Source organism: Lytechinus variegatus, chromosome 4 (genome assembly GCF_018143015.1).
Source record: "Lytechinus variegatus isolate NC3 chromosome 4, Lvar_3.0, whole genome shotgun sequence".
Classification (NCBI taxonomy): Eukaryota; Metazoa; Echinodermata; class Echinoidea; order Temnopleuroida; family Toxopneustidae; genus Lytechinus; species Lytechinus variegatus.
The window spans coordinates 52,696,786-52,768,874 of record NC_054743.1 but is presented as its reverse complement, the minus strand read 5'-3'; the positions used below and the strand labels follow the sequence as shown (position 1 = coordinate 52,768,874).

Sequence of the window (72,089 nt, the reverse complement as noted above, 5' to 3'; positions counted from 1 at the left end):
TTATTGAAAGGCATTGGCAAGCACTTATATACCACTGAACTTGACATAAAACTATTTAACATACACAATTATGTTATATTGAATTATAATTTGACGTCCAAAGCGCACCGAAATCTTTTGAAATTTAAAAGAAAAAAAACCTTTGCCCCTCCTCACCTCAAAAACATGGATCGACGCCCCTGTTGTTTTAGGTACATTACTTTCACTTCACAAGTAGGCCCTACATAAAAGTACAATTTCATAATCAGAGAAATATGTACAATGACATACCTTGAATGGTTAACAGGGAAGTTACTTCCTGAAATGATGCTTCTCACCAACTTCTCTCTGATTCAAATCAGATCGGTATAAGATTTCTTGACAGAAAATCACTCCTTTGTCAAATTAAAATGAGGCTATTTGCAGAGATAACTTTCAAAGCAGAAGTATGCCTAAAATCCATTCACGGTCGTATAGCAGGGATTTCAATGGTTCGAGTTGATGAGAAAACTCCTAAAATGCAGGTCGTCAATCACATCACATCGTTCATATACAGACGATCAGGGGCGGCACGGGGCGGCACAGTGGTATTTTGAGGGATGGGGGACCTGAAGATGACGTCACTGTTTTCTCAACTGAATAACAATAGCATTTGAGAAATGAGTACAGGGATAAACAACATATATCTGTCTCTTTTTTTTTCTTTCTTTTTGGTGGGGAGAGGGGGGTTCAGGTCCCTGTCCCCATGCCATTTGTTAGCGCTGCCCCTCAAAACACATACTAGTTTTAATATTCTTAAAGCTTACACGCCTCATTTATTTTAGGGGAATTCCATAATGTTTCTTTTTTTTCATTTTCGACGAACAATACCTACCGCATGAATAGGCGAGTTGTTTCGTGCACTGGTCTCACTTGGTTTAATGAGATTGATTGTATTTGACATCAATATGGGTTAATTTTGAAAATCTTTGCCAAATCATGGGTCAATCGTTGCGAAAATCAAATAACATAGCCAGTACTGATGGAAACTGATAAGCAAAGTGTTTATTGATAAGGACATTGAAGTCTTATATTCTCATTTTTGGATTGATGCAAATTCCTCTTTCAATTCTATTATCACAGCCATTACAAAAGAATAACCACCCGCTCCCCTTCAGATCAATAAAATATTGTAATGAAATTTGGCAACGGATTTTGTGAATACTACGTAAACATGAAGGAATTTCTTTTGAAATTAAATTCTATACGTTAAAAAGCGTAGATATCTTCTTCCTTTATTTTTCTTTCATGCGATGCTTCTTAATATAGGAATGATTATTAACGGTTTTCAATACACATTTTGATCTAAACATTGATGTTTCAATCACCTATTAAATAAACTTCGATTACAAATTTAAAAGAATGATGTCACAGAATGGTAAACAAAATATGAAGGTAAATCTATTCAGTAAGAAAGCAGAAAGTGCAATGCTCTTTCATAAAAATAAAATAGTTAACAAAATGTTACAACTGGGTCACCATTCGTTTATCATTACCAATAGCCATCATTGTCTTTCATGTTTCAGTAGTCGGAAAAGAAATGCACAATCTGATGCATTTTTATTATTAATGGGTGTTATCAATGAGGTCAATGAAGGGGGGATATAGACTTGGTATAAACATTTTGACGAAGCTCTTCAAAATAAAATGTAAAGTTTATCCATAATTATGTGGAGGAGATTGCTAATTCTATTTTCTTCATTAAAGGTCAAGTCCACCCCAGGAATTTTTCGATCTGAATAAATAGAGAAAAATCGAACTAGCATAACGCTGAAAAAATCATCAAAATCGGATGTAAAATAAGAAAGTTAGGAAATTTTAAAGTTTAGCTATTTTTCACAAAACAGTGAAATGCACAACTCAGTGACATGCAAATGAAACAGACGATGATGTCCCTAACTCACTATTTCTTTTGTTTTTATACAATATATCATTTTTTTTACAGATTTGACAATAAGGACCAACTTGACGAAACCAAACAATGCTAATTCCACATGTACAGGGAGGAATTAATCGTTGTTTCACTTGGCAATGTTTTGTGAAAAATAAGCGAAATTTTAAGATGTCATAACTTTCTTATTTTACATCCAATTTTGATGAAATTTTCAGCGTTATGCTAGTTTGATTTTTCTCTATTCAAATCAACATTTTTCTGGGGTGGACTTGACCTTTAAACAATGCTAATTCCACATGTTGAGGACGAATAAATCGTTGTTTCACTTGACAATGAGGAGAAAATTAGAACATTTCATATTTTTTAATAAAATACAAATAAAATAGTGAGTGGATGACATCATCAGTCTCATTTGCATACCGACCAGGATGTGCATATAACTGTTTTGTGAAAACTAAGCGACACTTTAAAATGTCATAACTTTCTTATTTTACATCCAATTTTGATGAAATTTTCAGTGTTATGCTTGTTTGATTTGTCTCTTTTTATTCAAATCAACTTTTTGTTGGGGTGGACTTGTCCTTTAAGAGCCCAATTATTTTGTTGTACTGCCCCCCCCCCCCCCTCTCTCTCTCTACCACATTTCGCTCACTTCATATATCCTATTATCCTTTATTCTGGTCTTGCTTATAATTAGAACAAGAGTTAATGACAGAAGGCAACTGATATGAGTTGCAAAGCCATAACCCATTTCAAAGGGACAGGGGGGCAGCACTTATGATGAAATGTTGTCAATAACCATGTGGATTTATTTATCATTCTACTTGGCAAGGGCGTAGGCTGGGGATGCACCCTCCCGCTGAGGCAGAGGAGTTCAGACACTGGCAAGCAAAACGAAATTTGTACCACTTCTACTTTCAACAGCTGATTTTCCAAACTTTATAGTTCCACCTCCCCAAAAGAAACAGTGAGTGATGGACATCATCGACTGACTCATTTGCATGTCACTGGGTTGTGCATATCACTGTTTTGTGAAAAATAAGCGAAACTTTAAAATGCCATAACTTTCTCATTTTACATCCGATTTTGATGAAATTTTCAGTGTTATGCTAGTTTTATTTTTCTCTATTTATTCAAATCAACATTTTGCTGGGGTGGACTTGACCTTTATAGGACACTAAAAGAGCTCTGAATACCTAATTGTCCATGTAAACTAAAACAATGTAGCATATTCAGGCTGTAATCCTAATGGGGCGTTGCAAGAAACTTGCGATCAATTGCAAGTCTATATTCGTTCCCGAAATCAAGCATATGCCGTGCAATTAATTGTAAATTTGCGGTTGATCGCTAATCTGCTCCATGAAACAAGGAGTGTAATCTGATTTGCTACAGTTAACGTTGATCTATGAATTGTAAAATTGCAACAGAATATTTGCGATTGATTGCAAATATTTTCTTGCAACACCCCCTTAGAGAAACTATTTTTTATCTGCAGGTGAAATATAGCAACCAATATTGATAATCTAAGCATCTACTGTTAAAATCTGCATCAAATGTTGCCACAGTTACATCACAACCATTGTTTAAATTGCACTACCACTGTGAATGCAGTCCATAAGTTTACACATCAATGGCGTATCCATAACTTTTTGCAGTGGGAAAAAGACTTGGCATAAGCGATGTTGTGTCTCGCCCACTTGTGAAAGTAACCAGAAATATCGTGATTTGCGAGGGCACGTAACAGGATTGTATCAAAAGTTCAATTTAAAATAACAGGGATAGAATAACATTTGTCGTACGAGTCTTGCACGTAAACTTTAATGTTGACCTCAAAATAATCTTTGACTTTACCATGTGACCTCTGAATACAATAACATGCAGGTCTCCTAAGTATATCTACAACCCTAGTTTGGGTGAAAAGTGACTTACGGTTGCGGAGTTGTGTGTCATAAGAGAGTCTTGCATGTAAACTTTAACGTTGAAATGAAAATGACCTTTGACCTTACCAAGTGACCTCAAACTGCAACATTACATGCAGGTCCCTTAAGTACATCTAACATTCAACTTTGGTTGAAAAGTGACTAACGGTTGCGGAGTTATGTGTCATAATGTTTGTGACGGACGGACGACATTTGGATCCCTTAGTCTCGCCTTCACCTCTAGTGGGCGAGACAAAACTAGCTGGCAGGGGGGGGGGGTGACCATGGAAAATCTTGCAATGGGCCCACAAGTCCCCTAGAACTGCAGTCCTTTTTCTTACTTGTCATGTTGACCAAATTTTTACAAGCCCCCTGTTGGACCCCATATTAATGAAATCCCTTGCACTGTTCTGCAAAACAATCTTACTCTTCTAAAACAAATATCAAATAATGAAATCATAAAATCTTCAAATTTCTGCACTTTGTTGTTACTGTTTTCTGATATAAAAAACAATATATCTTGCAGTTTTCACAATATAACATATAAATCAGAACAGTAATTGAACATCAAACAATTTGGCTTTAAATAAAAGCAATAAAAAATCTTTTCAAGGTGTAGGCAATGCAGATACACTGCATGAAAAAAAAAGTCTTAAAAATAATAACATATTAAAGTGAAAACCCCCATGTATTCTGCTACAGAAAACTGGAATCTTTCAATTAACATAGCAAATGTTTCCTCAATGCTTGACAATGAAAAACCACAGTAACAACAGTGTCACATTAAAAAGAGGGTATTGGAGTAACTACATGCAATAAAATAAGAAAACAAAGTTCTAAACAAAAAAATACATTGATACACAAAGTATGAGTGAATACATAACACCGGTGTGAAGAGTTTAGCTAATATTCAGATACAATGAACTAGCAGGAGAACCATTATGGGGAGGTTCATTATAAAAGCTGTTCATAAAATCAATGAAAGATAACAAACTATTAATGGCATCCCATTTTTCAGGTGTTAAATGTGAGCTTGAATTTCAACAAATAAAATCTCTCATTACTAACAAGAATAATATTATAAAACATTTATAAAGTACTTCATACAATGTTTCTAAGCGATACAAGAATGTTAAAGACCCACTCAGACCAGACCCAAAAGTGAAATTGACAAATCATATACCAATGGAAAGCTTATAAACTACTTAACACTAAAGCTTTATGCATTTTCAACGATTTCCAGCCGAGTATTTTGCTTAAGAATAACTTCAATTATCAAGCATAATAAATTGGGCTTTCTTTAATGTGCTTTCAACGGCCCTGACGTTTGTTTTTTTTACACAGAAAAAAATGTTAATTTTACTGCTTTTCAGATCCTGAATTCATTTTTTTTTCAATTTGCATAAAAATGGCATTGGAAATTATTCAGTGCTCAAATGGATGGAAACCTACAACTCGTAGATTTTTTGTGATATGTTTGGCTCTTAATGGGCCTAAATTGCTATGTCAGGAAAAGTTGTTACAGATGATTTGAATGCAGAAAAGCTGTGACAAATAAGCAGAAATAAAATATGGTAAAAAGTATTCAAAAGCTTTAAATTTCATCAATTCAAGCTTGCAGAAAATATAATTTTGATATCTCTTTGTGATAGAAGTGAAGAAATTAAAATGCCTAATCTGAATAGCGTAAAATCACCTTGTTATTTGTGTAAAAGCTATGAAATCACAACTCTTCTAACACAACATGACGTCATGGTCTCGAGGCCGGTGAAAGCACAAACAAGAAAGCCTATTTTCGAAGCCCAATAATTGGAGTTATTCTTAAGCAAAATACTCAGCTGGTAAGCGGTAAAAATGCATAAAGCTTGCATTTCTGTGTTTCAGTTTTGGGTCCAGTCTGGGTTTTTAATCTACAAAAGATTTTATATCTGAACTTTATTGGCAGTTTTATGAAACATGTTCCTATGGTTCAAATAAAGTTAAATACTAATCTCATGTGATTTTGGTAGATAACAATAATAATGTCAACCATAACACTGTAACTGTACAGAAATAAATTTGTACGGGCTGCTATTGCCATTTAATGTTACTAAGAAACCATGAATCCATAATCTAGAAGATCAATAATCATGTATAATTTTGTTCGGTGAATTTGATAGAGTTGTGCTGAATGGTGAAATAGGAATAAAATAAGCTCCAAGGGAATATTTTCATCAATCCATCAAACAAAACTGTAAAACAGAGTTGATTTCTTAAGAAAAAAAGGAAATTAACATAATAATAATAATAATCCGCTTTTATATAGCGCTTAATCCATCGGAACGACGTTTCTAAGCGCTTTACAGATATATTATTACCCCTGTCATCGGATTCAATCAGTCATTCCTGCACACAATGTGTGCACATCCTCCACTCCCTGGGGAGTATTCCAGTCAGTCGCCTGTGAGGCGCACACAATACTGGACAAGCTACAATGACTTTCACGTCCTACCGGGTACCCATTTAGCACCTGGGTCGAGAGTGGCAAAGTGTGGATTAACGCCTTGCCAAAGGACGCCAGACCGCGGTGGGATTCGAACACACGACCCTCTGTTTACAAGGCGAGAGTCAGAACCACTACACCACGGCTCCTCCACTAAAAAAGGAAATTAACATACATGTAGTTCAAGCTTTTTAAATAAATTGGGTCAGGATCTGGGGAGAGTTTTATCAATTTTGTCCAAGTTTTCAGGTCTGAAATCTTTCCTTGATTTTGATTGGCAGAGATGCACTGTTACCATAGTAACTGTCAGATAAAACGTCTGACTAGTCTTTTCATAAAACGCTCCCCAGGTTTTACTTTTATTTCTAACTGAGAGCTTTGACAATGCATTCATTACATAATAATGAATACAAAAACTGATAATGATAGCGCTTTCAAACAATGTTTCTAAGGGCTGAATATTTTTACTTTAATTTGAAAGCTTTTCAGCTGACATGAGCTGCAGTTTGTGAACAAAACTTTGATCGATATTTAAAAGAATCATTCAAATTCATAGTATTAAACATTAACAACATTGAAAATAATTTATCTGTAAAAATTTTGACAATTAAATGCTGGCAAGACCAGGCATAAATCACAATGCAATTTTCTGTATACACAACACAACACAATTGAAATGTGCAAAATATTCAATAAATTAATCCAATTTCATCAACATCACTCGGCTCTTTTTAGTAGTTTCTTAATCAAATATATACAGGTAATTAATAAATATGGCCATATAATACAGTACCTAACTATATACATGAGTATTATTTCTTAATATATACATTTTAAGCACTAAGGACGGAATTTAAATACATTGTAAGTCTATATCAACTGGTTATCATTACTTTATTCATTTTTATATAGTGTACTTGGTAGAATACAAAATTAATTCATTCCTCATTGTACAATGAGTAAATTTCTACAATATTTTGGTTTCATACTTTATTGAATGAAATAATGAAGTGACATCAACCAAATTTATATCAAATTCAAGACAAGTCAACAGCCTCTGATAGAATTTGTGTTCATTCATGCGTCCTAGAGTTTCAAATCTACATGTTTCATTCCTTAAAGAACCAAACCAAATGTTGTAAGTACTCACTTTGCAACAGGGTTTGCATGCAAATATGAATATAAAAGCAATTAAATGATTTTAATGCCCTTGTTAACAATTTTAGAATATTTTATGTAACTTTCAGTTATCCATGCTTTCATTGATAATGATCAGTAAATTGTATTCATTCTAACAAATATTTCAGTTTCCTTTACAAAATTTGACAACCACTGAAATTAATTGATTATTATGACGTCAAGGCAAAAGTCATTAGCTTAAGTCTATAGATGCATTCCTATATAAATTCTAAGATTAGGCAAAAGTCATTAGCTAAAGTCCATGCATTCCTGGATAATATAAAATCACGGCAAAGGTCACGAGCAAAAGTCCATGCATTCCTGGATATATTCTAAAAGGCTGTTTGTAAAGTTCACTTACAAATTCATAAACAAATGGTACTGAAATATCTAAAAAACAATGACTGTAGTCCAACTGTCTTCTTTTACACTAAGGAAAACAATGCATAATTTGCTCTGTCTGTTAACAGTAAAAACAGAAGGACTAAATATGTTGATCAACATTTGCATGAATGTCAACTTCAGCTGGTGTAATAGTAAAATGCTTGTACAGTTGTAGTGAAAAATAGTGAAATGATAACTAAGATACCATAATATAAATATCAAAGGACAAGTCTACCCCCAACAAAAAGTTGATTTGAATAAAAAGAGAAAAATCAAACAAGCATAACACTGAAAATTTCATCAAAATCGGATGTAAAATAAGAAAGTCATGGCATTTTAAAGTTTCGCTTCATTTCACAAAACAGTTAAATATGCACATCCTGGTCGGTATGCAAATGAGGGAACTGATGACATCACCCACTCACTACTTCTTTTGTACATCACTATATAAAAAAAATATGAAATATCTTTATTTTGTCCTCATTGTCATGTAAAATAAAGATTTATTCCTCCCTGAATTCATGGAATTACCTTTGCTTAAACATTTTGTGGTCTCGTCAAGTTGGACATTAATGTCAAATCTGTAAAAATTGTAATGTTGAATAATTCAAAAAATAAACAAAAGAAATAGTGAGTGATGGATATCATTGTCTCTCTCATTTGCACATCACTGAGTTGTGCATATAACTGTTTTGTGAAAAATAAGCGTAAATTCAAAATGGAATAACTTTCTTATTTTATAATCCGATTTTGATGAAATTTTCAGTGTTATGCTGGTTGGATTTTTCTCTATTGATTCAAGTAAACATTTTACTGGGGTGGACTTGACCTTTTATAAGGGAAAGGCACTGTTTCACAAAGAGCATATAAGATTATGATAACTTGGAAATTGATGGAAAATATAATTTTGATTGGCTACTGAGCCTGATTACTATGACAGGTGGGTGTTTCATAAAGCTACATCTATATGCATTCATAAGTTAAGAGCAACTGGTGATCCTTTCTTACGCGCTAAATCATCGCCTATGAACATTTTGGTGTATACCATTTACCACACGAAAGGATCACCAGTCATTCTTAAAGTTACCATAGTTATTACATTCTAAACTAGTTGCAAATACCTTAATAAATAGAGGCAAAGTCAATGACAAAATGCTAAAAATCTAATCAAAACCAGATGATAATATCAAAGTTATTGCATTTTAATGTCCAGCAATAATTTGTTAGAGTTTTAAAGAGCATGGAGTCATAAATATGCTATATGTGGGTCGATGATGTCACATCCTCACTTTCCTATTCATTATATCATTACTTGAAATATTTACATTATTTTTTCAGACATGTTGCAAAAACATGTCTCCTATGTAACAAAATATGTTTCAGCAATAATTTCCCTTACACATTAAGTCAGTAATCACTCCTGTTTTTATATTCTTGGAGGAGAAAAAATTACTAAATATGATTTTCATACAATAAAATAAAAAGAATGAGTGAGGAGAGGACATCAACAAGCATTTCATATTCATGAAGGTATGCATAGAATTGTTCCACTGAAAAAAAAAGGTTCTGATTTAATTTCTTTCTGTCAGAATTTTCTGTTCAAATCATTGTATTCAGCCTTTAACACGGTTCCAAAGGAAAATCTGCACATAAAGCCAAACCTAAAACCTAACCTCCAAAACTAAATAAACCTTAATCCTAATCTTTACATTATTCTGGACAAACACTATTGCAAACCTAACTCTAATCCTATGCCTTCTGAGATATTAAGACCGGAGCAATTGTCGTACGAGCAAATGTCACAATCATAAGTTCCTTGTTTTCTATTGATTTGAAACAGATCACAATTTCTGGATTGATAAATCATGGAACAGCTGCTTCAATAAAGGTTTTTCAAGATGCAATAGATTTAATCAATAGGCCCCCGAATGGCCTATTTCTTTTGTTCTTAACTGCTCAATATATTTGCTTCTAGTTTCTACATGATGTGCCCAATACCAAATATCTGTTTGAGCTGATTCTATGGTATTTGCACCCACACAAAATAAACTAGCACATGAATGATGTGGAGCTCATCCGGCATCTCGCAACACAATTTAACACAATTTTAATTTCAGCCCAGATGACACTGTAGTGAATTATATTGGTGACATGAATTGAGGATATAGAATTGAAATTGATGAAGAAATGACATAGAAGCATTTTTTTGTGAACTATGAATAAATTTCATATGAATTAAGTATTAATTATTATCTAGTCAAAGTTTCTTAACTTTGTGTAGAACCTTGGTGAACCTAATGTAGCTCTCAGATGGGACAAAAATAACCAAAATCAATCAACAAATAAGTAAGCAATTTTTGTGAGTTTTGAAAATATATGAATAAATAGCAGATTCAATGAGTTTCAAAATTCTATGTTTAAATTTTGTATCACCACCTCAAGCTATCATATAAAGCAAACAAAACTGATCAACAAATGAAAAAGAAAAAAATTTTTTGTGATTTATGAATAAATTTTTCATAAATTAGAATAAATAATTTTCCACACAAAATTTAAAAATTTTGTGTACAAGTTTGGTGAACCTCATGCAGCTCTACCAGATGGAAGAAAAAAATCAAAATCTGTCAACAAATAAAGAAGAGGAATTTTCTTTGATTTATGAATACATTTTGCATGAATTAGCATGAATAATTTTCAACTGAAATTTTCAAAGTTCTGTGTAGAAGTTTGGTATGGCCTCATAAAGTTCTACCGGATGGAAGAAAAAATATCAAAATCTGTCAACAAATAAAGAAGAGGCATTTTCTGTGATTTCTGAATAAATTTTGCATAAATTAGCATAAGAAATTTTCTACTGAAAATTTCAAAAATCTGTGTAGAAGTTTGGTAAAACCTCATAAAGTTCTACAAGATGGAAGAAGAAAAAAAGTAAAAATCGGTCAACAATTAAAGAAGAAAAAGCATTTTATGTGAAATTTAAAAAATATGAATAAATTGATTTCGAATAAATTAGCATAAATATTGTTCTAATCAAAATTTCGAAATTCTGTGTACAAGATTGGTGAACCTCATGAAGCTCTACCAGATGGAAGAAAAAAAAACAAAATCGGTCAACAAATAAAGAAGAAGTAGCATTTTTTGTGAATTTGGAAAAAAGGTGCATAAATTAGCATATTTAATGAATTTCAGAATTCTGTGTAGAAGTTTTGAATGCCCCACCTAATGCTATCATATAAAGCAAACAGAATTGAAATCAGACTTGAAATGGCGAAGTAGTAGCATTTTGAAATTGTGGACGGACGACGGACACCACGCCACGGCATAAGCTCATCTTGCCCTTCGGGCCGGATGAGCTAAAAAACAACTAACCCTTAATATATAACTCAAATCCCTATCATAACCAGTAACCTTGGACTCTTCAGATAAAGCTGCGACCAATCAACAAATGTCAGATCACCATTATTTCCAAAAGTTTCTTCTAGAAGGTGAGAAACCAACTTGTTTATAACTGTAGCACTAATAGAAGGATAAAAAGACCCTCATCAAATTCAAGGTAATTTCCCAGAAGGATGGGAGGGGGGTAGTCCAGTTTTGTATTTAGTTTAAATTGACCTACAGGTCTGGTAATAGAGGAATGACTGTCTATGAGTACTCAGTCACAAGAATAAATGCTTTGGGTTCTCTACAAGGCTGCCACTTTTCACCTGGGAAACAAAGATTAAATATGACTTAGATTTGCCCTTAAATGCCTAGTTGCCTGTGGTATAAAAGACATCACAGCATTAGTCAGATCATGACAAGACGGTGTGAATTACTGCGTAGATAAGATTGTGCATTGCATCGTCAGCATTTAGGCGCAACTCTCAAGTCATACTCAAATCTTTTTGGAACACCCCCCTGGATAGAGAATGATGCTGTGGCCATAGAGCAGCAAACTTTGCTCGATGCCCTGCCAGAAGACATTACTCACGTTATGTATGTGCCAGAGTTCATCGGTGCATAGAAAGGCACTATCCTGACATAACAATTCTTCTTCCTCCCACTCAAAAGGCCATTATATATACAAGACAATGATATAGTCTAGTAATCATGTCAATCAAATTGGTAGACATACATAAGTACTAATAAGTACAACATGGCAGCAATGATGTATAAGAAGAATATACTATTGGGTGAATTTAAGTATGGAGTTGAAATCTGGTGTTGGTTTTTCGACAACATATAAACACTAGCCTCAACACGATACTTCAAATGATTCTGGTGTTGGGATTGACCTCGATAAATATGACGTATGTCCATCAGTACGTGTTGAGTGCTGGTGTTGAATGTCGTCTGCTGAACCGAGCATTACAGCTGGTGTTGATGATCTAGGCGTAATTTCCCTATTCACCAACACCAACCCCCAGGGATTGGAAAAATCAGGATTTAAACTAAGTTTGGTGTTGATGTTGATGTTCTGAAGCTCATGAACAGGATGAAACAAAACCATAAAATTAGCTTTAACATTTGAGATGAATGCAAATCCTTAGAGCTTTACACATTTTAATGAAAGGTAATATTTTTCGTACTGATTCTTGCAGTGATTTTAATCTTTGCATTCTATACAATAAGATTTTGCTGCAATTTCTCCTTAATTTCACTTTCGTTGCTGAGACTTTCTCGCATAAAGTTGAGATGAAAGGCAAGGCAGCGCAGAGGCATGACATCATGAGCATTCAATAACATGATCGGGATCATTCCTCTGAAACCTGCTCGGTGTTGGAGCTCAGATCAGTAGCCTTTTCAAAATCTCAACACTAAACAATGTACTTGAAATCACTGCTTATCCAACTCTCAGAGACTTTGGCAAAAATTTAAAAACCTTTTCAAACAATGCAAACTACACATGTTGTATTAATTATTATTCGTATAGCGATTAAGTTCAAATATCATTATGTGGCCACATAATTATGACGTTGAAACATATTGCCAATAATAGTGCAGTATTTTATCATTGACATCACATATAATGCAATCTGTCAGACACACTGATCAGTGAGGCATCTCTTCTGAGCTAATCCTGTGATGTGACGGCACTCATCAGTGAGGCATCTCTTCTGAGCTAATCCTGTCATGTGACGGCACTGATCAGTGAGGCATCTCTTCTGAGCTAATCCTGTCATGTGACGGCACTAATCAGTGAGGCATCTCTTCTGAGCTAATCCTGTGATGTGACGGCACTGATCAGTGAGGCATCTCTTCTGAGCTAATCCTGTGATGTGATGGCACTGATCAGTGAGGCATCTCTTCTGAGCTAATCCTGTCATGTGACGGCACTGATCAGTGAGGCATCTCTTCTGAGCTAATCCTGTCATGTGACGGCACTGATCAGTGAGGCATCTCTTCTGAGCTAATCCTGTGATGTGACGGCACTGATCAGTGAGGCATCTCTTCTGAGCTAATCCTGTCATGTGACGGCACTGATCAGTGAGGCATCTCTTCTGAGCTAATCCTGTCATGTGACGGCACTGATCAGTGAGGCATCTCTTCTGAGCTAATCCTGTCATGTGACGGCACTGATCAGTGAGGCATCTCTTCTGAGCTAATCCTGTGATGTGACGGCACTGATCAGTGAGGCATCTCTTCTGAGCTAATCCTGTGATGTGACGGCACTGATCAGTGAGGCATCTCTTCTGAGCTAATCCTGTCATGTGACGGCACTGATCAGTGAGGCATCTCTTCTGAGCTAATCCTGTCATGTGACGGCACTGATCAGTGAGGCATCTCTTCTGAGCTAATCCTGTCATGTGACGGCACTGATCAGTGAGGCATCTCTTCTGAGCTAATCCTGTCATGTGACGGCACTGATCAGTGAGGCATCTCTTCTGAGCTAATCCTGTGATGTGACGGCACTGATCAGTGAGGCATCTCTTCTGAGCTAATCCTGTCATGTGACGGCACTGATCAGTGAGGCATCTCTTCTGAGCTAATCCTGTCATGTGACGGCACTGATCAGTGAGGCATCTCTTCTGAGCTAATCCTGTGATGTGACGGCACTAATCAGTGAGGCATCTCTTCTGAGCTAATCCTGTCATGTGACGGCACTGATCAGTGAGGCATCTCTTCTGAGCTAATCCTGTCATGTGACGGCACTGATCAGTGAGGCATCTCTTCTGAGCTAATCCTGTGATGTGACGGCACTAATCAGTGAGGCATCTCTTCTGAGCTAATCCTGTGATGTGATGGCACTGATCAGATTCCACAGTCGCTGACAAAAGTAGGTCACTCGGTGCAGCTTTTCACCCAAGAGCATAAATTTTGGTTCACATTCGGGATTACTCAACATGGACTAATATTAGTGATATATATGCACCATTCTACCTTATTAAAAGACAATTCCACCCCAACCAATAGTTGATTTGAATAAAAGGAGAAAAATCCAATTAGCATAACACTTTAAGTTTCATCAAACTTGCATGTAAAATAAGAAAGTTACGACATAGTACAGTTTCGCTTAATTTCACAAAACACATACACACCTTTGTCGGAATGCAAATGAGACTGATGACATCATCCACTCATTATTTCTTTTGTATTTTACTATATGAAATATTCTAATTTTCTCCTTGTTGTCCTGTGAAATAAAGATTTATTCCTCCTGAATTTGAGGAATTACCATTGTTTATACATGTTGCAGTTTAGTCCAGTTAGTCATTAATGTCAAATCTGTAACTATGAAATAATGTTTGTATAATAATTTAACCCCCCCCCCAAAAAAAAAAATATTGAGTGAGGGATATCATCAACTGTCTCATTTGCATGCCACTGAATTGTGCATATAACTGTTTTTTTTTTATAAGCGAAACTTTAAAATGTCATAATTTTGTATTCTACATGCGATTTTGATGAAATTTTCAGTGTTTTTTTATTGAGGAGCAGGGCAACAGTAAAGAATAATTGCCCTGCTCAAATCATGCCAATCAGTACATCCAAATGGTGTCCATCTATGAAGTCAGTATGACCATTATGATGTCCAAGGAAATCATCTAGATTTCAGTTGTGGATGGCTCCAAAGCTTTAATGATGTCCCAATATATCATCAGTGAGGTCAGTGGTTTACCTATTGATGCTGATCAAACCTCCATGTTTATTCTGACAGCCAGTGATGTTGTTGTTTTTATAAGATGATACAAGCCTTTGATCCACCCTGATCACCAGGTTTCTTGTTGGATGATGTTGATGTTGTTGATGCTGTTGGGGAAGCGGTTGATGTACTTGGTGACTCTGGTTTTTTCTTCTTCTTCCAGAACTGCCATGCCTGATGGAAATGATATAAGATCATATCATCATATGTTACTTACTTTGTAATATAAGATCACATCATCATATGTTACTGACTTTGTAATATAAGATCATATTATCATATGTTATTGACTTTGTAATATAAGATCATATCATCATATGTTACTGACTTTGTAATATGAGATCATATCATCATATGTTACTGACTTTGTAATATAAGATCATATCATCATATGTTACTGACTTTGTAATATAAGATCATGTTATCATATGTTACTGACTTTGTAATATAAGATCATATCATCATATGTTACTGACTTGGTAATATAAGATCACATCATCACATGTTACTGACTTTGTAATATAAGATCATGTTATCACATGTTACTGACTTTGTAATATAAGATCATATCATCATATGTTACTGACTTTGTAATATAAGATCATATCATCATATGTTACTGACTTTGTAATATGAGATCATATCATCATATGTTACTGACTTTGTAATATAAGATCATATCATCATATGTTACTGACTTTGTAATATAAGATCATATCATCATATGTTACTGACTTTGTAATATAAGATCATATCATCATATGTTACTGACTTTGTAATATGAGATCATATCATCATATGTTACTGACTTTGTAATATAAGATCATATCATCATATGTTACTGACTTTGTAATATAAGATCATATCATCATATGTTACTGACTTTGTAATATAAGATCATGTTATCATATGTTACTGACTTTGTAATATAAGATCATATTATCATATGTTATTGACTTTGTAATATAAGATCATATCATCATATGTTACTGGCTTTGCAATATAAGATCATATCATCATATGTTACTGACTTTGTAATATGAGAACATATTATCATATATTACTGACTTTGTAATGTAAGATCATATCATCATTTGTTACTGACCTTGTAATATGAGATCATATTATATATTACTGACTTTGTAATACGTCTAAACTTGAAAATACATGGTACTGTCCCTTCTTAACAACTGTCAACTATTTCTTCAAAAATTAATTAAAAAAAGAACTTTATTTTCTTTCTTGATCAGACAAATGATATTCTTTTTAAACAAGCACACTTTTTTTGAAGTCATCAAAATAGGATTAACCATCTTTTGCACAATTTGAAAGAAATACATAATCCTTAATATTCAATAGCATAAATAACACTTACAGATCAATGGTTTTTGTTATCACAATTTCAAAATGTGCATAAACAGTCAAAAGCAAAGAAGGGAAAGGGAGACAAATGCAGCAAATGAAGCAAAACAACAAATAAATCATTACAGAAGAACACTATGAGAGTTTAACAAAGATCTTATCACTCCGTATATCAAAATAAAATATAGAGCTATCAGTATTGAAAGAAAGAAAAACTACAATTACATTGTTAACTTTGGGAAGCTATGTTGGTAGTGGATTATAACATTGCAATGAATAAAAGAAAATAATGGAGAGGCTGTAAAATAAAAAGGAAAAAGCAATATAAGAATAATAACAAGAAGAGGAAAGACAGATAGAAAAGAAAAGAATAACAAGTGGAATGCCTCTGGCCGTCTCACCTGCATCACGTGGTTCAATATAGCAGCAGTGCTGACTTTGAATACTACTCTAACTCGCACAAGATGTTCAGTGATACATGGTTACTCATATGTCCACTTTTTATGAACGAGACCAATAAACTTACAGAGATATGATGGTTATTCAACAAAAAAACCCAACATGGCCAAAGTTCATTGACCACACATGACCTTTGACCTTGATCATGTGACCTGAAACTCGCACAGGATGTTCAGTGATACTTGATTACTCTTATGTACAAGTTTCATGAATCAAATCCATAAACTTTCAAAGTTTTGATGGTAATTCAACAGATAAACCCAATTCGGCCAAAGTTCATTGACCTTTGACCATGGTCATGTGACCTGAAACGCGCACAGGATGTTCAGTGATATTTGATTACTCATATGTCCAAGTTTAATGAACTAGACTAATAAATTTTCAAAGTTATGATGGTAATTCAACAGATACCCCCGATTCGGCCAAAGTTCATTGACCCTAAATGACCTTTGACCTTAATCATGAGACCTGAAACTTGCACAAAATATTCAGTGATGCTTGATTACTATTATGTCCAAGTTTCATGAATCATATCCATAAACTTTCAAAGTTATGATGGGAATTCAACAGATATCCCCAATTCGGCCAAAGTTCATTGACCCTAAATGACCTTTGACCTTGGTCATGTGACGTGAAACTCATGCAGGATATTCAGTGATACTTGATTAACCTTATGTCCAAGTTTCATGAACTAGGTCCATATATTTTCTAAGTTATGATGACATTTCAAAAACTTAACCTCAGGTTAAGATTTCGATGTTGATTCCTCCAACATGGTCTAAGTTCATTGACCCCAAATGACCTTTGACCTTGGTCATGTGACATGAAACTTTAATAGGATGTTCAGTAATACTTGATTAACCTTATGGCCAAGTTTCATGAACTAGGTCCATATACTTTCTAAGTTATGATGTCATTTCAAAAACTTAACCTCAGGTTAAGATTTGATGTTGACGCCGCCGCCGCCGTCGGAAAAGCGGCGCCTATAGTCTCACTCTGCTTCGCAGGTGAGACAAAAAGGGAAGAGAATAAGAGGAAGACTAACATGAAGGAGGAGGAGCAGAACACAACAATGGAGAAGAAGAATAAAAAAGAAAGAAGTATCAAAGAGAAAATACTGAATACAAGACAGATGTAAAGCAGGAAAGAATAATACATGGGAAGTTGAAAGGAAAGAAGAGATAATTTAATGAATGCAAAGCAGAAAGAGGGTGAAATAAGCTAAAGGAAGAAAATGAGAGTAAGGAGAGGAAGGAAAATGATAAATGATGACAAAAGAAAAAGAGAGAAATAGAGACAGACAAAAAGGAATATCAAAGGTGAAAGTATGGCACACCAAACATTTATGAGCATAAGATCAGTAAAAAAAAGACATCCCATTTTCAAGTGACATTGATTAAAAGAAAATAATGATGTACTAAAACAAATGTAGTGTGACAACCTAGTAGCCAAACTTCACAAAGCTCAAATCATAAGTTTAAACAATTTTTCTTCTAAATTGATTTAATACATTACACAAAGAGCAAGATACTGAATAGTGAATGCACACACAGGTGATGTTTTGGTTTGAGATAACATAAAAAAGGAATCTTAATTTAACTGTTAGCTCATTATGGTTCAAATCAAAAGCATGCATTTATTATAGGACACTTTATGAATACTAGTTCATTTACGCATGAAATTGACATATTCATGTATGTTTATTTTTACATACATGTAAATGCTTTTTTAAAGCAGGTGGCTACGGTTAACTGGAGGGGAAATATATCATCCCTTATAAAAATTGCAAGCTGAAATTTCAGATTTCATATCTTTACATCCAATACCCATCAATTGTCCATATTTTCTTGAAAGTAGTATGATTCTTTTTAATAGTTGGAAACTACATGTATCAAGAAAATTTTGAATTATGAATACATTTATGCCGATGGACAATCTAAGAATCCTTGATTTTTAACTAATTCATAGTCTATGGCTCCTTGTATCAGATTTGTAGGCAATTTTTACTTGCATAAGGTCTCCACACGTGATTTTTTTTTCAAGTGAAGAAAAGGAGCCCAAAAGCCAAAAAGTTCATAATCAATGTTTCTGTACTTTATTCTTAGATAATCTAAGTCTAGTATAATGACATATATCTGCTGGCTTCTTGTCAGAATATGGTATTCAAGTCCGGAGTGTAGACAATGGTCAACTGAAATCAATCTTTCAGAGTAAAGAATTTATTTTCCAACTAATCAAAAATACTTTCAAAGAAATATGGGCATTTAATGCATGTAAAGATGTGAAATAGAAATTTCTAGCAAGTTTGGGAGAGTAAGTCAAATGATCGATAAAAAGCAAAAACGGTTTATGCCTTTGGTGGCTATTGAAAGGCTGTAAAACGTTTGGATTCAGTGCCAAGGTTTAAATTAAAACTATGGATCTCAAACAACCTTTGTGAAATGAGGAATCTAGTCACACCCTTATAAATCACTCTCACAATCTTTTCACGCAAAAAAATATATACATTGTTCAGTTAAAAACAAGCTCTTAATACAATGCTATCCTACCAAAGCACCATTCACACTAGCAACACTTTTAAACTTACAAGATTTAAAGTGGTAATATGATTATCACAATTTTTTTCAGCAAAAGTGAGCATGACATCAGTGTGCATGTGGTCCAAGCATGTACATGTAGAAACATAAATATGGGGGTTTTCGTACAAAGTTTTTATAAAGGTGGCAAATTAAATCAAACAAAAAATGTAGTATGTTTGTCAGTCACATCAAGTGCAGGGTTCCCAAATTTTCAAGAAAACAAAATTCCCTGATAATTATTTGAACCCATTGCCAGTTTTGCATGTTTTCTAAATTGCTGCAGTGAATTACATGTATTTTCAGTGTAAAAACTGTACTGCAATAAAAGAGGCTACATTAAAAAACTGCCATAACCAGTCATTCAATGGATGTTGTTTTGATATGCAACAAAATATCAGAGTATGACTGACTACCATACTTTCGACATTTGGGCCGATCAAAATTCCCTGTTTTTTACCTCATTTGAGGCACTTTTCCCTGATTTGAGGTATTTTTAAAATCATATTCCCTGATTTTTCCCGGACTTCAAAAAGTAAAATAATTTTCCCTGATGGGCTGGGAACCCTGAAGAAGTAAAATGTTATAATCTTTCACAAGCAGACATCTTACTCAATATTAGTATAAGGGAGTGTTAGAATGAGTTGATTAGAATGGCTTCAATGCCCACTGATCAAACAAAATTTCCTATAAATTAATTGATTAGAATGGCATCAATTCAGACTGATCAAAATATCCCTAAATCAATGTTAATATCAATTGGCAACTTGGTAATGAACATGTTCTGTATTCAAGGGTGAGAAAATAGTTTACATATTTTTCTTCCTTAGGGCACTAATCACTACAATAAGACCTAAGATTCCATTTTTTTTTATCCCATCAAATTTCATTATACAGTCAAAGCTTGTGTTTTTTTAAACATTCAGAATTTTCAGCTCCTTTTCCGCTCTTTTTCCAATTCAAATAAATAAAGGATATCATTCGATAACTGATTAAATCCAGTTTAAATGCAATAACGATATTACAGTGAGTCTATCTGATAACAATTATATTTTTCTCATTCTTTTGGCTGGTTTTGTTCAAACTAATCAAACAACCAATTTTAACATGAAAAGCTAACCTTGGGTTCAGGCTCTTCTTCAGATTTATTTTCAGTTGTCTTTAATGGATCTGATTTCTTATCTTTGCTCTCATCATCGTCCTCATCGTCATCCTCATCATCATCTTCATCTTCCTTCTTCTTGCTCGTTCCTGGCTTGGCTTTGGTCTCTAAGTTCTTTGTCCCTGTGATTTAACAAATGGAACACATGCATAAATGATTCAGTGACATGCAAATGAGACAGTCAATGATGTCCTTCACTATTTCTTTTATTTCTTATTGTTTGAATTATGCAATATTTCATTTTTTTACATATTTGACAAGGACCAACTTGGCTGCACCATGTAGTATTAAACAATACTAATTCCACATATTGAGGAGGAATTAATTGTTGTTTCACTTGACAATGAGGAAATATTTCATATTTCGTATAATACAAAAAAAATAGTGAGTGGATGACATCATCAGTCTCCTCATTTGCATACCAACCAGGATGTGCATATATATTATACATGAATGAGAAATCTTCTATGTTGTACCAGATGAAAGAGGGGACTCAAAGCTTTACAATGACAGGTCATTTGTCTATTATGTTATGATAAGTCATTGCTAAATCTGTTTTGTTTCTTGTAGGATGCACTGGATAAAAACTATAATGAAAGAATTTACCCTTTACATGTGTTACTTTCTCTTCTTCTTCTGAATCCTCCTCTTCTGATGATTCATCTTTCTTCTTCATAACATCCCTTTTGACTGGAATTGATGGTTTCATCTGATTACTACTATCATCTTCTGAGTTGTCGTCTTCTTCCTCCTCATCATCATTCTCATCTTCTTCTACCGTTCTTCTTGGTTGTGTTTTACTTGAGTTTGATTTGGAAGATGCCATCATTGATAGTGTCATTTTACCTGCACAATGGTAGAAACCATACATGTGAGTGCTTTGTTACTTGGGCTTTCTTGAAGGGTTGCGTTAGCAGGCAGCACTGCAACACAAAACTTTGAGATAAGCCAGTATAATGTGATATTCATGAGATTTTTACCAGCCTTAGAAATTCACAGGCAAACTTTCTATAATCAATCTCTTCTATGCTAACCGATGTTAGATTGATTCGTATAACACATTGGTTTGGATTCTGAAGTCTTGTTTAATTTAAACCCTGGTCTTAAGTTGTGGTTTAACTATGGAAAGCCAAATGTAACACAAACATGTGTGAGTCAAGGTTAAAAATGGTCAGCATTTTTGACACCAAAATCATTTATATCTGTAACAGAAGCAGTTCTCTTCACTAGAAAAGCATAAGGATAGGACACATACTATATTCTAAAAAAAAATCAACATTTTTGGCAACCCATAAGTTTAGCACAGACTAAGACAAGGGCCTAAGTTAGCTTATACTTCAGAATAAACACCAATAAGTTATGTTTCACAGGCAAACTATGGGATATATTTACTGAAAATTCTATCTTGTTTGGTTATTTTGGGGGTTGTTTTTTATTCTACTACTGATAGGCCTGGAACCCTGTTTAAAGAATAGAAAATAAAATTAAGTAAATAAAAATAAAATCATTACCTTTTTGGGGTTTGCTTTCTTCTTCGCTCTCAGATTCTTCTTCCTCCTCTTCTTCATCTTCCTCCTCACTTTCTTCTTCCTTCTCAGGTTCTTTCCTTCTGTCAAGCGGAGTAACTTCTATTGCCTTTGGTTTATCTGCTGGCTGTAAACGAAAGTAAATGTAGCCAAGCTTCCTTTAGAATCTACCACATAGTATCTCCCTTGTCTAAATATATCAGATCTAGCACAGGAATTGAACAAATTGCTCCCAGAGTTGATGCTAAGTTTTAAGAGGATATCGCTCTTTTTTCTTCTCCACTTTTTAGACTTCAATTTATGGAGGAGACACAAAGGAGAATAAGTGCTAATAATTCACAGAGTTTTATGACATGGAAAATCACACAACCTATTCTCATTGAAGCCGTGCTTTATTACAATATGCTTCATTTGATTTTCTGGCAGATTGTAGATAAGGAATGATTTTTAAGCGAACAAAAATAAAACATGATAAAGAAAATTGATCAAAGACAGAGCAGAGTAAGCACTAAAATAGTTTGACAATAAAATCAGTTGTTGATATGAAATTTAAATTAGAAAATTAATAGTAGCATAAAGCATTTTGTAAAGCCAATTGGCCGACAGCAAGATTTTCACACAAGGTTGACATCTTTCAAAGAAATTGAGTAAACAAGCCAAGATCAAAATATTCCTTTTTATCTAAAAAGAACTTGAAAGGACTTTGACATTTGTTGGACACAATTCAACACATGGTGGAAGAATTTAAGTCAAACAAAGAGATAGATTTTGAAATATAGATTTCATGCATACTGAAGAGAATTATTTAAGGTACAATATATAACTCAATATGTTAATCTATGCATTAATGTCAGTATGATAGAAAATCTCACAAGCAAACTTGAAAATAACTTCATGCAGAGAATCCATGACTATGATTATCAAGCAAAAATGATATAAAATACAATTTCAATGATAGATGAAAGATGGACATTTCCCCTATTTTTTTAAAGACTCACATCTCTTTCGCTGACCCCTTGTCCCACCAGTCATCCCCCCCCCCCCCCGTCCTCCCTTTCACTCTCTTTCTCTCTCCATCTCTCTTCTTTATCTCCCTGCAAGACATTTTTCTCATTGACAATTAAATTATTATTTATTATTTTCTCAAATTGATTTTAGGTATCTAAATGTACTAGTATTCATTGAAATTAAATTCCCACAACAAATTTTCATGAGGTGATGGCAATACATTATGTATAAATGAAGCTTCAGTTGACAATACACACACACAGACACAAAATAAAAGATAAAAAAATAAATAAAATGTAGAGATTGCTAGCTTACTTCTTTTTGGGGCTGCTTCTTAGAGCGAGCCATGATTAAGGGTTTCATTCCCTCCTTGGTCCCACTCTTAGAAAAATGTGTCTGGAAAAGGGTAAAGTGTGGAAGCATATCATTAGGAATGCTATTACATAGTCTGTCACATTCAAACAGGGGTGTCACCACAGGAAGGTGTGGGCAATATTTCAATTTGTAAAAAAAAAATTAGAAGAGACAAGAAAAAAGAGAGAGAAAAGGGAAGGAAGAAGAGTATAAAACATATCGATTTGAGCCGTCAAACTCTACTCTACATGTGTAATGTCACTATAATTCATTGGAGAAAACATATTACTTTGCCTTTACGTTATCCCCCCCCACAAAAATATCTTGTTACCGCCACTGCATTAAAAGGAAGAGATAACACGGTCATGCACATGTGCAGTTTGGCTTGATCACAAATGATATGACACAACTTGGCACTAAAACTGAACAACACTTTGAGAACAAATATTAGGCATTATTGGTGAAATACATGTACAGAACATTAGAGAAATTCAAGCAATCCAAGTTCAATATTAACCTTGACTTCAAAGGGATGGTCTGGCTGGAAATATTCATCTAAATAAATGAAGTAAAATTCACAAAGCAAAATGCTGAAAATTTCATCAAAATCGGATAACAAATAACGAAGTTATTGAATTTTAAAATTAAGCAATATTTCTGAAAACAGTTATATGCGCATCGTCATGAATACTCATTAGGTGGGCTGATGATTTCACATCCAACTTTCCCTTTTCTTTATATGTTATTACATGAAATCATAAATGTTTCATTTTTTATACATGCGTAAATGATGTGTCTCCATTATGGTGAAATAAGTTGCGGCAATAAATTTCTTGGTAGAATTTTTTTTGTATAAACCTAATTTCATATCATGAAATACAGAAGAACAAGTGGGGATATGACATCATCAGCCCACCTAATGAATATTTATAAAGACATGCCTATAACTGTTTCACCGGTATAATGCAAATATTTAAAATTTAATAACTTCATTATTTGTTATCCAATTTTGATCAAATTTTCAGCATTTTGCTTTGTGAATTTTACTCTATTTATTGAGATATAAATATCTCCAGTCTGGACTAAAGAGAAGATGATCATGCAGGAACTCAGAGGTGGTTGTCAAATATAGAATATTAAATAAAACAAGTAAATCAATATTCAAAATAAAGAAAATTACAGCATGATTAGATTGAATGGAGAAAGATAAAAGGTTAGAAATGAATAAAATAGACAAGGCATTTTCAGCAATGTTGCATCTCGCCCACGTGTGAAAATAACTAGAAATATCTTTGATGGCACACAACAGAATTCTATCAAAAGCCCATTGAAAATGAAATAACTGGGAGGGAATAATATGAGAAGGGTTTTTCATGAAATGCTCCTGACCATTGATTGACCTTACCAAGAGACATCTGAAGGCACCGTAAACATGAATGTATCTGGAGTGCAGCAACATGTGGACATTTATGTGTCATAACAATCTTGCAAGTATAACAATTGACCTGAAATGACCATTGACTTTACCATGTGACCTCCGACTGCACCATAATATGCAGGTCCTCTACGTGCATCTACAACCCTAGTTTGGTTGAAAAATGAGACACAGTGGCAAGGTTTGTCACAACTTTTGAGATGGACGGACAACATTTTGATCCCTTAGCCTTCACCTCTGGTGAGTGAGACAATAAATTTGATTGTGTACATTCTGCAGATGGAAACCAGAATCTTTGAAATTGTTAAAAGAGACCAAAATTACTATATGACACAAAAGAAGCCATAGTTTACTTCAATTCCTGGATTTCAGTGAGAACAGTCAGCCAAACATATTCCAGTCATTTATAAAGTAAAGCCAATGATAAAATATAGTGCAAAAAAACTATGTGCAAATAATCTTCTACCCTGTAAGAGCTCCTGAAATGTTTGGAAAACAAAGTTTAAAAAGTAAAAATCTATAAAAGAAACAAGGACTTACAGTTGCAAATGGATCTTGATCCTTAGACATTTCCCTTTCTTCATTTTCACTTTGTTGATCATCTTCCATTGCACTGTCATCATCACTTTGTTTTATTGGCTTTGCTGAATCTGGTTCATCTCCTCCACCTCTTGGTCCATCAGTCTCATCATCTTATCAAAATAATACATAACTCATTGGTAATATTGCTGCCCTTTCACTCCTTTTAATTAGGATGGGCGATTGACCCAACCTCTTCTCAAAAACTAAACACTCACCAATTAAACAGCAAAAGCAATTTATATTTCAACCAAAATCATAATTTAAATACCAATCTCTGACTGTTAAAAATTATCGCGTTGCTTTGGAACAAATTCTCGCTATGCGCATGAAATTTGAGCTCAAGCTTGCTTGCGTAAATGCCGCCCTCTTTCGATCAAATTATGCAATCTTTTTGCCAAAACGATACATGCAATTGAACCGCGGTTCAAAACTTGCATTAAAATAGATGCTCATAAATTCGTGCTCGCCGATCTTGCCGCGAAATACGTGAAAATTTCCACACTGTGAAAATTTCCACTTTTACAGTATATTGTTTGTAGGCTTTACATTTGTATTAAGACCATACATTTTACTGAGACTTTGGGGTCATTAAGCTTAATTTTTTGTTAAGTTATTTAGCACATTGTTGCATGGATGCTGTATCCGTGTAGCATCGTATTATTCACATTTGGTCTGAAAAGTCAAATTATGGCAATTCGGTTGACCTATGCTTGATACATTTATGTACATTATAAGTCAAGTAGCTTATACCTAAGATTTCCTTTGCATAAAGATTTACTTTCAAAGGAAATTTTAAAAATTATCATTATACTACTCGGTGTCCAACTCGGTGCTAAATGAACACTGCGATGATTTTTTTTAATTCTCTTTTTCTTTTAAAACTATGCATAGCAAATCTGAGGAGTTTCCAGTCCATTCCATGCTTTGGAACATGTTTTCTCTCTCTCTCTCAAAAAAAAAAAAAAAACATGCAGATGTTTTTTTATGAAAAATTTACCCTGTAAAATATATCTTCATATCCTCCATATCATAACTTTTAACGGCAAACAAATTCATGATATCTAGTAATAAATCTCAATTGTGAGAAACTTCTCAGTTGCTCATTGTCATGAATGCAATTTGACAATATATTTTCTATGTTCTTGAAAGTGTTCTGTGATGTGGTGTGAAAACTTCCTAATGTTTGTGCAACAGAACCCTGAACAATCACAAACTAATTCTTGAACTCACCATCATCACGTAGTTTCATCTTTGGTATGGTGTGGTTGTTAAGGGGCTTGAGTGTGGTGGGAGGTAGAGTGCGTGAGTTCAGTCCTGAAGACTTGGGGGTTGATGATGCCAGAGGAGGTAGGGTTCTACTAAGCGGTGGAAGGGGAGATGGCTAACGGGAGAAAGAAAATCAATTCAACTTCATTACCATTCAATATCAATAAACAAATAATGTGAATTCCAAATAGCCAATACAATAATACATGTATGGGTACTCTGATACACTATATCTTTCCCATCAAACGGCTCAAGCCCATTTCAACCAACTACACCTTATGTGGGGCCTTATGACACAACTTTCTTCAGCAAGAAATTTATCCACAATTTGCTGCACTCAACCCAGGTAACCCTTCTTCAAATTCAAACAATTTTATACACAAGAGAAACAATATTCACAAGAACAAAATACTGGAATACTCTCCCAACACTTCCTTGTTTTCTTTAAAAAACACAACTCAAGGAACTGATTTTTTTCATTACTAGTATCAAGATCCCCCACGATTCACATTCTTATTTTCTCTAGTTTTAACCTTCTTTTCTGTTTAAGTAGCAGCTGAGCAACATCCCCATTATTTTACTTCTTTCGTCAAAATATGCATATTACAACATTTTTTGCTTGTATTTCACCAGGGTCTCCAATTCTACAAGCTTGCTTTTATGGAGATCCCATCATATTTCTTTAAATTATATGCTTAATCTTATTACTTGTACCATGTTACTTTTTTTTAATTTGTCTGATTTTTTTTAATGTCATGTACAATTTTGTTGCTTTCTTTTATGTGAAACAAATGTTACATGAAAATATGAAAATAAATTAAATGAGAGGAAACTTTATGGGGGCCTTTAAAAAAAAATCATCTCTTGAAATTTTGCTCTTGTAAATTTCAAATATTGAAGAACTGAAAATGTATGAACTTAAAAACAAATATGGAAATCAAACAAATTAAATCAACTTGTTTTATTTCTGATTTTTTTTGGTCTGATTACCTCTCTTTGTCTCCTTCGTATCCTAGCACTACCCCCTAGTGATCCATTTAGATCAATATTATTCGCCAGTTTCATGAGGTTAGCTCCCATCACTGGATCCTTGAACTTAGGCTCCGCCTCCTCTGGTTCTGAGTCCGAGGCTGGGTCATCGGGCGGAGCTCTTCTTCTTGCTCTGACTAATGTATGACAACCACCGCAGGATACCTTCAATCAAAGAAGAGAAAGGGTTTACATATACCAAGCACATGCTGTAATCATATACCATTCAACACAAATTATTTTCTTTGCAAATGTTGGTGAAAATGATATTGGTTTTCAATAAGTGCAGCATTCATTCTTCTCGAATTTGCTTAAGATTTTGTTTTAGATAAAAATTATGTTTTTGCCATCTTCCACACCATTTTTCAAAACTGAAGGTGCTGCTGGCCTGAAAAGAGGAAATGTAAAGCAATATGAATGGATTCCCGATCTTATGTATACAATTCTGAATTATACCATAAAATTTGACTGAGTAATAGATGAAAAATCTCAACGTAGTGATCCCGTAAGGTCTCAAAAATGCCCAATTCTTTTGAACTTAAATTCTTGAGAACTTCCAATAGGCTTAATTTCAAAGCTCCACAGCACAAGAACCCATGTTACTTTGTGCATGTTTGGAATATTTACATGTAGGTGCTAAAGTGAAGCAAAATTTTGTGAAAATGATATGGATTTCAATTTAACTGTGGACCATCCTTAAGCACCCTATAAATGCCTTGTATAATTTTTCTCAGGGATATTGCTTGTCAAAAGACATATTGTTACCCCCAGCGATGACTTGTCTTTTAAAACTTTCATTGCTTTTCATACAGAAACACCCTTCACTTTTAAACTATGATGACATTTCAATAAACTTACTTCTTGTACAAAGAATCCATTAAAGCGAAGGACCTTGGACGGGATGAAGATGTTAGAAAAACTCTCTTCTCCCTGAGCAAGTTTACCATGGCGACCGTCTCCAAATGTATAAAGACATCCTTTAGCTGGAACAGATCACAGGAAGCATAGGTTGGAAATTCATTTCAAGTATGGTCAACTACTAGAAAAACAACTTTTATGAAGTGTCAGCGTACCAAACATAAATGAGATATAGGTAGTGTACTGTATGTACATGCAAATAAAACAAAATATTGACACATATGTACATGTATAGTAAGATTAGTAAGGCAACATCTTAAGCCTGGCTCACACCTTTGCGTTTTGGGCTGTGTATCGCTGCGTTAGCCGAATGCAGTCTATCGCAGCAATAGGCAACACCATACACAGCTCAATGTTCTGTAGCAATCACACTTTAGCCTATTGAGCTCCTTGGAGCTTGGACATTGTTTATTTAAATGATGGCCTATGGTTGCTTACAGCTGCTTATGGTTGCCTTTTACCTCGCTCTAGCTTGCATTTGCTCGTTGCAGTACAATTCAATATGAAGTTAGCTAGACCTACTACATGCATACCTCGTTCGCCGCTTGTTCATTATTCGCTAGCCGCTTGCACTACCTCGTCTTACTTCCATTTCCTGCTCATTAACTCGCTTTATCTCGATTGCTGCTCATTCCATGGCGTACCAGTTTGGTCTAATGCCAATGAGCTTGTATTTGCATCCCATGTCATTTACTGACGACCCACCACGAAAATTAACGTTGAACCATGGCCCTGCAGAAGAGCTCTGCCATGCAGAAACTTTTGGTTCAACTGGAAGAGGAAGAGGCGAATGATCACTATGACCATGGGAAATTGCTGCTTGAGCTCAATCAACAAAGCCATATCTAGCCTCAAAGTCATTGGATTTGGTCTAGGATTTCCAGAAGGAGCGAGCAGGACATGGTGGCTCAGTGGTAGAGCGTCCGCCTCATGAACGGGAGGTCGTGGGTTCGATCCTCGGCCGAGTCATACCAAAGACTTATAAAAATGGGACCTTCTGCCTTCTTGCTATAGGCGCTCAGCATTTAGATTGGAGAAGGGTAATAATAACATATAATGTTATGCAGGGCCCGCTGGTAGAGCAGTTTCCTAACTGAAGTGGCTACCCTGGGTAAATAAAACGTTATTATTATTATTATTATTAGGGTGAGCTTAAATGAACAAGATCAAGTGGAAGCAAGTAAGATTGTGCAGAAGCGAGTTAACATGAGCGACGGAAGAGCTAGACTCAAAGTAATACCCCCATCTCACTATATGGAGATTCCGCTGCGATCGTCAAAAATCGACAAAGCGTGGTACATCGTAGCTTGAACGTGGCTAGATCTTTTCAATCTTCTCCATCGTACCTTGATCTTTTCAGAAGCGGCAAGGATCGCCACCATCTTCCTGGTCTCCACAAAATTTTGAACATGTTCAAAACTTACGTAGCGAGATCACTGAGGCGCTAAAGCGCATCATAATCGAGTCAAGAGCGTATTACAAACGACATATTCGTAGCTGTAACGGAACTCCAACGCATAAAGTGTAGTAGAAACGCATTAAAAGTGGCACCGATCGCCCGTGTTTTTCAGGCCCATTCCCAAGACGATTCTGCTACGCTGCTTCCGTTTACAAGGCAACTGCCTTGCGCTCGACACGCTTCACACCGTTTCCACAGTGATGCTTTTCCTGTGGGTGGCATGTGGCACACGTTCTCAGCCCGCTGCAGACATTTGCGTTGCGCTTTTGCTGCGCCGCTGATGACTGGGCAGCGATTGAGCAGCGACCGTCCGCGCTGCTATAAAACACCGTCCCGATGGTGGCGAATTATCACATTTTCAACAGATTACGAGGCGACACCACGACGTTTTCAAATATACCTCCCAGAAAAAGGACCAAAAAGGGCTGCCGGCGGTCCAAGAGGAAGAAGAGGTTATGGTGGTGGTAGAGGAGGAGGAAGAGGGGTACAGGAGGAGGATGAAAATCTAACTGCTGATTGAAAGAGAGAAAAAAAGACGCTCACATGTCTTGATGACGAAATGGGTTACCTCCGCAAAAATATATAAATTGACTATGTTTTAAAAATAGAATGAATTCTAACTACAGTGACAGTAGACAATATCAGAATTTTGTCACTGATGTATTGATTGAGAAAGCACACTTTATGGGGATTCTGGCATTGTGCCCCCCCCCCCTATGAGTGCTCTCACATTAGTAGACTACTTCTTGTAAGCAAATTTGAAAGGAATTTACCATACAATTTTGAGTGACAAACTTTTGTGGAAAAAATCAACAGAATATCAAAGATTTTTATGCTCTTTTATGAAATTCTGGATGCATCCGTCATGTTAACTATTAGGCTCATCGACATCTTTTGAATGAAAGATATTGTATATTATGACTTAAGTGACAGCCAGGATCGGAGCCAGTATCTTTTTGGCCTCCTCCTTCTCTTGTCCTCGTATTCAACTTCTAACTGATGTTGTTGTATAATGCTAAGATGTATAGGTCTAACCAAGTTCTAGACATCCATCTTGGTCGGAGGTTGGCAATCGACTGAAAAATGTCTCATGTGCCGCGATTAATATGCCGATTGCTTGAAATCGTTTCAAGAGCCCATCATGAACGTAACACAATCGCTCCATTCGTAGCACCACCATACCGAGGTCCTAATTAGCGTATGAGCCTCGTTGTACGGTCGCTTTGATCGCAGAAGCAGCGCATCATATCTGCCTCAAATCGTGGCAAGTGAGTGGCAGCGTCGTACTATCAGTGTATTACCATCGCCTTCAGCGCAGGTCCGTCGCAGTGAAGTTGCAGTGCAATCGCCTCTCAGGCTAAAAATAGAATTCGAGGAAGATTCTGCTACGATTTGCGGGATTTACACAGATCGCCATGGTCGCTATGATCGCCTTCCTAGTGAGATGGGGGTATAAAATAATAGACGAATGAAGTGTACCATAGGTACCATAGGTCCTTACTGGTACGAAGTAAAGCGCAGCAACACACGCTGTGATGCGAGCTATAGCGAGATTTATAGTTAATATAAAATGAGAAAGCAATGCAGCCATAGGCAATCAAACCCAGCTAAAAGTGACGATGTGTTGGCCTGCGGTAAGCAGCTCACATTAGCTCGCTCTTGCTTGTTTCAGCTGGTTGCCAACTTGTCTTTGCTTGTATGGATTTTGATCTTGCATTCAGTTGTGGATGTTTGAAAAAAATTCAAACTACTGAGCTAGAAGGCAAGGCAACTGCATTAGTCTGCATAATGACCTCATATTAGCTTGTTTCATTGTGTGGTGTTGCATTTGTCTTCGTTCAGACAATTCACAGCTGAACGCAAGTCCAAAATACAGAGGTGTGAGCCAGGCTGGAAAGCCGGAACATTGCAATACACAAAACAAAGAACTTCTGGATTTTGGCATGAAATGTGAACTTGTATAATTATAAGTACTAGAAATATTAAAATTACATTACATAGGTTATATAGATTTGAATCAGTGATTGGTCAAAACATGATCATAGCTGCGAGGATCGCATTTGTTATATCCTAGGTTTTGACGTCATCTCAGTGAATATATGATAACTGCATTCTTTTCTAAACTGTGGCGTTATATTCACTAAGATGACGTCACTCGCTGCTTGTAAGTTGTGTAATCAAGTAGTGATGTACGTGCTTGTGTTTACGCATCAATTGCATAAAAAACGCGCCTGCTGTATTTTTCCCAAAAAAAATCCATTATGACGTATATGGATCATTCCTAGGTGCAGCAAGCATTTTGAGTTAATCATAAATCAATATTAAAAAATGAATACTTTGATGGCGAATCTACATAGACTATACAATATAACAGATATTGGCTGGGCTATCTTTATAACATTTCAACTCCCATCCAATATTTCAAGGGGCTCTCAAGGACAACACCATAACATTCAATAGATGTTGTTTTGATATGCAACAAAATATAACAGAGTCTGACTGACTACCGTGCTTTCGACTTTTGGGCTGATCAAAATTCCCTTATTTTCCCAAATTTGAGGCATTTTGACAGATTTGAGGTATTTTTATCAAATTCCCTGATTTTTCCCCTGACTGGAAAAAAGTAAAATAATTTTCCCTGATGGGCTGGGAACCCTGAAAATAGCCCTAAGCTCCAGACAGAGCATGCCTCATCTTTTTTTTACATTTCAACTTCAATTTTTTGGCATTTATGAATGAGAAGAAGTATTCTTTCAGATAAGCTTATTTTCTACATTTTACTCTTCAAAGAACAATTACCATTTTGGCTATTTCATATAACGTTCCCTATCAATTCATTGTTGGTTTTAGAATGACAGGTCACCATTGGTTTATACTGTTATGCAATACCTGTGATTACAGCAGTATGGCTTTCACCACAGGAAACCCATTTACATCTTGTCCATTCTAGCCTTGCAATCCTCTTAGGAATATTAGTCTCAAGAAGGTCAGGTCCATGTCCAAGCTGACCACTAGCACCATTACCAAATGTGTAAACATGACCTTCATCTGAAAACACAACCAAAGAAAATAAGAAAATAAACTTCAATTTAAATTTATTTGCTCATAAAATCCATACTACATAACATACTGTATACAAAGAGTCAAATTCAAAATTTCAAAAAAAAAGTACATTGGATTGAATATGAGAGGGACAGCAAGAAATAAAGATGATAAAAGCAAAATCACTAAACTACAATGTAAAGGGTCGTGCCTTTAATGCTAAAATAAAATTTAAACAAACTTGATGAATAGCTGTTCAAAATAAATTGATCAATTAATATGATTTATGTAATCAGCTGTTGATCCCTTGATGATCTATTTGATAATCTCACCTGTAATTGCTGCAGTGTGCGCATTACCACATGATACACTCTCAACAGGATTAGTGAAGAAGGAAACATGCTGGGGTTCATTGACTCCATCTAAATGGGCTTCACCTAGCCCAAGCTTACCCCCTTCTCCTTCACCAAATGTGTAAAGCTTCTTATCCTCTGTAAAACAACAACAACAACCCAAAATAGTAAAGAAGTCTGTTGCAGGAACAGTCGCAATCAAATGCATTTCTAAAGATCAAATACAACTTGATTTCAACCAATCAAAAGTGCACATTCAGGATTTATGCTCGATTTATTTCAGTTGCAATTAAAAACAAGTCTCTCAAGCTCAGTCTTCTTCCAAGCCATTACAATGCTCCATGTCTAGTACAGTAACACAAAGATTGATCATAAGCTTTGATTTGGGTGCTTTATGATCAATGCAATCAAACATAAAAACAGTCACATTTTTTTAGTTGAGTGAAATGAGCTTTCAGTTGGGCATCAGAAAGGGGCAAGGAAGGGTAGGATTAAAGTAACAATTGGAGCGCCTCTGGCAGTCTCATTATTCATTATGCAATTCAATATAGCAGCAGTCCTGCCTTTGAAAACAGCTAATGAATAATTATTCACAGAAGAAAACACTAATATGAAAATAATGTATTATGTCCATTGACCCAAAATTACCTTTGACCATGATCATGTGACCTAAGACATGTGCAAAACAATCATTCAAACTTGATTACCCTTGTTTCTATGAGCTAGATCTATAAACTTTCTAAGTTATGATGCCAATTCAACACATACTCCCAACAAGGCCAGAGTTCATTGACCTTTAAATGATCTTTGATCTTGACCATGTTCCTGAAATGCGCACAGGGTATTCAGGGATACATTGCTGCTCTTATATCCAAGTTTCATGAACTAGATCCATAAAATTTTAAAATTACATGTATGATGACAATTCCACAAATACCCCCAACATTACCAAAGTTTGTTGACCCTGAATGACCTTTAAACTCAGTCATATTACCTGAAACTCACCAGGATGTTCAGTGATACTTGATTGCTCTTATGTCAAGTTTCATGAACTAGATCCATAAAATTTCTAAGTTATGATGACATTTCAAAAACTTAACCTTGTTTAAGATTTCGATATTGAGTCCCCCAATATGGTTTAACCCTATCTAGGAAGGGGGGGCCTCGGAGGCCCCCCCCACAACAAATCGTGCGATATTTTCGCCGTGCGAAATTTTTTGACCGCGTCGCTCACTGACTTTTTACTTTTTACTTTCAAGTCTTGCGCAACTTTTGAGACCAATTTTGCGTCACCCGGGTATGTGGTTCCGAAATTACGCAACATTATGTAAGTGCATGTCAGACCGAAAATTGCTCAAAAACGTGATTTCGTGTACAAAGTCAATGCAAATTGTGTTTTCAACCAAAATTCATAAATGTATGATTATATTTAGTTTTGCTTGTCTAAATGTATTCATTTTATGCTTTTTATGATCACAGAAGAGTCCCCAACAAATTTCATTGAAAAAAACAATGAAAAACAAAAGGTCAAAAAACAAAGAAATACATAAGAAATTGCAAAAAACAATATAATACATAAGAAAACGATTTGATATCACAATTTTTTTCATGTACACTTGCTAAAGACACCACAAAGAGTTTCTATACCAAAAATTAGTACATTTGGAGCTTTATTTTGGGAGTTAGAGGAAAAAGTATGATTTTGCATACTAATTACGCATAAATTAGCATAATCACTTAATAACAATTTGCATTAAATAAATTACTATACGATCTTGTAGATTATGTCCCAGGCGACCCGCGTGCCAGTTTTCGGCGCGATCGCGTGGTCGACGGCCGAGATCTTAGGGGGGGCCTGGGAGGCCCCCCCCGGCCATAGGAACTCCCAAAATACCCCGGCCTAGATAGGGTTAAGTTCATTGACCCTAAATGACATTTGACCTTGGTCATGTGACCTGAAACTCGGGCAGGATGTTTAGTAATACTTGATTACCCTTATGTCCAGGTTTCATGAACTAGGTCCATATGCTTTCTAAGTTATGATAATATTTCAAAAACTTAACCTTGGTTAAGATTTCAATGATGACAATGCCGCTATTACAGCTGTCAGAAAAGCGGCGCCTATAGTCTCGCTCTAATCTACAGGCCAGACAAAAATGATCTAATTAACTGATGTGAAAGCTCAGAAAACGCCAAGGTATCAGATAGGTTAGCGATTAATTGCTAAATGAATTGGCCTATCAAGATCATCGTTGCATTTGCATTTTGTTCAGTAGACTGACTAGGAACCAATCAGCGTTGTTCTTTCAAATTAGCGATTAATAGCTAACCTTTGTGTTATGGAGTCCTGGGCTTTTGAACAACTTCATGAAGTCGTCTCCCCTTCCCCTATGTACTGTAACCCTTACCTGTAAGAAGAGCAGTATGATAGTATCCACACGAGACCATTCTAATAGGTACACCCATAGATAACTGCCTTGGTATCTCTATCTCTGTATCATCACCATGACCTAGCTGACCTTCTGAGCCACCTCCCCAAGTGTACAGGGTACCATCAGCTGTGTGTCAAAGGTTATTTATCATCAATGTAATCTCATTTTGTCTAGTTCAACTTAGTCTAAACCTGTTTCAGCAGTGTTTAAAAAGACTATGATAACTTTGCAATTGTGGTTTGCAACTTTGTAAACTATCATAACTGGGTACAGGTTACCTTGTTTTTTATTGACCACCAGGAACTGAGCCCTGTTACTGTGGTAGTATTTAGCAAAGTTGTCATAATCATAAGTCCTCTTGTAATTGGTCTCTTGTATAGAAACCATTGGTTTATTACACACTTGGTCCATCACTACTTGGTCAAAGACCACAATTACATTCCATTCATGAATCTATTTAAACAAGTGCTAACGCAATTAATTGATAGAGATTTCAAATACACAAGTCTTTCATTTTTCACAAATCACGATTAGTCAGTATTCAACCACAATTTTTACAATATATTGGATAAAAACCATTGTAGATGTTGTTTCCATAGACATATACCTCATCTAAGATTCAAAGTCTAGCCCTGATGGTATCCTACTGGAAACAGATAGTCCATGCTATTAATAATCCATAGGATTTTAGTAGTCAACCATCATTCCCTAAATCTAGGGGGGTCCCTTTAACAAAGCCTACACAAAATACAAAATCAAGTTGACGATATGTTAAGGAAGTTGTCAATAACATACCAGTGAGGGCGGCAGAGTGATCAGTGCCACATGACAGCATGAGATATTCTTGTTGCTGTAAAGCTTCAATGGTCTTTGGTGTTTCATACTGCTTAGAATCCCCTAGCCCAAGTTGACCCTCTCCTCCTGCTCCAAATGAGTGTAGTTGATGATCTCTAGTAAGTGCTATAGTGTGTACCCTGCCACAGGAGATCTTTACCACACCTGCATGCTTAAGACCTGAGGAATATCAATATCACACATCAAAAGACACTTCCTATCAAATTTCAAACTTTTAAAGGTTGTTTATAGGTAATTTGTCTGAATTCAAAATAAAAGTCACTGATTCAGCTGGCAAGGTTATTCAAATATTATTTAAATTCTTTAGGTCAGGGATTGCTTGAGCTTTATAAGCAAAAGAAATCAGTTATTCATGATGACTTTGTGATACCACCATATCATGTAGAATGCTGCTACACAAGGTCACCTGTGAGGTCTACCTGTTACTATTTTTTTTATTTTATAACAAACATTTCTTGAGGGTGAACTTCCCTGTTAAAATAAGAACCTTCTTTACCATATTGTCAAACTCCCTGCTGTACACAGCCATTAAAAGATAGTTAATGACAACTAATTTTCATCAATCCTTCTAGCAATCCAATTACATGACAGGTACAAAGTATAAATGTCTAATCCCATATATGTGGGAAATGCCTGATATACAGTGTCTTTATTTTGTAGTTGATATATGCCGTATATGACATGAGCATTTCCTGAAGTAAAAATTTAGTTAAATGGGGGGGGGGGTGTACCTATGATGTACAGAAGAGCCCTGATAATAAATTGTAGATAATCTGATGCATTAATCTTTGTCGTTTATTAGCACTTTCGTCAGTTGGGCAATGAAGACCCATTGATTATTTTTTCATTTACCTGGGTTCACACAATATGATAAATCATAAAATATGTTTAAAATAAAAAATATTTTTCAATCTGATACTTTACAGCTTTCATCCAAAATTCTTTAGACCAATCTAACAGTCACACTCTATGATGGGCATTTCTATAAAGTATGTGTCTAAACCCTTTAGGTTGATTCTTCTTGATAAGATTTCTCCATTTTCTAGTTCACATGGAATGTTCTATGACATGACTAGTTCATTACAGGCCTAATTCATGAAGTGAAATATGTGAGTTGGATGTAATAAGGTTTCCCTAGTATACTTCTTATCTCTACCTTTGACACTGCTAGGTTTATTGACAGTCTTTGTGTGTCCTAATCCAAGCTGGCCCCAGTCATTTGCTCCAAATACATACAGGCGTCCATTTTCTGTAAATATGGAAAAACACAAGGGAAACGGTCAGCAGTTACCGTAATGACTTCTGGATAAAATTTCAAAGGTGACTTACTGAGAGTATTGCATCACAAAACTTTTTTTTTAATAATCTTTTCCTCCAATGATCAAGACTGTGAGGAACACTAAACTGAAATGGATAGAATGGATAGCATCAGAGGAATTCTGGTGTTCCATCATGACCAACTAAGGCCCATTTCAAACATTTTAATTCTCCTCAATACAAAATCTGTTTTTCATACAGGACTCAATAGTGTTGATTAAAGGAAATTGCCTTTTCCTTGTTAAAGAAAAAATACAAGAATATACAAGAATATCAATATTTGGCTATTTTTCTTTTGTATTTTTGGTGACCAGACCGATGGTTTAGAAAGTATCCAGTATAAGCTATACCTTAGTAGTTATTTATATATACTGTAATGTAAAGACATGTATTGCATTTTTAGAAATCTAAAGATGATTCATTGTCATAAGTCTGAATTGATTTACACAATGAACCAGTGAATAAAAGAGATAAAATGGTAATAATGCACTTATCTAAGGTTGGAAAAACCATCCACTAACGTTTTTACCCTACCAGAGACTATCCGACGTGATGAGGCCCGAGGGGCAAATAAGCTTCAAGCTTTATGTCTTTAAATCCAAGGAAATCCAAGTAAGTAAGTAAATATGTATAATGTTAAAGTTCATTTAATTCACAAATTCAACCTTCAGTTTACCAATTTCCCCCCCCCAAAAAAAAAAAAAAAATAGGGTTTAAAATAACATGAATTCAAAGTTTTAGAGGATACTGTCAACATCAAGAGTTCTTACCCGTTACTAAAGCAGAATGGTCATCTCCACACCTAACTTGAACCACCTTGTCATTGCGGATCCAGAATTTATTGGCTGTATTGTCTGCAAACCTACTCTTGCCAAATGTGAACACAGCACCACTATCTGTACAAAGAATAATAAATGTTTGGGGTTAGATAGCTATTTCAAAATCAATCACGGCACAGAGCTTGATGCTCTTGATATTTGGGAACAAACAAGATTCCGGTAGGAATAAAATAATTCCCTTTTACCATATCTTTTATCATTTTCTTTATGACATTACTATTCAACATTTGCTCCAGTTTGATTTCTATATGATTCAAGGTAGATGAATCGTGATGAAAATGCAATGTAAAAATTATTAAACTATCATCACAGAGTCCTTAGTCTATGGCAAGGTCTTTTGCCTTATGCTGTGAAAGTGCCCCTTTTCAAACTGGCCTTGCCCCTTTGAATTCTTAGTTTGAGCCAGTGTTGAAATTACTTTTTATTTTTAGGGAGCCATTTTTCATTTTACCAGAGCCATTTTCAGTTTTCAAGAGCCATACAAGTATACACTCGGGCACTGAATGTTACAAAAAAAAAAAAAAATGGCCAAAGTTCAATTACCTTAAATGACCTTTGACCTTGGTCATGTGACCTGGAACTCGCAGAGGATGTTCAGTGATTCTTGATTACTTTTATGTCCAAGTTTTATGAATAATGAGTAAATAAAGTCAACAAACTTTAAAGTTTAGGGATTGCGTTCACCCAATCTCAGAAATAATGGGCTTACTTCGAACCATCGGGCCTTCGCGTCGGGCCGCGTTATCGCGTAACCCGACCTTTCGTGAAAACAGCCCCTTTATCTACGAAAGGTCGGGTAAATCAGGTGGAAAAAGTGTTATTTTTTGTAATGGTGGTCATTGACATAAGACTAATTCTTTACGTGAACATTTATGAAAAAAGGTAAACTGTACTCACCTCTAAACTTCTCAAGGCAAAGGCTGACTTTGTGCGGATTGAATGCTAGTTTTTATTCAAGCCGTTTTTCATCATATTTATTTGTTGTAGAAATGTGCGTGAAGGACGCGACCCTTCGTATATTTGCTGGCTAAATTTTACGAAGAGTCGGGTTAATGCACCCAACTATTCGTAGATTTAACGGGTATATTTCACAAATGGTAAACCCGACCTTTCGTAAATAATGTGGCTGTTTTCACGAAAGGTCGGGTTACGCGATAACGCGGCCCGACGCGAAGGCCCGATGGTTCGAAGTAAGCCGAAATAATGGCGGATAAGGAATGTAGTCTTCGTGGGAAGGCTTTCGAAAATACAAAAGGTCGAAAGTTTCGTCATTTGCATATTCATTTATGAGATCTTGATCTTTTGGAATACTCGTGAATATTCATGCACCTGACCCCCGACCGCAACGCATGCGCAATTTGTTATTTTCGATTCGGCAGAGAATTTACCTGGTAATACATGTGATGAACTGAGAACCGGCTTCAAATCACTGATTTTGAGATGTTTACAAGAAAGAACAAGGAGCGAGTCTGTGTCTGATAGAAAGTTTAGTCACTGAAGCTTGATGTATTTTTTGTCATGATATGTTGCCTTTTTTTACCATTAAGTGACACAGTTTGTCACAGAATTTTGAGAGATAATTTTTTGTTCTCCTTGATGGTTTGGATAAGTGGAGCAGAGGGTAGTGGTAGTGAAGTGTAGGGGAGCCTATATGAACAATCGCCCAAGGTGAGACCTGGTGCCGGTGCCATGCAGCATTTTGAATAATAGTACCCAGGATATCAAGAGTTTGAAACTCTAGTTCTAGACCTGTATGCATTTTTCTGAAACCTGGTGCCTGTGATTCTAAAAAATCCATTCAGGTTACACGTCAGAACGTGACCATGCACGAAAGTAATACATGCAGCTGCGCTGGCCTGGCTGTCTGACTACTATGCAGTTGTAAATGGGAGACGAGACGGATGCGGACAGGAACAATTTTCATGTTGGGAGTCGCTCGGTACTTGGCAGATTTACTTTTACATGTAGGTAGCCAGGAGGCTTTTAGAGAGTAAAAATCATTTACTAACGTATGCTTACTCTCAACGAAACCAGGGATTTGAATGCATTCATCTACACGCACCGCTAAAGAACCTCAAACTTTCGCCCCCAAGATTTCTATGGTACTTTCCTTCTAACTGATCTAGCTCTATGATGTAGGCCTAGGTCTACACTACATGGGATATAAGCTTTTTCGATATACCGGTATTAGTAATACCGTTCGGTATGAACGTCATACCGGTATGGATACCGCCGTTGAAATTTCAATACCGAAATACCGTCATACCAAAAGTTGAAAATATCATACCGGTATTTTCTTCTGTATTGTCGTTTATGGGTATTTTTAGAGTAAAACTTAGCCAAAACAATAAGTTCTTTGGCTCTCTCAACGTATTTAATGAAATCAGAATCCAATAATCTAACCTCAAAATGAATACATCGCCCCTTAACTACTGTCTGAGCTCCGTTTATCCGCTGCATAAGGCCTCGGCCCCACCGCTACTGATACTGGGGTGCATGTGGGCTCAGCTCCATGCACTCGTGTACACAGCTACAGTAAACAACGAAGTCGACCGAGACGGAGAGCATTTCATGAAGAGTTTTTTTTTCAGTGGTTTCAACAACAGATTTGCTTTCCGCCAATCACATGCGAGGGTTTGCTAGCTTGTAACATCCCTCTACACAAACAAAATCACTGACAAAACTCTTTTTGAAACACTCCCTAGCCTGCCTTTTGACCACGTGGTGTATTGCGGGGCTTCAACAAAGTATCAACCTTGGCTTGGGGCGTTGACAGACAAACCACAGGGATTAACACTTGTTTTTTCTTTTTGCAATTTTTTTTTCTCGGACTGCTCTTAACTTGTATCGATGGGAATGTCCACTGAGTTTTTTTTTTTTTTTTGGGGGGGGGGTGCTGTGCATTGACAGACAAACCACAGGGATTAACACTTTTTTTTCTTTATGCAATGTTTTTTTCTGGACTGCTCTTGACTTGTTTCAATTATGACAAGTTTACTTTTATACTATATTATAAGCCTGCTACAAAAATCGTCTGACCCCCAAAAAAAAAAATAATAATGAATAAATAAATATATAAAGAAAAAATAATACATTAATAAATAAATTAAATATGAAAATAAAAAAAAGACAAAAAATGTTGATAACATAAACAGGAAAAAAATTTTACGCCATCCCTCTTTATTTTGATCTGTGAAGTGATCATAAATGGAAGAAAGTGGCTGAGAATATTTGTGTGATTTGTGATGGGTGTTGTATCCATTTTGTGCATGTGCTGTCATGAATAAAATAAACTATTGGATTGATTGTAATTTAAATTTATGATGGTCTCGTGGCGTGATAAGATGTTGATGAACTAAAATTTGGCATGTGTGAAAGATGAAATTGACAAAAAAGAGGGGAAGATCGAGATTCGGAGAAGAGGAGGATGTTGATTGTTCGTGGTAAGAGAGGGGTGGTGACGGGGAGAGAATGGACCAATGGGAAAGAGAGAGTGAAGAACCGGGGTGAAGAATTAAGGGGCTGGGGAGATAGAGAAAAACAAAAGCAAGAAAAAATAAGTGAGAAAGAGGCAGCCGGGGGATAAGAAGTTTAGGGGAGGGTTTTACTTTTAGACAACATGGAGATTCACAAGAGGGGGTGGGGGTTCAACACAATGGACATTCATAAGAAAAGTTATTTACGAGACGTCAAAATTTGAGGTCAACAAACTTTGAACCTTCGACGAACACGTGTTGATGTGAGTGGTAAACAAAAGGGGCAAATCTGAATGTGAATGAGTGGGGCCAGATCGGTGAAGGGAAAATCACGCAAATATCCTTGACAGTTTTAGCAGGGAATTTTGGTGCTTGGAAGTTAGGACATGTACACACGTTTAGCAAAGTAAGTAGCCGCGGTGTAGCATTTGGCAACTTGACTTACTGATTTCGTACCATGTGCTTGCTGAGATTATTTTTCACACATGCACAGGTAATTCATTTCACAGCTCTCGTTGGGGAGAGAGCATGATCGTATAACTTTTGGTAAAGAAAGAGAAAGTTTTTGTCAATGAGAATGACCATGCTGAGCATTCCTCAGCTGACCACAAGCATCCACTCTTTATCCTAGGCCATATCAGGGCTAAACAAACATTGTACACTGTTTGCACAATGAATTGGGAATTTACTCGGTATTAGTCGGTATACCGGTATTGAAGCTATTAGTAATACCGGTATTGAAAATATCAATACCGAAAAAGCTTAATGGGATACAACTTCATTTCCAACATTTCTACGAAGTACGATATTGATTTCATTTTTAAACAAGAATTCATTCAAAAAATGAGAAAAATGTTATGAACAGACGAGGAAAATTGGCAGGGTGTTTACATCGCCATCTTGATTTCATTGTCTTTCGCTTGGCGACAGCACGCAAAGCGCAATTTGCATAACAATTTCATAACTACATAAGTTAACGTCTTTTGACTAGGCCTAGATCTAAATTAGGCCTATAAATAATTCACTTGGCCTGGTCTACATACATGAGCTGATTTAGAGTCTACATGGACTAGGGCTAAGCAAAACAACCTTGTCCAGTGTCGGTAAGAAAATAAACTAACGTTATTACTTGTCATGGCATGAACTCAAAACCGACCTTCAATTCTATTTTCACGTAGACAGGAATAACCGTCGTTTCTGGGGATTTATTCAACAATTTCTGACATTTTACTACAATCCCCATTTACCGACGGCAATGTGTCAGTACGAGCCTTCATGTGTAATCTGGTCCGACAATTCGGCGGACGGGTTTTGTCCAGATTTGTTACTTCTTTTAGATTCTAAATAACATTATATTATCTTGGACGAAGGTCCACTATTTACGTTAGACTCTAATCTTTCTATTGATATCATATACATTTTATAATATTTTGAAAATATACGTTACCGATGAGTTATTCCCCGGGTTATTCCTTATTTTTTGACTTTCTGCCGGAGAGGAAAATATGGCAGCCGTCAACGAGTTGTGCTTTTATCAAGGCTTTCCGATTAAATTTTCAATATCTTGGCCAATCAATGCGAGCGACAAGTTCCGAACGCACGCACATCAATATGTCCAAGCGCAGCGCAAAGCAGCGGCACAAATCGCGATAGGTAGCGACTGGTAAATACGTCTGTAATGATGATGACGTCATCCAAGATGGCAACTTACCTTGACCAACGAAAGGATCGAAGATGACGATGTTTCGATCATCATTTCAAAATTAGCGGTAACTGAGGTCTAAGGCACTCATTCAATGAACAAGGTTATGATATAACCTTGTTCTCAGTTATATCTCCATGTGTGGCAAAATAAGGGTGGCAATGTTTGGCTTATTTTCTCTTTTTCTTTGGGGCAAATGCTTGATTTTTTTACACTGATAGTTTCCATTACATCTATTATTCATACAACTTGGCTCTTATTTAAATTTGATTCTTTAAATCATTTTTTTCTTAATTAAAAATAGAGATCAAAAAATGAAAATTTTCTTGCCATATTACTTTCCACCAATAGAGGGCGTACACAAATATATGCCCAAAATTCAAGTTTTTGAGCGCTCTGGTGAATGAAAAAATTATTCCCAAGTTACTAATGAAAAATAAATTGCAACTGTATGGAAATTAGTAATTTTGGTCACAAAAGTGATATTTTAATGATTTTTTAAAGTGTGTGCTCTGTACAACATTGGCATACCATAGTCCAACCTCTAGATTCCCCACAGGCAGGGTGGTAGCAGTGAACAAGTGGTCTAAGGTACGATATTTCTGAATTTTAAACATTTTTTCGTAAATATGGATGTGATTTCTTTTTCATAATATGACATTTTATGTACAAAAAAACGATCGGAAAATCGGGTTCCCGCTGTTCGATCTAACGTTACTGCTAAAATACGTTGTCTGTACGTACGGGCCTCCAAGCTTTTCAGTCTATGTATTGGTGAGTGAGCCAACGCAGTTCAGCGGAACAACCAAAATACAGAGACTGAAGCTTTTGGTCTAATTTTCACGCAGCGAAGAAAACGAGGCGAGGACCGATCCCATGCCATGGCGGCCGCGCCCCCGGTCGCGCCCCCCGGTCTGCAGGGGCAGCACCATATATCACAACACCGCATATTTCAATCGCGATACGGCTACCGAGCTCGAAAATAGATGGGATTTTAAAACAAAACTAGCCCTAGATTTGACAATTAACAATCTAAATCTGAACATAAAACACGCAATAGCAATGTATGGCTTTGCACGATAAGGGTCAGACAAACATACACTAAAAACGACAGCTTTAAATATCCGTTACTAGGCAATTTTAAAACTGTTTACACGACAAACTCACCGGGGATGTCATCGTCTTCACTCGCCATTTCGATTTTTCCAAATTGAAATTCTTTGCCGCAAGAGGGCGGCAGATAAATAGAAACAAATGCACAATTAGGTGCCGTGGCCGAGTGGTCTAAGGCGCCTGACTATACATGGAAAGTCCGGGGTTCGATCCCCGGCCGCGGCACCTATGCCCGTGAGCAAGGCATTTAATCTACAATGCTCTTTTATCCTGCTTTCAAATAAATGGAAATGCTATATGCATTGTTGGCAACTAGGTGTGCACTTGTTTAAAAAAAAAAAACAGTAAAAAAATGGTTACATAATCTGAGTGGGATCATGGACCTATATGGACATTCATCTGTTAGATGATAAATTCACTATCAGGTCATCTGCATAAAAACATTCTATTCATAATAGTATTACAATCATCAGCATGATAATGCCCAAAGCAGTTAGTGATATTATTAATAGCCACTCACCACATGGTCTAATTTCATTTAGTCTAATGCCATTCCGTCCATCAACATTTCGTCTAACAACCATTTGGTCCATTAACCATGTATATGACCATTTCGTCACACAACCAGTTGGTCTATAATATCCATTTCATTTTCATTCATTTTGCACAATTTAACAGTTAGTCCAATTAGACCAAATTGACTAAATTGGACCAACTGGTTATTAGACGGGATGGCATTAGACTAAATGAAAGTAGACCATGTGGTGAGTGGACAAACTGATGGTAGACCAAATGATAGTAGATGAATTGGCATAACACCAATTTGGAAATAAACGATATAGACCCCCTCCCCACTACTAAGTAATTTTGATATCATTGGTAAATCAGTGCTGCCATCAGGAAAAATGAAAAGAGAGGGGGAAAAGATGGGAGAAAAGGGAAAGAAAGGGGGAAAGAAGGGAAAGGGGGAGAGACGAAGGAAGAAAGGAAGGAAGGAGGGAGAGAGAGAGAGAGAGAGAAAGAAAGAAAGACCCCTCCCCCTCTCCCTCTCCTTCCCCTTACTCAGCTCTCTCTCACTCTCTCTCTTTATAGTATGTGAAACTTTAACCTGTTTGCTGAGCATCCCACCACTCGACACCAGTCAAAATTAATTTCAAGTTTAGGACAGTGTAGGTCACACTTTGACATCATAAAATATCTCTAAAATTTATTACAGACCCACATGGCCAATGTATTTGTATGACAGTTCCTTATTATCAATATCACACCATAGAGTTATCAACTCCTGAATCTAACTCTAAACAAGCAATAATTCTTTTTCTTTGTTGATGTTGAAAGAACCACCGCCAATACGATTATAAATTCTTTATAAAGTAAACATGGCATTACTCTGTGAACAAAACAAATTGCCTCCAAAATAAGAATCTTGAAAGAAGCATAATTATGTGAAGATGTATAACCATTATCCAGATTAATTACCCTAAACACAATTATAAAATAACGATTGCAAAGCCAACACCCCTTCCTCTTTGCAAATGATATGATATCAAAGTAAATGCTATATTTTGCCAAGGTGCTGGCTTAGAAGTGCGTAGCAAAAATTGCTTAAATTTATTGTGCAGACAAAATTTGTATTTCCATACTTGCTTTTCTGTGAACACTAGAGGCAACTTTGAGCAGGTTTGGTTCGGGTCAAATGACTGATTTTCATTTTAACACAGGTTCATAGGTAAACAATCATTCAAAAGCCACTTTGATGAGTTTTATCAAATCAAAACTGGAACTACAAGTACAATTATTTTTTCTAAAGTGCGGATTACACTTGATCAAATGGCTTAAGGCAAATCAAAATATCAAGTAATGATTAGTAAATAATTATTTATTGCTCAACTGTATTCACAAAATTATTTAATATATACTTGATTATTCATCATGAAATGAAATATCCAATATTTTAGTTAAGTTTTTATCCTTTGTGCATAGATCTAAGATAAAAATAAATAATATATTTTACTGCAACATGCATTTCATAATAAACTTTCAGATTGGATACAAGTGTATTTCACTTACTCTTCAGTAATTTTTTAACAGTTAAAATAACCATTAGTTTACTGACGATTAAATACTACAAATTTATCTGTCTTGTTTAAGAGTTTAAACTGCTAAACACTACTGTAAAGTTCATAAAATAAACAGTGTTGTGTTATTATTTTACAGCTTAACTTTGTTGTTTAAAATTTGAACACAAACTGTTAAACAACTACTGTAAAATTCCTATAATTTGATTGATTACAGGAAACCAATAGTTACTGTGATTCAAAGCAAATCAAGTAAAATTGTCAAATGTGATCACTTGTCAGACAACAACTATTGATAAAATGCTCTCCTGGAGTCCGTAACACAAAACTTAGCAATGATCTTAGAACATTTTTCTACAATTGATTCCATTGACTACAATGTACGATCAGTCGTGAAAATCAAGCGTGAGATTAATCGCTAACCTTTGTGTTGCGGGACCCAGAAGTGCATATCAGTGCATCATTTTACTATTACTTGCTTTGAAATGCATCTCTTTCTGAAAATGGTCCTATAACCTGCATAAAAGAAATTGTTTAATTTGATATACATGTAGGTATTTTAACACGTTGTTTTTTTAAAGCTTATATGTTCGAAAGTTAACCAAGCACCTCTGTTATCCAACATACATTTTCATGGAGTACATTCACACAGTAAAACATATTATCAACTCTGTTACATACAATAATGATGAAAGCGATGAAAAGTATGAAAACCACAAATATAATTGAGATGAAGCAGCAACGTTCTTATAACCCGATGTGAGGGACTACAATTCACTAGTTCAGATATCTATAACATAAAGAATTACTTTTAAATACAACTCCATGAATCAAACGCAAGTCCCCTTATCACACGACTTTGCATTACACTGCAACTTTGTTGCAGAAATTAGATACTTTAATTTTTTTAATGCAACTTTCATTGATCACACTCCATTTCTGTTGTATCAGTGATCAATCATACACAATGTTGCAATGAATTGATTGCAGCTATTCTATCTATAATGAAGCAACTCCCCAGTACAAGGAAGGTAACTTGGAATTCATTGCTGTTTAGTAGATTCAATCATCGCAAATTGAGTATCCATTTAATGCAGATATCTTGAGGTTTGTTTCACAAGCTTTTTATCTAACTTGACCAATAAAACATTATGAAAATGAAATGAATATCCAAATTTCATTAATGAAATACTCCAAAAATTTGTTTTGCCCAATTGATCGCTGTTCAACGCAAGATCGATGAGACTCTATCCCTTTAAATGTTGAACATCAAACAGCGCAGCAGTAAATACAGTAGCTTACAGCAGTATCTTGTCACTTGATGAAACAGGACAGATGTACAATACAAATTTGGGGTTGCTTTCATTGCTCACAATAAAGGCATTAAACATTTACATAGGGAAGATAGTAAAATAATGTTATACTACAGGAATTCTTTTCAGGATTTACAATGATAAAATACAATATCTAGAATAGAGAGAATATAAAAAATTTCGTAATGACCAACTCTCAGTCAAATTTAAATTCAATCTCAATTTTACATTAATTCTATTTTTAGTTTACTTAAATCTCCCTAGATATTCCCATAGATGCATGCTTTTTTCATCACTTATATCTATTTGTGGGGAAGTTATTTAGGTGTGCAATGTACAATACCGGTATTAAACTCAAATTAATCCATATACCATAATACATAAGAGCCAAGGACAAGATGACTAATTTATAAGACAAATAAAGATTCACAAAAGCAATAATTTTCATGAAATTAGAAAGTCATATTCACTTAAAAAATATTGGGTAAAATTTCATCCAGCGCAAGGGCAATGTTGTGTCCAACCAATTTGTGGTAGTTTTTTACCCAATGTGTGAAGCATATTGTCCAGTAATGTTAAAAAAATAAGCAGCAATTACTTTAGAATGGGCAAATTTTCATCACACTGGATAAATAAAAATGCCCAATTTTGGTTGAACCATTTAGGGTCCATGGTTGAACACATAATTACCCTCATAGAGCATTTTTATTCAATATTTTTTAGAGTGATATTGGTACTTCAAACTTCAAAGTAATATTTCAAAAATAGCAAATATCCATTTAACATGATGTTCCTATACCACAACAAATACACACACCACAAACATAAATGATGTTTTAATAAGAATCCCAATACAATAAATGGTTGGATTCATTTTTCATATGAATACAGTTTCTTGTTGGATAGTGAATAGTAAGATTGCTCTCTGTATAATACCTGTTTAAAATATCACCATATACCACATATATGCTCAAGTCTAGTTTAACTTAAATTATGGCATAAACCTCCAGTATCATGTATGGAAAGTCAAATGCAGATTGTTGATTTGCAGCATGTTTAGCAATCAACCTCTTCAAAACTATTCAAATAAAAACAACTGTTTTCTCCACAATCCTAGCATACAAAAGCCCAGTAAACTTTCTGTAAGAACAAAATCAATGTAAACAAATTGAATTTTGGAGCTTCCAATAATTGTATCTTTGGTAACAATGCAAGAAACTTACGCTTATTTCCAAATCAAGCGTAATTAAGCATTGGTCCATGGATCAAATTTGTTGAATTTTGATTTGTGTTCATCTGCAACTCAAATTTCTTGGACACCCGTTTTGTGGACTTACATGTATGCCTAATTTGAAACTGAAGTTTCTTACGACAATTAGACCAGGACAGAAGTAAATCCAGATAATACAGGCGCTTTTCTTTATATCAAGTAGTCACACACTTGTACACCACATAAAACAGATCAAGTAAAATATCATGTATTTGGAATAAATGAAGAAGTCACTAATCTAACAAACAAATCCATGACAAAAGACAAAATTCTGCCCTTCAATATCTATCATCAAACCAATGCTGAATCAGGTACAGACCCTGATTGAAAATTCAATCAATAAGTGGGTGTTGATATAAGACTAGCACACTGCTGTTTCATTTGAACTGAGAGGAACAGCACAAGTCCTAGTCTGTCACCTACATTAAGTCCGCATATTCATACCACTTTTCTCATGCTTAGAGGGGTCTTTTTTCACAGTAAAGTAGCTGAAGATATTGTAGCTATGCTTTAAGTCGAGGAAAGACCGTCTTCCTTTTTTTTCTTCTAATTTTGCATCATGCATATTTTCTATTTCAAATCTAAAATAAGTTATAACTACTGCTCATTTTACATTTAAGCTTGTACCGAGGTATTAAAATACTGAACACTTTTTGAATACTTCTCGAGACAAATTTTACTGCACAGAGCAAATTTGATTACCAAACAAATTAAACATCTTCAATGATCCAACATGATAAGATCTACAAAGGAGTAAGTACTTGACACTAAAATGTATATCTGCATATTGCTTGCTACTAAATACATGATCAAAGGCCAGTAGCAGTCTATAGTGTTGTATATCAAGCTCATATATATGTTTGCTACTACATGATCTACGGCCAGTAGCACTGTAGCAGTCTATTGTTCTGTATATCAAGCTCATATTTTGATTTGTTGAAAGTCAGGATTTGTTTGTTTTTTAGAATTACTTTTGATTGGAACTCTTTCTGCCATGGGCTCAGATTATAATCTGTCATTTTTGGTTAAAGTTTAAATATTTAAAATAACCATATGTTTAAGGAACTTAATGTCAATGAATAACATGCATGGCCCCATCTTACAGAGTTACGATTGATTGGATCAATCGTAACTCTTTGTAAGATGGGGCCATGATCTGAACGTTACCACATATTTCATTCTTTTTGAAGAAATGTTAATTCAGCTCATAGTCCTGTTTCTAAACAAATAAAATATAACACATAAAGTGTTATAAATGAATATGAAAAAGATATCATTTACAACATGGACATATGATCCAGTGTTACAAAACAATGTACCCTATGCACATGCACTCCTAAAGCTGCACAGGAAAATAAGGTTACACAAAGTCTATTGATATTGCTCAATGATAAGGAATTGTGCAGTTTTAAGCAATACGCATATCATTTTAACTTCCTATATATACCTACACTGTATAATATAAGTTTAAATAATAACATTGTTTTTATCTATTTTTTGCAGATGATAATTACCAACAGTACTAGCATGTAGACAGGATGAAAAGTACCAACTTCATAAATGCACTCAGTGATAAACACCATCCTTTCATGATAGGACCATTTCTCAATACATGTGCTGAATCGATGGTAACAACAAATAAAATCTGCATATGCAGGTTACAAACCAATGTTTCATAATCATATTGTTCATTTGGGCTATCAATGAAATAAATAAGCCCTGGACTGCAAAACTTTTATAGGATGTGTTTCAACCATATTTATTACATGTACATGTATTTCAGAAGTCAAAAACTCTGTACAATGTCAGCCTAGTGTTCACATATTTGTCACTACGTCATCTGCCAAAAATGAGCAACATATACATGCATGTATTATTTTGAAGAGCAAGACAATTTTTATTTTCTTTCTTGCATAATTAGCTGGATTGGTTTAAACTTGCCTTCTTTTGTGCAACTAACAATTTTAGTTTTCAAACTCACACCAAAATTTGCACAAAAGATTACTTGTGGAAAACTAAGAATTATTTGAGTAAATCATGAAAGTTCTTTCAAAATGTAGACTCATGTAAACAACAATCCATCTTTAATGGAGAGAGGGAAATACCGTTTTTCCGACTAGCACAGACAAAATTATTAAGAATTTTAATACAGTTATTGAAAAATGAAAATAAAGGCAGTAAAATTAATAAACAGTGAGCATACACATCAATGTTTGTTTTAGATGAAGCAATGAGCCTTTCCTTTATAGAGATATGTGTGACAACATAGAAAAGCTGGTAGAATTATGCTGAAGAAAAAAAAAAGGATTTGATTTATTCAGGGGCATCAAGCATTCTGTGCTTTCATAGTAGCAACAAGTTAGGCATTGATTTATCTTGATTAGAAAGCTAGGAGTAAAGCACCTACCCTTCTTTCACTTCTTATTTCAATGCACATTATAAACAGACCATCATTCAAATCATGCTTATTTCCTTGTGTATGTGCAATGCTAAATCTAACTATATTCTAGTTCATCAAAACCTACATCAGCATAATAGTACAATGTTTACCCTGCTTTCCAATTAATAATCATACGTACAAACAAACATAGAAATTGCAACAATTCAAAGAAATTTATGTGTAGTCCCTTCTCATATATTCCCTTTGTGTAAACATAATACCGGTATTTGTACATTACATTCTGAGGTGTATAAATATATTGAAACAATAAATTGACATCTCATGAACATTCTTCTATATGAAAACAGGCTTTGAAATATTCAGAAACGCCTCAATACTTTTAAACGTTTTATTCCTTGCATGGATGGGATATGTAGCTGTATGAGATAAGAGCGAGGAAGATGCTCTCTACCTACATCAGTGAGAACAAAATTGGTCCTTATTGTGTGATTTTCGTTTATTTTATCTAAATATCTTGTATCATATTAAAAATATAGCAATTGTTTCCTGAAACAAGACCTTGGTATACCAGACTTCCAATGATAATACAAACAAGTGAATTCAGGAGGAGGAGGAGGATACATTCAGTAGGATCGTTTTATAAATCTCACTATATTATCTTTAATTCGTAGAAAAAAAAAATTGTTGCTCTTTTAAATGGCATAATGCAGACAAACAGGTGGAAAAACACAATATACTATGAAAACTTGACTCTCAGAACTATTCATGTAATGTTCAATGAGTGACAAGGATACTGTATTAAATATGCTAGTGTAATTGAATTTCTTCTATCAGAATTCAATCATCATCAAACCTTCAGCAGGGTGACAATCATAGTCACATCATCAAGGCCATGTGATCTCGTGTTGAAGGTCATGGTGTGATAGTGTCTGGAAGATCAAATGATTTGGATGGACTTGTCATCAGGCTTGAGTGACAGTTGTGGTTGTAGACTCTGAAACTAATTCTGAAGCCTTCTCTGCAGCCAGTTTCTCCTGCTCCTTTGTATATCTAAGATAAAAGGAAAAGAACAAACATTATTGACCAATTGTTTAAAAGGAAAACAACGGATGCCACTTTAAAGCGCGGAAACCAACTCGCATATTTAAAGAGCTGTGACCTTAGACTTGTGGACTCTGAATTCGAACTTAGCCTGTATTTTGGTGTCATCTACCTACACACCAAAAATTTTAAAATCCATTAAATATTTTCGAGTTATTGTGCGGAAACCAAGTGGGCAGACAGACAGAAAGACGGAAGGACAGGGGCAATGTTTAACGCCCCCTCCGGACTTCGTCTGCGGGGGCATAAAAACCAAAGAAATACATAAGAAATTTAAAATAAACAATAAAATACATGAGGAATTGATTTTGGTACCAGAATTATTTTCCTTCACTGTTAGGAATCCCATAAACAATAGGAGTTTTATTTAGTGAATTGCAGCAAAAAGTGATTTTCATGTATAAATTATAATTTATATGTTACATAATTAATTGTAAATGTAAAAAATATCTATGAACTTTGTGCAATGTACCTGTGCAATGGCATAGATAATGTCATTCTCTACTTTTGTGCAAATTTGTTTCACAATCACATGATCTGTGGCTGAGATCTTGGGGGAGGGGCTAACCCCCCCCCCCCCCATAACCTTAAGTTTGCAAAATAACCCAGTTATCACGAACCATAATAAGGAGAAATTTATTAAATTTCAATTATAGGATGCATAGGGTGGCTGCCTGCATAGAATGAAGGGAAACTGTGATAGTATCTCCAAAAAAGACACTTTTTCTATACATGTTGGGCAAGTTCCACCCCAAAAAAATTATTTGAATGAATAAAGAAAAATTTAACCCCTGTATTGTTAAAAAATAAGCAAACTCTAATATTTAATTGCTTTTTTTTCATCCACATCAAATTTGGATAGAATTTCTGACATATTTGAAAGATTTCATGTCTTTATTGTAATCAGTTTTGTTGGGGCGGGCCTACCCATTAAACATTACCATTCAAAACAAACAACTTGGTTTCACATTTTGTCTAGCGAATAACTTTGTAACTTAAGTGTTGCTTACTGGGCACCACATCCAAAGGACATGAAAATACTTGTGAATTACTTACAAATAAATCCTAAGAAGTTGCATGAGCCCAGTCAGACCAAGAAAGAAGTTAACACTGAACAGGTTCCAGTTTTTAGGGATGATCACTATGGAGTATCTAGCCCAAATTACACCTGTGTGGAGAACAAGCAATATCAAATCAATCCATTAAATAAAAACAACAGTTTAACAATCATATTATGAAATTTTGTCATAAATTGGAAAAGAAATTAAGGTTTTCTGAACTAGAAAACTGAATGAGATTTGGATTATTTCACAAGGATGAATAAGAAATACTACAGTTGGCTATGAAATCTCTTGGAGAGGATTTCATAAAAAGTCTTGCACTCAGCCAATCAGATAAGAGTATTTTCAATGGCTTATAATAGTCAATTGAAATTATTGATATGCACGGCACTTCACAAACTGCTCTCCAAATAGCTAGAGAGACCAAGTTTGGATTGGGTTCTACAGTGCGTATCAAAAAAAAGTTTACACTTTGAAAAAGCCCTGGGAATTTAAAAATATACAACATGTGAGTAATTTTTTCACATACAATCCTGCGTTTGGGTCTCATCTATCCAATGAAAGTAAAAGTTTTGTCAGAATGTTACACTTGAGTGAGCACTGTCCATTTTTGTAAAGCTCGCAGAAATCTGTTTGCGCAGAAATGCCCGTTTGTACGCTGTGTCAAGGGGAAAGGTGAAATCAAACTCATCCTGCGAAGCATTTCTCATACATTTCCCTTGCACTTTTAGTCAATTGAAATAAAACGGATACATTCAAGCATTTTCTAACAATTTTGCCACCCAAATTGAAATTTTAACACTTAGTATACACAACTTTTACCCTTTTGTGCCTGCTGCTGGATCTGAGGACATAACTGAATCTGAACTAAAGTTTAGATCGGACATCTCTAGCATTTTTCACTAAGTTTTTATCATTCAAAGTGGGTTTACATTTCATTTTTTATTTAATACTTGTTTCTCCACACTTTCCCCAAGCTTGACAATGATTAACAAAATGAAAATCAAGCCTAAGCCATTTCATGTAAATCACAGCTCAGTGTAAAGCAAATATCGTCCCGATGGCCTCGGTGTGTGGGGGAGAGGGGTAGGGCGAAATACACTCCTCGTAGTGGTTTTTGGTAAAGAAACAAGTTAAATAGGTAAAAGATATCTTCAAATCAATTTCATTAGCTACATTCCACGTGTTATTCATTATTAAGGTCTACTTTTATTCGCATAACTATTTCAAAGTTCTGCGCAAATCATTTTTCACTAACTTTTCTAAAGGAAGTGGTGCTCAGTCAAGCGGAAATATTTTTCGACAGTTTTATCGTCATTTGCTTAAATGGACCTGTACCAATGTTAGAATGTGGAAAAGTCTTCAGGATATTACAAATATATATTTTTCCAGGATTTTTTCTAAGTGTAAACTTTTTTTTGATACGCACTGTATAATAATACTGCTCTATAGCTTAGCACCTCTTGGATTTACTCATCATTATTAAAAGATTGTTCCACTTCATTCCAACATCTATACCAAAATAGCATTCAGTCATTGTATATTGCATATTATGTACTATCTAATATTTCCAGGTGCTTCCAAAGGGACTTGCATATCATTATAGTGGCGTAAGCCTAGCAAGCTTTTTACAAGCTCATACATTCATGTCAAGGAATTAATTCCTTCTGGGTACCCATTTACCTCACCTGGGTTGAGTGAAGCACAGTGTGGATAAACTTCCTGCTGAAGGAAAAATATGCCATGCTCTGTTTCAAAGCCCAGATACTGATCCACTTGGCCACAATGCTCAATTTATGAGACATATTTGGGCATGGTATTCCCACGGTAGAATATCCAGCCTAATCCTAATAGACCAGTGATACAGGAACATCAATCAGACAAAGCTAAGTGGTAATGAACCATCGAAAGTAAAGAATTACTCTATCACAAACTCTATGTCAGATCACAACGTTCACATACCACTTTAGGCAACATAACTCAAACAATTACCTCACCAGGGTTGAGTGCGGTGCATTATGGATAAATTTCATGCTGAAGGAAAATATGCCATGGCTGGGATTTGAACCTAAGACTCTCTGTTTCAAAGTCTAGAGACTCATCCACTAAGCCACAGTGGATTAATAGCATTCCCACATTGTTAGACACCCCCCCCCCCTTGCTGAGAAACATGCCCTACAAAAGCCACCAGTTTGCCTGCAATATAAAAAAGCTTTTTGGACAAAGTTTTTTTTTGTGATGTCTCATATTTGCTAAGAATAAAGATTAGACTGTGAAACATGTCTTCAACGCTTCACAGCGAGAGCACCAGACTGTCTAACACTTAATTGATAAATAGTGTAGAATATCCTGAACATTCCATACCTATAGCAGCTAGAGCACCAGACTGTCTAACACTTGATTAATAGTGTAGAATAACCTGAACATTCCCTACCTGTAGTAGCTAGAGCACCAGACTGTCTAACACTTAATTGATTACTAGTGTAGAGTAATCTGAACATTCCCTACCTGTAGCAGCTAGAGCACCAGACTGTCTAACACTTAATTGATTAATAGTGTAGAATAACCTGAACATTCCCTACCTGTAGCAGCTAGAGCACCAGACTGTCTAACACTTAATTTATTAATAGTGTAGAGTAACCTGAACATTCTCTACCTGTAGCAGCTAGCGCACCAGACTGTCTAACACTTGATTAATAGTGTAGAATAACCTGAACATTCCCTACCTGTAGCAGCTAAAGCACCAGACTGTCTAAAACTTACTTAATAGTGCAGAATAACCTGAATAGTCCCTACCTGTAGCAGCTAGAGCACCAGACTGTCTAACACTTAATTTCTCTGCAGGACGAGTGTAATCAGCGATTCCAGCAAATACAAGGCACTAAGTATGAAATGAGAGTATCAAAAATTTTGTTCACTTATCCAAGCATTTAAAGAAAGAAATATTGCAGACTTCGAGATCTGTAACAGTACACCTACAGTACAAGAAAAAAGATCCAAGAACAAAAAAAACAGAAAGGCACAGCATATATAAACCGAGTTCCAAAAGAAACTGATCAAACTTTACAAGGGCACTGCACAAATTCCACACAGTCAAAATGAACAATATTTTTAAACAGGCTAGCTTCAATAATCTTTGAAATAAAATGACTGGACCAATCACACAGCCACACACAAAACCCCCTGGGGATGTCCAGGCAAGCAGGAGATAATCTGAACAAGGTATAAATGTTTGTGTGTATCTCACCCAGCCACACACAGGTAACAGCATGTTTAGATCACCCCCCGCTTACCGGGTTATCGCCCAGGAATCTGTGTGTCACTGTGTGATTGCTCCAGTCATTCAAAACTTTTGATTTTAATTTCCTGTGATTTAACCAATTTCTTAATTATTGATGTGTGCTCTGTAAACATTATTGAAGCTAGTCTGTATAAAAAATATTGTTCATTTTGACTGAGTGGAATTTGTGCAGTGCCTTTGTATAGTTTGATCAATTTCTTTTGGAACCCAGTTTATATGACGAGCAAGTGGCAATGTACACAATTTTTATTAATAGTATAAATTTACTCAAAAGGTAAATACACCTATAAAATGAAGTTAATATGAGGCATTTAAAAAAACGTATTTACTACTGTACAGTTGACACATTAGACCCTGATATTGATATTCTACAGATACAAACTGCATAACAAAAAATTCAGAAAAGTTTGTAAATTGTTCTTGCATGAAATGAAAATCACTTACCCATTTAAAACAAGGAGCCCAGAAGTGAATAGTTTTCATTCCTGCAGAGAAAACAAAAAGTAGAATCAAACTGGTATAAATTATTAATTTAAAAAAAAAATTCACCTTGCATAGTACTATTCATATCGACAAAAAAAAATGTGTTACAAGTACACTTGAAATATTTATTGATTATTGTTTGAATGTTCAACAACTTTTAAGGCATTACAACACAAATAGAGAATATTCTCATGCATGCGATGGTAAAACATTTTGCATTTGGTGGGAGGAAGAGACTCACTATTCAACAAGGCAAATTTTTCTTTCACCTCATGTGAAATCTTGTACCATCACAGTTATGCCTATAAACTTTGCTATTATAGCAACTACCACTACACCAGGGCTAAGCAACCGGGGATCGGCAGCCGATCATAAAGTCTGCATCATACAAACCTCCCGTGTTTGTTGCCATCATTTGATTTTTTGTGGTTTTAGATCAAGAAAGCAATGTTGTATACATGTACCTGCCGGGTGGTTCCACAATGGTTTGAGTTTTTCTGGGAGTGCAAGCTCTATCTTAGCATCTACATTAGCCCAGAGAGATTGTTGCTTGGGGGCAGCATCTGCAAGACCTCGATGCTGCTGCTGCCGAGAGAAGAATCTAATACATGTCAGGACAGCATGTCTACGGCTTGCCATATCACTAGAACAATACTGGATGGATAAATAAAAGAGCAAAGAAAATAGATGTTAGAAGGAAAAATTACAAGATTTAGTTTTCTAGATCAACTTGTCTGTATTAAAGCAGAACAACTGGCCCCTGAATAGTTAGGGAATCTTGGTAGGGTCAAGGCACTGGAAAGTACGTCTGATGCTGATCAGTACCCTGGTTGCCTTATTGACAGCATTTGACACTTGCTTGTGGAATTTTAGATCGTCGTCAATGATGATCCCTAAATCTCTTTCTTCTCTAAGTGCATTTAGTACTGTACTCCCAGTGTTGTAATTCTCTCTTTGGTCACCTGGTCCAAGATGCAAATATGTACATGTACTTGCTAAATGTCACATTTTTAATTTGATAATTTATTCATCATTACTGTGAAATGGTATTTTGAAATCCAGTAACTCTTGCTAAAAAAGCCGTCCCATTCTGGATATCAAAGAATATTGATATCTACAACCCTTGCTTATGTGTTTTAAGCTAAAGTTCAAGCGCCCCCTACTATCAATCTCACTCCCTCTGTTGTATTCTTCATTGGCACCATTGGAAGAGCAGCAGTTCAAAGGAGACTATTAAAATTGTTGTGAAGTTAACAAGTACTAGAAGTGAATCTAGGTTTTGGTGAGTTGGGTGAAGGTTGCATAAGAAGTACAGAATACCTGTAAGAGTATACAGCTGAGCTTTTGTGTTACTGCTGATGTGACCAGGAGGTAGAAAAAGAACTAAATCTACAAATCAACAAGCATAACGATATCATCAACTGAATCTGGATTTGTACAGTGCAGGACCGTTTCCGTATAGCGCACTGGGTGAAATCATTTTGCAAGCATATATCATATCAAGTGGAATGCCTCTGGCAGTCTCTCCTGCATTACGCGATTCAAAAGCTGAAAACAGCTATTGAATGATTATTCACAAAAGAAAACATTCATATAATTAGGGACTTCAGCCATGTGACATTTCTCATTGACCGCGATCAATCTCCACGCAAAGTCAATGAGAGCCCATTGACTTTGTTCACAATCACGAGCGGTCTGCTTTTGGCACACGATTTGTGAATGAATTGAGAAAGACGGACTTGTGACAAGTTGTTTTCAAAGGCTCAGGGCATCGTTCTGATTGGTCAGACCTCCGAACAATAATAAAGAACTGATGAATATACATGAAAAATTAACATACCCCAAAATAGCCATGTCCATCACTGTCTTAGAAGTGAAATTGTTGTTGAGAGAATATCTTAAGCTGGCAACCCCGAAAGGTGTCAATGGGATTCGCTATGTTTTGGTACGTAGCATTATCATTATTATTTGTTGCTATTTATTAAGTTTCTCGATTCTTTATTAAAAATTGGCCATGCCTTGCTCGGCAGAGTAACATGATGTCCCATTCATTTTTTGAATAATTTCTAAGTCAGTCCGAGTGAGCAGAGGCAGAACCCCCAGTCGATGACGTCATCATCATATTCCGAGTAGATTCGTCCACTGATCAGGAGGGGTGAAAAATAGGGTCACCATTTTTACGTAATTATCTTTATCCAACATGTTTGAAAATTAATGAAAAACAATTTTTTATGATGTCACAGAATTATAATATCAATAAAGGGCTCAAATGATCATTAAAATCATTATTTGAAAATGAATTCCACATTTCCACTCTTGACATACTTTGACCTATGACAAATGGTATCGTGCCACAGCGAGATTTCATAATATACCCCTTGCATCATGCTCAATTCTTCTGCGATTAAACAAGATCACCATCTTTAATCATTAAAATTATCATCTTTGACACTTTACTGAGTGCATTAATTATTTTAATAATGCTGATCTGTACTCCGGGAAAATGTAAGTGTGACTCTCTAGATCCAACTAAAAGAACACTTACAAACATTTTATTTCATAATATTGTCTGGAACAAACACACCATATTTTTACAACATGAAAATCTACAAGTGGGGCTGTACTGGACATCTTCGGAAGAGTACAGAGACTTGTAAATAGAAGTCAGAATTTATCAATTATTTTCTTGGGGGGGGAATTCATTGGCTCCTTAAAGGCTATGATATGAAAAGTTTATAAGGAATAGTGCATTAGTAGACTGACATGGATGAGGATGGGGGGGGGTTGGAAAATTTCAAACACGAGAAAAAATTAAAAATAATCATGACAATGTCGATCAATCATTTAATGAATGTCTTTGAAAAAGAAATATCAAATATCAAAGTAATTCCAAGGTTATCAAACTTCCCTTTATATCAAATGAATATTGATATTAAATAAGGAAAAATAGTTGGAAACTGCATATATAGGAACAACTAAAATGCTATAGATCTTACAGAATTACGATTCCATACATGTATTTCATAAATCAAGTTCAAGGTCATAACGCGAGTGAATTTTCCACCCCCCAAAAAAAAAATGTTAAAAATTCATGTGCTTACTATTACTGCTACACGTAAATAACATAATATAGCGTAATCTGCACTAAAATTCCGGTACAATTGACAATAAGGGGGAAAATGTAATGAAATTATAATATCATATTTCATTATCAAGTTCAAGGTTATAACGTGAATTTCCCCCCCCAAAAAAAATGAGCTTACTAATAAATGACACAATAAAGCTCAATATGCATTAAAATTCCTGTTGAACTGACTCTAGATCCTCAAGAGGGAAAATGTGATAAAAATTATGATTTCATATTTCAAGGTCAAATTCGAGGTAATAAGACTTCTGATATTCCAAGTGGTGGTCAAAAAAAAAATTTCATACTTTTGAATAGCATTGCACAACATATTATTCAACTAATCATTTCCACTTTAATTGACCAGAAAGGCAAAAATATTGAAAAATATGCAAAAATTATGATTTAATATTTCATAAATTTATTAATGACCATGCAAAATAATACATCGAGGCAAAATATAATATCTCTACTAACATCCTGCCAAGTTTCAAAGCTTTAATGCAAAAAACATGCAAATAACAAAAGTTTGAAAATATCATGTCAGGTTTTTCATGGTGCCATGCTCACAAAAAAGTAAAACAAAAGAATGACCTTTGACCGTTGGTCAAATACTATGTCCAATTGCCAAAACATAATGATTTGTTGGGTCAATTTTCGAAATTCAAAGTGTTCTGAGATCTGGAAGTTCCTCTTTCCAATGGTATCAATTGCAAAGCTGTTATTACAAGTTCTAAAAATCACCTGAAATGCCTAATATAATAAAATGTCCAGAGATCTAAAATTACCTTTGACCTTGATCATGTGATCTAAGATTTGTGCAAGGCAATCATTTATACTTGATTACCCTTAAAAGTCTATGTTTCATGAACTAGATCCATAAACTTTGTGAATGCCAATTCAACAAATACCCCCAACATGACCAAAGTTCATTGACCCTTAAGTGACCTTTGGCCTCGGTCATGTGACCTGAAACTCGGGAAGGATGTTCAGTAATACTTCATTACCCTTACATGTATGTTAAAGTTTCATGAGCTTTGAGTAATGAGCACAAACTGGACCCTCAAAAAAGGAAAAATTATGTCCCCTTCATTCTCCTTCTGTCAAAATTGAAAACAAAATGGCCGATCAATATTAACCAAAACGAACGCAACATAGACTTCTAACTTTTTGTAGGTATGTGCGAATACGGGGCATCGCGAGCGCTGGTTTTGGTGGCACGGTTTTCGCGCGGGTTTTGCTGCAAGTGGCATCGCCTCTGTCTGGGCGGCTCATCGAAAATGGGGTTTAATGCGCATGCGCACATAGTAGATGCAATCTCATGCCTTTTTCAGACAGTTGAAGATGTGCAGTTTCTAGTTTCAATGAGGATACTCGCCTGCAAAGTGTGGATATCGGAGCTTGAAAGTTCATCAAATTTTTGGACGCGTAAATGTTCGAAATTTTTTCATTTTTTTTTGTCATGTTTCATTATTTGGAGACTGGATTTGCCTTTGAAAGGAGAATATCTTAAATGTTTATTTTTCTATTAAAATGCATGAACTATATGTTTGGTTTTTTTTGTAATTTTTTTCACTCTTGTAAGAAAATACATAAAAACTCAGAGGAAATAATATTTCATTTCCAGATTGGTCTAAGTCCTGTATTTATGTTTTTTTATTTTTAATTTTACTATTTATTTTTTTATTTACTTTTCTTTTTTTTTTATTAGGGGTGCAGTTGGGGGTTGTGTTTTGAATTGGAAAATATATGGGATTGGTATAAGTTTTTGAGTCACTTTTGTTTCTTTTGTTCTTAGAGTTTGTTTGGAGCTTTGATGTCTGTTATGTTGTTGTTTAGAGCTTTGTTATATTTTTTTCCTGGTTGTTTTTGTTTTGCTTTGAAAGAAATAGACCACTCTTTTCCTTTCCTTTGGCTTCAACTAATAATTTGAATTTATTTTTCTTAAAAAAAAGAAAGCTCAAACAGGGCCTTTGTAATACAATGTATGTATACAAATCTAAGAAATACATTGACAACTGATAGAATATATTCAAAGTTAATTTTTATCCTTCTTGATACTTGAAATAAATTGCATACAATTCTATTTTACACTCAGCTACTCATTCCTCCTAAAAAAATGTAATCACATGTCCATTGTCTCTAAAATCAAAAGCTACATATTATACATGTATAACAAATTGTTAAAACAATAGAATATATAAGGAATTGGTGAAACAATCAAATACATCAGAAAAAAGCACACATATTTTTATCTGGTCATACAAAGTACAAAAGATTTTTTTTATACGTAAAAAAAGTACCACCGTACATACATGTACACATATACAAAATTACAATACAAAGTTGAAAAACAGCTTGTAATTTATATCAGAAAACAAAGAAATACACTAGAAATTACAAAAACAATACTTTAGACAAATTCAGTTAGGAAATTATCTACATGATGCTGTTTTGATGCCAACTAAATTATATAAATTATCTATCATGATCACCTTCATTTGGCAAAAAAGAGGGGAGTAATAACAATGCATTGACGCCCAATGGCGACAATGCATTGTTCTTGTTCCATATTCCTATTCCGTAATCTTCTTCTTCTTCTTCCACCAAAATCCCATTTGTTTAACACATGGTTTTGTTAGCTCTACCCTGACTCCGTCCCTCATCCAAATTCATCCAAATTTGGTAGACATGTTGTCCAGCATCCCTAGTTGTGCCTCTCGTCTTCCATTTTCCAAAATCACTCATGCATGACCATCCAGGCGCCATTTTGTCCATTTCAAGTCCATTTGCATACCATTCTTCATTCTTTCATATCTCAATTATCCTGCATGCTACAGACTTCTAACAAATTGCTATAGATAGTCCAAGAGTTTCTCTATCATCTGCGACGCATAACCTGACCTTCAAAATGCCATCTTCATGTCCTAAATTCAAATCCGAAATAGCCTTCCTTCAAAAACTTCATATTTATTGAAATGTAAAGTAAAAAAATCGTAAAATGGCCATAACTTTCTTGTTTTGATTCATTTTGAGCTCATTTATTCAGGAATTGATCACGGTATCATAAAATACAAGTTACTGAGTTTTCACGCATCATTGATTCTCCGTCATTGAAATAGCGCCCTCTAAAGTTTCAAAAACGCTTACCTTTGAATGCTCCTCATTGCGTCATGCGTGGCCAAACCCGTACCCTTTTTTGAATTTAAGGTCTTCAAGATATGATCTTTCATGCCATTCAAAAAAATATATACCTTACAACTGACGAAATATCTGAAAAATGCTCCCGAAAATCAGCAAAATACCCAAAAATGCACTTTACTGCCAGCACAACTTCAACTTCCTCTTATTTCCTTATTATTGAAGCTTATTCTTTCTAACTTGGCTGATATGAGTATTGATATATACTTCAACCGTTCGTCAACCTTTTGTAACAGAAACTGACAAAAATCTGACGTCAGCTTCAAATTATTGTGCAAAACCTTCATTTTTAATGTCTTTCTTTATATGGCATTTACTTCCGGTCTATTGCCTGCTTACAAATAAAAGTGGTATCAATGTCACCGCATTGGAATACTCTTTCCAGTGATACCAAATACGACATAGGTTACAACAGAAAATTTCAAGATAAGTCAATCTGAACATATGGTATACTGCTCACAATGCACACATTTTCAACAACAACATATGGGGTGCCAAATGGTCTAAAAATGTTTACTCCAGAATGTAACTTCCTATGGAGAGCAAAATGTGCTACAATTCAACTTGATTAACATGTAATTTTTGTTAGTCCTCCCCTGCCACCGTTCCTCATCCAAATTCATTCTAATTTGGTAGACGTGTTATCCATAATTAGTGACAATAACTTTAGAAATAGCGCCCTCTATTGCAAAGTCTTAAAATAGTTGAATTGCCATAACTTCCTTGTTTGAATTTATTTTTGTCTCATATTTTCAGGGTTTGCCAATTGTATCATTTCACATAATCCAACTGTGTTTTACGCATCAGTGACCATTCCTTTAAGAAATAGCGCCCTCTAACATTTTGAGAATGTATATCATCTAGAGTTTTCTCTCTATCTCCTTCTGTTTCTTGGCCTATATTAAATCAGAGGCGTCAATGCATGCACATCGTTCTGAAACGATTGCAGTTCTAGTCTTCTTCTTCTTCTTCCACCAAAATCCCATTTGTTTAACACATGGTTTTGTTAGCTCTACCCTGACTCCGTCCCTCATCCAAATTCAACCAAATTTGGTACACATGTTGTCAACTATAACTAGTTGTGCCTCTCGTCTTCCATTTTCCAAAATCACTCATGCATGACCATCCAGGCGCCATTTTGTCCATTTCAAGTCCATTTGCATACCATTCTTCATTCTTTCATATCTCAATTATCCTGCATGCTACAGACTTCTAACAAATTGCTATAGATAGTCAAAGAGTTGCTCCATCATCTGCGACGTATAACCAAACCTTCAAAATGCCATCTTCATGTCCTAAATTCAAATCCGAAATAGCCTTCCTTCAAAAAGTTCATAATTATTGAAATGTAAAGTAAAAAAATCGTAAAATGGCCATAACTTTCTTGTTTTTATTCATTTTGAGCTCATTCTCTCAGAAATTGATAACGGTATCATAAAATACAAGTTACTGAATTTTCACGCATCATTGACCTTCCGTCATCGAAATAGCGCCCTCTAAAGTTTCAAAAACGCTTACCTTTGAATGCTCCTCATTGCGTCATGCGTGGCCAAACCCGTACCCTTTTTTGAATTTAGGGTCTTCAAGATATGCCCTTTCATGCCAGTTAAAAAAATATATACCTTACAACTGACCAAATATCTCAAAAATGCTCCCGAAAATCAGCAAAATACCCAAAAATGCACTTTACTGCCAGCACAACTTCAACTTGCTCTTATTTCCTTATTATTGAAGCTAATTCTTTCTAACTTGGCTGATATGAGTATTGATATATACTTCAACCGTTCGTCAACCTTTTGTAACAGAAACTGACAAAAATCTGACGTCAGCTTCAAATTATTGTGCAAAACCTTCATTTTTAATGTCTTTCTTTATATGGCATTTACTTCCGGTCTATTGCCTGCGCACAAATAAAAGTGGTATCAATGTCACCGCATTGGAATACTCTTTCCAGTGATACCAAATACGACATAGGTTACAACAGAAAATTTCAAGATAAGTCAATCTGAACACATGGTATACTGCTCACTATGTACACATTATCAACAACAGAATTGTACACAGTGTCTATTGCATCGGTTTCGCACAAAAACGAACTGAACGTACTATGGCACGCCATTTGTCCAGTAAGGCGATAAACTCAGTTTATGCATGCACATCGTTCTGGTATGTACTTAACACTGGGTTACGTTGATGAATTGTCAGCGAATTTGTATGCTTATTTCTATTACTCTCTCTGCGTCTTTCTCTCTCTCTCTCTTTCTTCAGCGGCCACATGGTCTAAAAATGGACGAAATTTGTTTGACTCGAGAATGTAATTTCCTATGAAAAGCAAAATCTGCCAAAATCCAATTTAACATGTAATTTTTGTTAGTCCTTTCCTGCCTCCGTTTCTCATCCAAATTCATTCTGATTTGGTAGACATAATTAGGGACCATAACCTTTAGAAATAGCGCCCTCTATTGCAAAGTCTTAAAATAGTTGAATTGCCATAACTTCCTTGTTTGAATTTATTTTTGTCTCATATTTTCAGAGTTTGCCAATTGTATCATTTCGCATAATCCAACTGTGTTTTACGCATCAGTGACCATTCCTTTAAGAAATAGCGCCCTCTAATATTTTTAGAATGTATATCATCTAGAGTTTTCTCTCTATCTCCTTCTGTTTCATGCCCTCTATTAAATCAGAGGCGTCAATGCATGCACATCGTTCTGAAACGATTGCAGGTCTAGTTGTAATTTTGTGTTATTTGCATAAGTAATTAAAATTGATATTAGAGAAATTATTATACACATAATAAGAAAAATTACAAGATGAATTGTTACACATCAATTGAACCTTCTCTCACCTTTCCATTGAAACCTTAATTACTTCATAGGGCACAAAAACAAGAAGTTAGAGCCTGTTGAAGACTTGGGTCACAAAAAGGTCACAAAAAAATTTGTTCTGTACTCCATTGACTTTACATTAAGACAATGACCACAAATTTGGATGAATATGCGCGACTTAAACTGGAATAACTTTATAATTTCTTGATGAAAATTACAGTTCTTGGTATCATTTGAAAGGTCTTTTAAGAGCTTTCAAGTGATACCAAATTTATTCATATTTGATGATTTTCATTTTTTTTTTGTCACATACAGATTACAGTGTACCTACATTTTGTGCCTCGATCAATGTCAGGATTCTGTGTCAAGATAGACCTTCATCCATGTAATCGAGGAAAATGCATAGTTTATTTTTCCCCCTTTTATTTGGAGTGCTAATATTGTGACCCAAATTTTGAGAGTAAATAAAATAGGCCTAGGCCTAATTCAAGACAAAATAACTTTGACTACATGGTCATGGACATGATGGAGGAGTCCTGGGGTCCGTTTGAAAGAGTTGGGTTTAAACGCAAGCCAAACAGTCAGTCGCAAGTCCCAAATGCGTGCTGTTGATTGGTTGAAAATCACGTTACACATGACTTTTAGAATTGCGATTGATTACAACTCTTTTCTGCAACGGGCACTGGGCTCTAGCTCTGCTGCCCTGGCCCGCGGCGCTTCGCGGGCCGGAGCTCCCGTACCGTACGGTAGGTGGAGCGTGTACGATACCGTAGCGGTAGTGAAATCAAGTGGTGCATGCACGAACATCGCTTGAGCCACTAGTACGGTAGCCCATACTTACTCACGATCATGTATTGGAATTCAAGGAGTATAATACCATAAAACTTACCCTTGAATTGCTTTAGAGCAGTGAGCAATTTAACCGGTCTTAGATTAGAAGTTAGAACAATTAAAGAGCTTCGCCTTCGCCTTCGGTCCGATCAGTTCGAGCTAGTTCTGAAGACATTCACGAACATAGAGGGCGTCAACGGAGCCAGAGAGCCGGAGCGAACCGTGATCTGGGGCCTGCTGCACGACGTAATCCAGATATAAAGTATTTCTTTTTATTTTGTCTTCCCCCCGCCATAAAAAGTCAAAACATATATCATCAATTTCTTTGAAAACCCAGTCTGGAACTGGAGATAGGGAGCTTACATATGTCAATTTTGAGAACGCATACGTTTTTAGCAAAGGAATTTTTCCTACCAAAGTGAGATCTCGTTGTTTCCACCAATTTAATAACTTTTTTATTTTACTCAAAATTTCTTTGAAATTCATTTCTTCAGCCACATCAGGATTGAGTGGAAAGTAAATACCCAGTATTTTCACAATATAAACTCTTTTACCGAATGGAAAGCTGTCCCCCGATGGAACAGGAGGCCCTAGAGGCAAAATGAATGTTTTATTTTTATTCATTTTCAGTCCAGATATTTTCTTGAACTTCTCATGGATTATGTTTAATCTATCTATACAGTGCGTATCAAAAAAAAGTTTACACTTCGAAAAAATCCTGTAAAATTATATATTTGTAATATCCTGACGATTTTTCCACATTTTAGCATTGGTACAGATCCATTTAAGCAAATGACGACATAACTGTCGAAAAATATTTCCGCTTGAGTGAGCATCACTTACTTTTGAAAAGTTGGTGAAAAATGATTTGCGCAGAACTTTAAAATAGTTATGCGAATAATAGTAAACCTTAATCATGAAGAACACGTGAAAATTAGCAAGTAAAATTGATATGAAGATATCTTTTACCTTTTTAAACTTGTTTCCTTGCCCAAAACACTTCGAAGAGTGCATTGCGCCCCATCCCACTCCCCCACACAACGAGTCCATCGTGATGATATTTGCTTTACACTGAGCTGTGATTTACATGAAAAGGCTTAGGCTTGATTTTCATTTTGTTAATCATTGTCAAGCTTGGAAAAAAGTGTGGAGAAACAAGTATTAAATGAAAATGAAATGTAAACCAACTTTAAATGATAAAAACTTAGTGAAAAATGCTGGAGATGTCTGATATAAACTTTTGTTCAGATATGTTATGTCCTCAGATCCAGCTGGCATAAAAAGGGTAAAGGTTGTGCTTACTAAGTGTTGAAATTTCAAATTTGGGCGGCAAAATTGTTACAAAATGCTTGAATGTATCCGTTTTATTTCAATTGGCTAAAAGTACTAGGGAAATTTATAAGAAATGCTTCGCAGGGTAAGTTTGATTACACCCTTTCCCCTGGATACAACGTGAAAACAAGCATTTCTGCGCAAACAGATTTTTGCGAGCTTTACCAAAATGGACAGTGCTCACTCAAGTGTAACATTCTGTCAAAACTTTTACTTTCATTGGATAGATGAGACCCAAACCCATATTAATGTGTGAAAAAATTACCCACATGTTGTATATTTTTTAATTCCCAGGGCTTTTTCAAAGTGTAAACTTTTTTTGATATGCACTGTAGAGTCTAAATCTTGCACAAATAGTGTCATGTCATCAGCATAAAGAACCTGCTTAATTTCTGTATCGCCAAAGCAATTACTGAATTATCTTTTCGAATAGCATGAGCAGGGGCGTCGATCCATTTTTCAGATTGGGGGGCAAAATCATTAACGTTCCAAAGGCGCTGGATCGTACAAGACACCCACACATACACACACACACATATATATACATATGTATATATATATATATATATATATATATATATATTGTCACGTGGGAAGTGACTTTTTTTTAATTATATATCTACTGCTGCTTGACACCAAATAAGGAATACGTAAAAACTGATGATTGCAGTTATGAAAGATTTAATCAAACCTTTCCAATCTTTCTTTTTTATTTCTTTGTCAATGATTGTACAAGAAAATATACATAGACGTGGATTATGGATAACAAAATGTAACTTAACTTAAACGGTAATCGTTGATGTGAGCCCCCATATCTGGTCTGACACGCCCCACTTGGCCCTGGTGGTCGGTCCAGTTCCTGGCCTCCGCAGGTTGCGATGTCTCTTCCACTCGGCCTCGGCCTCCGCAGACTGTGTTACCCCTCGATGAGTAGCCCCCAGATAAGAGAGATGTGGCTTCAACGAAGACGAGATCGAGCCCCCAATGATGACATGAATTTTGACCAGTCATGTCGGTGGAGAACCGGCGGCAGCTGGGGTAGTTATCTCGTCACCGACGTAGTCCCTCAGTTTAAACTTAGACTGCCTACCCGAACATCTGTAGGGGAAGGCGGGGTAAGTTGTGACACTTTTTGCATTTTGCATGTTAGAATTGATATGAATAGTACTATTGTAGAAATAAGTACCTTGCCTTTAAATTTGATTCTTGGAAAATGTTTTTCACCTACATATAACTTTCTACCCCCACACTGAAAGTCATCGTGACCTTTGAAAAAACCGATGTCAATTGGCTCAACTTGCCCCATATATGGGGTAAGTTGTGCCACTGTCTGGGGTAAGTTGAGCCACAAAAACTACGTACAAAATGTATGGGGGGAGAAACAGCATGTCAATTTTTTGTTTAAAGTCTTTTCACTTGCTAATTCTCTATAAATATTAACATCCTTTAAAAGGAAAAGAGTAGTCATGTAAATTTGCTCCTTTCAGCCTGCATTTCAATCGATTTTTATGGTTTGTTTGTTTTTTAAGATACATTACCATAGGAATTACCATGGCTCAACTTGCCCCATGCTGTTTGGCTCAACTTACCCCAGTCCTAACTTAGTGCAATAATTTTGTATCCACACATTTATTATGCATCCATCATTTAAAAGACTATAATAAGAATGAAGATCCATACCTGGACTAACAATGTTGTTATCATGTCTTTACTATATTCAAAGACGTGTGTGTGTACTAAGCACTTATATTTCACACACTTTTTAACTTTTTTGGCTGAAATTCATACTTTTCCCTCTAAAAAACTACTTTTTGTTTCAAAGTGGAAAACAATGTGGTGGGGTTAGGGGTTGTCATCAATACATGACACCACCACAATGTCTGACTCATTCATTATTGGCCTGGGGCTGGTGGCTCAACTTACCCCGCCTTCCCCTAGTCTATTCTGGCTTAGGTGGTAAAACATACATAACTCGCCAATCAAAATGTGAGCGTGCAGCACTAGCTGAAACCTTTTACAACCTTAAAAGGGATATTTTGAAAACTTTGAAAAACTTGAAAATCTGTTAATTATTATGGCCTGAAAACTGGACATTTAAAGCATTTTTGTAATTATGAATAAGATGCATGTGTTAATATAACCATTTTCAACAATCAATGCGAGCGAAAATCGCGAGCTGTAATTTTTATAAACTGTCATAAAAAATAATATCAATGTAAGTAGTTTGTTATATAAGTAATATTGAAATATACATAACTCACCAATCGAAATGCGAGCGTGCAGCGCTAGCTGATATACGTTTTGACAATCGGACCTGAATAGGAATATTTCGAGAACTTCATGTACTGCATGAAAATAATAGTTACGTGATAAATCAAAATTTGCGAGCGCGCAGCACGAGCAGATAATATTAATATGCAGACCATAAAACTGACATTTTTAAAGAGCACTTAAAAAAATCGATTTGTAAATCACACAAAATAATGGAAGTTCGATTTCCG

General features: G+C 35.4%; 2 protein-coding genes across 4 annotated transcripts; both read right to left on the bottom strand.

Moving 5' to 3' along the window:
* Positions 1 to 14,742: 14,742 nt before the first annotated feature.
* Positions 14,743 to 45,366, bottom strand: LOC121414314 (X-linked retinitis pigmentosa GTPase regulator-like). 3 transcript variants are annotated; one of them, XM_041607449.1, is made up of 16 exons: positions 45,319 to 45,366; positions 38,905 to 39,030; positions 37,974 to 38,066; positions 36,758 to 36,976; positions 35,939 to 36,088; positions 33,510 to 33,668; positions 33,025 to 33,183; positions 28,617 to 28,741; positions 27,720 to 27,923; positions 26,694 to 26,844; positions 25,422 to 25,573; positions 23,408 to 23,488; positions 22,070 to 22,211; positions 21,165 to 21,404; positions 20,517 to 20,680; positions 14,743 to 15,173 (listed from the first exon to the last, which is right to left on the bottom strand). In XM_041607449.1, exons 1-16 carry the CDS (start codon positions 45,344 to 45,346, stop codon positions 15,033 to 15,035), a joined length of 2,334 nt encoding a protein of 777 aa, XP_041463383.1. In that variant the 5' UTR covers positions 45,347 to 45,366; the 3' UTR covers positions 14,743 to 15,032. The 3 variants fall into 3 exon arrangements, with proteins under 3 accessions (XP_041463383.1, XP_041463384.1, XP_041463385.1); XM_041607450.1 differs by having other exon boundaries at positions 25,422 to 25,567; XM_041607451.1 differs by lacking the exon at positions 23,408 to 23,488.
* Positions 45,367 to 53,012: 7,646 nt separating this feature from the next.
* LOC121414313 (mitochondrial pyruvate carrier 2-like) lies at positions 53,013 to 68,418 on the bottom strand. Its single transcript, XM_041607448.1, has 6 exons — positions 68,315 to 68,418; positions 58,737 to 58,926; positions 58,234 to 58,274; positions 57,285 to 57,369; positions 54,484 to 54,595; positions 53,013 to 53,376 (listed from the first exon to the last, which is right to left on the bottom strand). The coding sequence occupies exons 2-6, from the start codon at positions 58,909 to 58,911 to the stop codon at positions 53,289 to 53,291; spliced, it is 501 nt and encodes a 166-aa protein (XP_041463382.1). The 5' UTR covers positions 58,912 to 58,926; positions 68,315 to 68,418; the 3' UTR covers positions 53,013 to 53,288.
* Positions 68,419 to 72,089: the final 3,671 nt, after the last annotated feature.

Coding starts and splice junctions, on each gene's coding strand:
- LOC121414314 (XM_041607449.1), bottom strand. CDS start 45,346: ATGGCGAGTGAAGACGATGACATCCCCG. Junction 33,669..35,938: donor TCATACTGCTCTTCTTACAG/GTAAGGGTTACA, acceptor GTTGTTTTACAG/AGGATAAGAAGCTTTACACA. Junction 20,681..21,164: donor GAAAGTAACACATGTAAAGG/GTAAATTCTTTC, acceptor GTTAAATCACAG/GGACAAAGAACTTAGAGACC.
- LOC121414313 (XM_041607448.1), bottom strand. CDS start 58,911: ATGGCAAGCCGTAGACATGCTGTCCTGACATGTATTAGATTCTTCTCT. Junction 58,275..58,736: donor ATTGTGGAACCACCCGGCAG/GTACATGTATAC, acceptor TTTTCTCTGCAG/GAATGAAAACTATTCACTTC. Junction 54,596..57,284: donor TGGTGCTCTAGCTGCTACAG/GTAGGGACTATT, acceptor TTCTCCACACAG/GTGTAATTTGGGCTAGATAC.